This window comes from Mytilus galloprovincialis, chromosome 9, assembly GCF_965363235.1.
Source record: "Mytilus galloprovincialis chromosome 9, xbMytGall1.hap1.1, whole genome shotgun sequence".
NCBI classification, from domain to species: Eukaryota; Metazoa; Mollusca; class Bivalvia; order Mytilida; family Mytilidae; genus Mytilus; species Mytilus galloprovincialis.
In genome coordinates this window covers 4,345,254-4,417,342 of record NC_134846.1, presented here as the reverse complement: position 1 = coordinate 4,417,342, position 72,089 = coordinate 4,345,254, and the positions used below count along the sequence as shown (strand labels likewise).

General features: G+C 30.8%; 1 protein-coding gene across 1 annotated transcript; it reads left to right on the top strand.

Annotated features, from left to right (window-relative positions):
- The first annotated feature begins 30,252 nt into the window (after nt 1-30,252).
- LOC143044285 (uncharacterized) lies at nt 30,253-39,667 on the top strand. The gene is made up of 5 exons (XM_076216223.1): nt 30,253-30,527; nt 36,172-36,219; nt 36,718-36,786; nt 37,070-37,151; nt 38,292-39,667. The coding sequence occupies exons 1-5, from the start codon at nt 30,299-30,301 to the stop codon at nt 38,962-38,964; spliced, it is 1,101 nt and encodes a 366-aa protein (XP_076072338.1). The 5' UTR covers nt 30,253-30,298; the 3' UTR covers nt 38,965-39,667.
- Nucleotides 39,668-72,089: the final 32,422 nt, after the last annotated feature.

Below are 72,089 nucleotides of genomic sequence, written 5' to 3'. Positions count from 1 at the left end.
CAATTTAGGCGACTAAATGAGAGGCGAATGATGTAAAATGAAAATTAATAATCATCAGGCGAAAAAAACTGATAACGCCGATGCAAAATTAGAAAAACCCAATAGACAAACAACACACACAAAAAAAAATTTACTAAGTAATTATATTTTACTTGAATTCAGTATTCTTTTTTATTACTCATTACTAAGTATTACTAACCAATTACTCACTATTACTAGCAATTACTTATATTTTACTAGATATGAAAATAGTTACTTGAAACAAGTAATTGTTTTACTAAAAAAGTGTGTCTATCAAAAAAATTACTTAAATTAAAACAAATACTAATAATAATTTTACTCACTTGAGTAAATGAATTACTTAATCCATATTTAGGTAATGACTTACCCGTACTGTTTTTAGTAGAAAGAAATAACTTAGATTAAGTCATATATTCAAGAACTACACATTTTTTCTAATTTATACTAAAAAGCTGTATGAAAGTTATTGGAATTCCTTCTGAAAACATGGATATAAAACTTGTTTTTACTAAGTAGGTTTAGGCACTATATCATGTTGTTTTCTTGCATAAGGCTTATTATATATAATAACAAATGCTTCCTATGAAAGTTGACTCCATAATTTAACAATTTCAACATGATGTAGGTTTCAGTCTCAAAATTGCATAATTTTGGATAACAATTATCTTTAAACAGGCAATTATTCCAACTTGGAAATATTTTTAATTATATGGAATTTGCATAATTTCCTGTGCTTGAAAATTTTTATAAATTTCATGTATATTCTGCATTTTAATGTCCAGTGTGGCGCCCAACACTTTTTATTTCAAAGTAGATAACACATTTTCAATAGAATGTACTATGCTGCGCAGAAAACTATCTATACAAAATACATTGTATGGAAAATATTATGCAATGCTTAAAAATAATAATTCAGAATAAACATGGAATTTCAAGCACAAGAAATCATGCAAATTACATAATTAAAAATAATTCCAAATTGAAAAATAGCCTGTTTTTAGATAATACTTTGAAATGCTTAAAATTTTTTATCGGAATTACTTAGTACAAGAATTACTAGTCATTACTTAACCTATTTTCATATCAAAATATCTTCAAATTATTATCATCTATTTTTAATATGATTTTTATAATGTAAAATAACATGACTTAGCTTTACTAAAATTAAAAATTAACTATTTATTATAAGTGTATAAAATTGTATAATAGTTTCTGTATTTTATAAGAAGTTTTTGATTTGAGACTGAAAAAATATTCGGCCAATCAGAATTAAGGTTTCATTTGATTTGGTAAGCTATTTTTGAAAATTGGCTGGAGCTCATTCAGTTTTGAATTTTAACAAAAGTTTACAGAGTTTGTTGAAATACTTACACGAATTACACACATGAAAGGAAAGGAGAACCTTACAAAAAGGACACTTTGTAGGTTTTCATCTTTCTGGCTACTCTTTGTGTACTAATTCAATTAAATGAAAATGTAACACAAAGAGTTGCTGGGAGGTAGCCCATGTTAACTTAAAACAAACAAAAGAAATGGATTATAACAAAGGATATAGTATATGATCATTCTTTAAAAAGGTATATTACTATTTCAAATTATATGCATTTATAAAAAAACAGTGTAGAATTTTTATTTTAATCTATAAATATATTATAAATATATATACAATTTATGTGTAAAAGAATTACTCAAGAAATATTAAAAGAATTACTTACTTTTATTTATACAAATAACCAATATGTATTAAAAGAATTACTTACTATCATTAAAAGAAATACTTACTTTTATTAAAAGAAATACTTACTTTTATTAAAATAATTACTTACTTTTATAAAAAGAATTACTTACTATTATAAAAAGAAATACTTAGTATATAGGAAAGAAGTTATTTCAGTATTCATTAAAAGAATTAATTAAGATACATTGAAAAATTACTTAACTTTAATTACTATGTAATTACTTACAATTACTTGGCATGTTATGATATTGTAATTATTGTATTTATTTATGTTGGCCTGATTTATGTTGTGTGGCCTGATAGTTGTTTACAGAATAATCTTAGAACTGTGCAGTTTAGAAATCACTGGAACAATTACAGAATGATTGAAATTTTCCAGAATGATCCTAATAAAAGATGCGTTGTATAAACTTCTACATTTTACTAGAAACTTCTGTTGTAACTTTCTAGGATGTTCCATTATAGACTGTTCTAGAATTTTCCATGACAATTACATATATACATACACTAAAGTTAAACTCTCTCTCTTACACATGGACTTAGACTTAGACATCGATAGACATTAGTATTCACCGCATTTGGATTGACATTTTAATTCTACAAACAACATCATACTTGATTGTGACCGTAGTATTGAATGTAATATTCAATTTGGATTTCGAAAGATATCCGGATACAGACAAAGATAAAAGATTGGACTCATATTTTGACAGTTAAGTTGACAGTAATATTTGTGTAACACTTCTTGTAAATTTTGTATAATAAATATTGTTAACTTTTATTATTAAGGTCTTTCCTTTCTTAAATGGAAAGACCTTACTGTATTTCGTTTGTTTATTATTATTATTATTATTATTATTATTCTTTTTCTTCCGCCGTTTTCAAAGTCCAAAAACAGGAAAAGTACGCAACATATCCAAATGATCTTTGGTATCATGTATCAGGGGTATAATATCTTTCTTGTATTAGAAGAACCAAGATTTACTATTTACCTTATAGGAGTTATCTCCCCAATTACAAAAAACACTGTTATCACTACTCCTCATAAACTATAAGACTTAGCGGCAAATGGTTTTTTTTAAAATGTTCCTTGCCAAAAGTTACAACTTCAAATAACTTTAACCGAAGCGATCCAGTGACCTATTATAGGAGTTATTTCCCCTTGAATATTTTAATTTTCGATATGCATATAAATCTCATGAACCGTAAGTCATAAAGACTGCGGGTCTTCAGAATTGAGTTCATTGGACCAAAACTAGAAAATATAGGTCAAGGTCAAAGGTCAAGGTCATATTTTAGATTTTCAAAAGTTTTTCATTTCCCTATAACTATTGAACGGTTATAGATACAGAAAAATTAAGCAGTGAAAAATGATTGGTACTTTAAGGGGCAACTTTTTTACATTATGACTATACTGATTTTACCATCATGTAAGGGACATAACTCCCATTGATGGTTTTTAAAAAGCCATTTTTAGGCAAAACTCTTTAACAAAAGGTCCTTGACCCATACGGTCTTTTGTAATGACCTTGTGGAGCAATGACCTTGACGAAGGTCACAAGGTCAAAGGTCAAGGTCATCAAATTATGTGTTTTTTGGCACTATTTAAACAGTTTTATGTGTGTTTGAATTCCAATCAATCAATCAATCAACCAATCAATCAATCAATCAATCAATCAATCAATCAATCAATCAATTAATCAATTAATCAATCAATCAATCAATCAATCAATCAATCAATCAATCAATCAAAGCAAGTTTCCGTTTCATGTGTTTAATACGGGATCCTATATCAAGTGTTTAATTAATAAACCAATCAACCAACTAATCAATAAATTAATCAATCAATATATATGATATTTTTATTTATGACAGTATAATTAAAAGAAAATGGAAGGAAAGACCTATCAATTATTCAAGAAGAATTGAACTTTAATTGATTTGTGTCTTTTGTTGGCTACAATTTAAAGGCGATTTCTGGCCGTAACAATACAAATAACCAATATGTATTAAAAGAATTACTTACTATCATTAAAAGAAGTACTTACTTTTATTAAAAGAAGTACTTACTTTTATTAAAAGAAGTACTTACTTTTATTAAAAGAAGTACTTACTTTTATTAAAAGAATTACTTACTATTATAAAAAGAAATACTTAGTATATAGGAAAGAAGTTATTTCAGTATTCATTAAAAGAATTAATTAAAAATTGAAAAATTACTTAAATTTAATTACTAGGTAATTACTTACAATTACTTGGCATTAATACTAGGAATTACTCATTTTTTGACAAACATTTTTACTTGTTTTTTTACTTTATTTGAGTAAATTAAATACATGTTTTAAGTAAATTCAAGTAATTATTTCTTTTAGTGCAGTACATGTAAGAAAACTTAGAAAGTTAAAGACTAACATGGCAACATAAACCCAATAAAAACTAGAGATGATGTCAAAGGCCCTAGAATGGTCAGCAGATCCCCCATATGTTGCGGCCGTCGTGTAGTTCATGTAAATACAAACTCGGGTATAAGTCAAATGCGGTATCCCACATTAGGGAAAAAATCATCCAAATATGTCATATCTTACTCATAATTTAATTCTTACTATTGGAATATCTTTATCTACTAATCATTTGGCGCTGGCTGTTATCAAAGGGAGACAATTCAATTTCAATCTCAATGTGTTTTAATTACAGGAGAGATAAATCTTGTTATATGAGACGGTAACTCATCAACTATAGTCTATTTTTTAAAACATCTTCTAAATTTAAAAGTTTAGTATATCAGCATTTAGATAAGCATAATCATAATCTGAAATATATAAAATTCCAACCGCTCGAAACCGTTCAAAAACAACCAGGAGAATCGCACAAGCAATTTGAAAAATCACGCGAAGTTCGCGAATTGTTTTGGATAAAAAGACTTCAAACAGCTTATCCTCTCGGTCTAAATGATAAAATATTAGGGCAGGGGAACATATCTAAAACTCATATCGATGTCATTAATATTGTTGATAAACGACTTAGAAATAATAGGTTTCATGGTAAACGCAAGAACCGTAATCAACGTATTAAACATCGTATAAATTATACACTTGCTGATTTGTTATCTATAATAAAGAATAATGGCAGACATCAAGTATTATGCAAACTGGGTCAGATACCTATAAGTAAATTATATGCTATTTTTCTGGAGTGTGATAAAATTTCTTTTTTAGCCCATTTTATGAATACACCCGTATTATTACAGCCTTTTGTCATCACAGGCTTTTTCCTATTATTGATAAACCTGAAAATCATAAACGACATTTTCTCAAATTAAAATATATAAATAGAGGTATTGATTTTATTAATTTGTCTAGCATATTCAATGACTCTTCTGTCTATAGCTTAATACCTCCATATTTTGATAATATAGAACAACCCATTATTTCGTATTCTTATAAAAAACCGAGCAGAAATTTGATTTTCAATTATACGTCAATTACAACAGACGTCAATATAGAAAATATAGAAAATAATGTTCCTTCCACTTGAGATTGCGAAACAACTAGTTTTAAATATGTTCCCTATGGTCATGTTATCACAGGAGACCTCAACATCGTCGATGACCGTGAAGTCATAACTTTTCTAAAGAAAGGACCGAAATACCGTCCTCCATCTACAATAGATTGGAAACAGTGTTGTCAGGTCATTAAAGACGCTCTGTCTGCCTATTGTAAAAATTGGTGCAAACGTGAAAAATCCGATAAAAAATCTTTAGACAGTTATTTGAATAAAATTATGAATACGGTTGATATTCGAATATCTCATTTAGAAAACAATTCTGAAATTAATAATAGGAACCATGATATACCCATTTCTAGAATAAAAAAAAAACGCAAGGTACTCGCAGAGCGGTTTGTGTTCGTACCGGCAGACAAGGCAGCAAATAATGTAGTGGTTGTGTGACGCATATACTACACGAAAGTTCTTCAAAACGAAATTATCAATTCCTCTACATTCAGGTCAGTGCGCACCACAGAGAGTCAAATCGTTAACACGCATACCACTGCCACTGCCCAGCTTAAAGCATCTTCCGAACATTTGAAAATCCCTACCATGTACTGGTTACCGAAATTACACAAAAAACCATTTAAATTCCGTTTCATCTCCGCTTCCAGTAAGTGTTCTACTACTAATCTATCAGTGCTTCTAACCACCTCCCTTACTACTATCAAAGAACTGGTTATTAACTTTTGTAATAAAGCTTATGAAAATAATGGTATTAATTATTTTTGTAGTGTTAAAAATTCTTTAGAGGTTTTAGATAAAATACATGCTTTCAATGGTCCTTACAATTCTGTTGACAGTTATGATTTTTCTACTCTGTACACTACACTTCCACACAATCTTATAAAGAAAAAGTTTTTGTATTTGATAAAATGGTCTTTCGAAAAATCTCATTGTAATTTTATTTGCTGTAACTCGTTTAAGGCCTTTTTCTGTAACGAAAAAGGAAAGTATGCTAGATACACTTACTGGAAATGTGAGGATATGATTGAAGCTTTAAATTTTCTGCTTGATAACATTTATGTACGTTTCGGCGATAAAGTGTATCGTCAGGTAGTAGGTATTCCTATGGGCACCAACTGTGCCCCTTTAATAGCAGATTTATTTCTATATTGATATGAATCTCAGTTTATGACCAAACTCAGTAAAGACCCATCATTGTTACATTTGGTTGATACATTCAAAAATACCTACCGTTATCTGGATGATATTTTTTCGTTGAATAATCCAGAGTTCTCTAAATATACTTCAGAAATTTACCCAAACGAACTTACTTTAACTAAATCTAACATAAACAGCAGCAGTTGTCCTTTTCTAGATTTAGACATTTTAATTTCAAACGGTAAACTTCATACTAAAATTTACGACAAAAGAGACGATTTTACATTTCCTAATGTTAATTTTCCTTTTTTAGACGGCGATGTGCCTTTGGCTCCATCATACGGTGTTTATATATCGCAACTCGTTCGGTTTGCCCGTGTGTGTTCTGATGTCATAGATTTTAACGAACGTAATCTATGCATCACTGGTAAATTGTTGTGTCAGGGATTTCGATACCATAAATTACTTAAAACTTTTACTAAATTCTTTCATAGATACAAAGATTTGATTAGTAAATTTGGCTATACCTGTAGAAAGCTTATTAAAAATGGTATTTCACATCCTAAATTTTATGGTAATATTGTACTTAAAGCGAGGAAATCACTATGTGATCCTTGTAAACTCATCGAACCTTTAAACAAACTTATAAGTAAGGGTTATCGTACCAATATTGTAATAAGATCTCTGAATATAGTTCACGTTGGCACTAATATTGATATTGTCATTAGCAAATTAAAACATAACTAAATTTCATTATCTTTTGAGGCGAGATGTATAGAGACACAGACACGTTAACTTTTATTTCTATAGAAGTCGCTCTTCACTATACTGCTACCTGTCGATACATTTATTTTTGGCATTGCACAAGTCATGTCTTCTTTGACTATTAATGACGTTAAAATACTAAATCCCTGTGATGTGTTTTAGTCGATTTTAGTCTCTGATGCATGATTTTTTATTATTAATTGGTTTTGGCTTTTAACTAGCTGTCAGTAACTGCGAGTACTCTCAAATCGTATTTTCTTGTTAATTCGACCTGTTGATACTGTTTATAATGCTTTTTTGTTATTTTTTATTTATATGGATCTTGTCTGTACACCAGCTTTGATTATTTGTAATATCTTCAATTTTTCACTTATTCTTACAACATTTGTATAAACTTCAAGATTATAAAAAAACCGGTTTTTTTTCTAAAGTGAACATTGATTGGTTAAATATTTCTCAGTCATGCCCTGTGTTTGAATTTGTTTGTTAGCTCTTTGGTCATGAATGTTTGTCTCTAATATTTAATTAACTGTGCATTTGTATTCAGATATCGCAGATCAAATTTATTCGTTCATTGTTTAATCATACGTTTTTTGATTGAGTTAAGTCTGCCAATTGATATTTTATCGTATGTTTTTCTTTGTGGTGATGTTATGCTATTGTTTCAGAAAAAGGGAGAAGGTTTGGATCCATTAAAACGTTTAATCCCGCTGCAAATGTTTGCACCTGTCCTAAGTCAGGAATCTGATGTACAGTAGTTGTCGTTTGTTTATGTAATATATACGTGTTTCTCGTTTCTCGTTTTGTTTATATAGATTAGACCGTTGGTTTTCCCGTTTGAATGGTTTTACACTAGTAATTTTGGGGCCCTTTACAGCTTGTTGTTCGGTGTGAGCCAAGGCTCCGTGTTGAAGGCCGTACTTTAACCTATAATGGTTTACTTTTTAAATTGTTATTTGTATGGAGAGTTGTCTCATTGGCACTCACACCACATCTTCCTATATCTATTTATAAAAACCATTAATGTTGATTTGCTATGTAAATTCTGTTGATATATTTTTTAAAAGATGCATTATAGGGCAATAAGTGCGCAATCAAAGAAATAGGTAAGAATAATAATTTAACACATTGAAACATTCAAATTTTATGTAAGCGTATGCAATTCTAAATCTTTTTCAATTCATACTATATAATTTTTGTGACTATGAATACAAATTTATAGCAAGAATATTTATTGAAGGCATTCATTTTTAGTATCTTAACAACAAATTTTTGACGGGATATTTGATATTGTTCTTGTGTGCATTGAGGACATATATCTAGTTGTCATTAAAAACTAAGCATCCGAGTTAAAAACGATTTGTGTTTAAAAAATTGCCATTATTAAAGCAAAAGCCCTGACTCGTAATTTTTGCATATGTAGGAAACAAATCAACTTAAAATGAAATTATGTATTACCCCTACACATGCTACATACACTTTTATTTCTGGTCTGCCTCATATTTGTTTTCACTGGTACCTTGTGTTTTATACTGGTAACATTCCCAAGTTATTTCTCTAGAAGATGAAACATGGAGATCGTATCTGGGAACGATTAGGTATGCAAATCAAAATATCTATGAATATTATATATTTCCCTAAAAAAAGGTGTGGCTTGTGAAACAGCTGTATTTTAAGTGCAACCTTTGAGAAGTTGAATTTTAAATACGCTATAACGATTGTGATTCATTAACTACTGTACGCTTATTATCAGATTATAATAGAACAAATTGAATATGTTTAGCTTAATATACTACTTTTGAATAGATTTATCAATTCAAGCACGAAAATACCTCCCATTGATATGTTTTGATTCAAAAATATAATGGAATGTGAATATGGAGGTATAAGGTTTGTGTTTATAAGACAGCATTTGTAATAAATACGCAATCAACTGTGGTACACATTCAAAGGAAAACAAACTCAAAAGTAGACAAATACATGTATACAAAACAAAGCAAGCTTGTATTCACAAATGCATGTACATAAAATAAGGGACGACATCAAAAGATTGATGTAGGATAAAACACTTAAATCAAATAGTTTGGGGGTGGGGGGGGGGGGGGGGGGGGTAACATTCTGCAAGTTTTGTATATCTAAAATCGATTTTTACATATATCCCTATTGGTAAATCAATTTTTCCCAAATTAAGTTAAGATGGGGGGTGGGGGGGTCAGTGAAAAAACTATGTGAATTAAGTTCTTTATCCTACATTGAACTTTTGATGTCGTCCCTAATGCGTAGCATATATTTTGTAAATCATTCTAACATAATATCACCTTCTATTGATTATGGAATTTTATAATTAAAGTTTACAATCAGTTCATGTTCTTGGAAAGTCAAAAGGGATTAGCTTTTAAATAATTCATTGTTATATAGCTGTATCTTATCTGCAATCACTTCCATATTCAAGCCTAATATATCATTTACTCTGTGACAACTCTAGATTCTACTGATGAGGAAAAGTAACACTAGACCATTGACAGCTGCACTTTTAGTTAATTATAGGTGGCCAAATGGTCGAGAGCTTTTGACTCAGTGCAGGCAGTATTGTCATGAAATCCAAAAGCATATGCATGAGTTTCGGCGAGGGAAGAATAGAACTTTACTTCGTAAATTTGCAGATTCAACATTATTGTGGTGACATTTAGAGTAGTTATGAATATAATAAATATGTGTATCCAACCGTGTATCACGTGCACTTGTGATTTGAGGGAGAGTTGTCATAGATTTATCACTTGTTTTGACGTATATTTCTATATATAAATATAGATAATATATATTTAACAGTCTTAAAAAAAAACCGTTCAAATTGATGATTGAGTTGGAAAAAACTCGAAGGTTTTATACTAGTGCATGGAAACAATTTCATGGTAAATTAGTCTAAATTGTATAACATTAACACCTTTTTCAAAAACACACTGCTGACTGCCATTGCGATTGACTAATATACTTATGACCAGAAATGGGTCTTAATTATAAATTTAATATCAATCCAAAAACTATAAACTTGCAGAAAAGATACATCATATCCGGATTTCGTTAATTATTGTTTCTGTAGCGTTGAGAGAATTGAAACGGCATTTAGAAATCCATGATTATATAAACCCAAAGGCAAATATGATACAAGCTCAAACGAAAATTATAAATAGGTCTTTATTGACAACATCGTTTGAACCTATGATTGCGTTGGTTAAAAAACTGTAATTTTTATACGTGTACATGCAAAAGGATTTTGTTGTCAGAGGCGTTTTTATACAACAAAACAACAACTTCTTAAAGACTAAAAAAAAAGAGACAGTATGTTTTAACTTAACGCATTTGACTAGCAACGGATGCTCTAAAACACGGTTGTATGCCATGGCGATTGCCATAGCGATTGCCAAATAAACGCATAACCATATGTAACCAAATGGATCTTAATTTTTAATCTAATACCAAACATTTAATTAAATAATATTGAAACATAAACCTTATAGGGCGCAGTATCCTATAATTATGATACAGTACAATACACAATAAAATGTATAATAAGCAAGTATAAAAAGGACAACATCAACAAAAGAAGGCGAAATAATGAACAAACGTGCAATGTTTTGAATAACAAATATTCTTCATCAGTAAGATGCCATATGATTTGTATCTTGACAAGTTGTAGTCAATCTGAAACAATAACCTTGTGCGTTATACAAACTGTCTTAAACTTACTTCATAATTAGTGTTTTTGATGAAAAATAAATTTCTAAACCCGGTACGAGTCCTGTACTGTAGCATGAGATACAGGAAATACGGGATGGAGAGACTCAATCTTTGTTTTGCTCTCTGGGGACTTTAATTCATAAACCAATCCACTATTGCTTATTTACTAGATAACACATGTTAACATACTATTAATACGTAACATGATCAGTGTCTGTCACCTGTTGAGCAGTATATAATTCCCTTTCTGGAGCATCTCATATCAGTAACGTCTTTTTAAGAGGTTCAATGCATTCAGTCTGTACTTTTTAAGAGGTTCATGGAATTCAGTCTGTACCTTTTAAGAGGTTCAAGGTATTCAGTCTGTACTTTTTAAGAGGTTCGAGGTATTCAGTCTGTACTTTTTAAGAGGTTCGAGGTCTGTACTTTTTTGTGTTTGTTTGTGTACTGTTGTCTGTCAGTGTATTGTCAGTTTGATTTCAACTGATGAGTTAATGTAAGCTTTTGTTATTTTTTCTGATTTTACTTTTTAACTCTCTTTTTAATGAAAATAAAATATAATATGCCCAATGAAATGTTCTCCTATTTACAAATATGCCATTACTGTTTTATTTAACTACACAACCCTGCATTCGATTTCTCGATGCCTTACATTACATATTTTATAGTTTTATTTGTAGATGAAAGCGAAGGCAGAAACTCTGCAGCTTGTGTATAATAGCCCTTATAGTATCACAAGTCAGTAACATAATCTTACCAAACGAATGTTAAAATTCCGTTTGTACAATTAACAATGATTAAAATCGATTCAGTCAACAACTAAATTGTATTTGTTAGTTCTTCTTTGCAACTTTCAGATGAGACGTCTTGATTTGTCATGATATTAATATTAAGTTGAAAAATCAAAAGTTTAAATGTTGGTGGTGCTATAAAACTTTGTTCGAGTGAATAAAATAAAAATCATAAACCAGCAATTTATGATATGTGATAGCTTACTTGTTTACCCATCTGTTCATGCTGGTAAACACAGTCTAACAAGTTGGTCTAGAACTTTGAATTAAGTATTTTAGAAGTGTTCTCTGTGTGAGATTTATATCTGAATATATTGCATTGATGACAGTAAATGATTATCAAAATCAGAAAAGCCGTACAAATGACACAAACATAATAATTCATTGAAGTACAACTTATATACACTAAAAAAATGAAGCAATTCATCAATCTGATATTAAAAAAATATTGTTGAACATTTCTGACGTATACAAAACATAGTAGACAGCACACCAACAGCCATCAATTGATTTCTGTAGAATGTTGTAGCTTAATTATTTTGAGAATTATTGCTCTGTTAGAATAACATTTTAAAGTTACTTTATTAACATACCTGCATCATTGTAGTTTAAACAAAAAGCAATTGTGGACTGCAGGTTTCCAAATTTCAATGGCTAATATCTCGAAAACAAGCACATTGACCTATATATTTTTTTAGCTCTGATGATTACTTTATTAATCCCCTTTCACTATATACTAGTGTTTTGAAAAGCTTATTATTTTAAAACTGAGTGCGAACTCCCTTAAATGCAAATATGTCAATGGTTTGAATCAGCTTCTCAATTGAAATTCATTTTTATTCATATCGAAGCCTTTAGTTTAAGACTATAAATTATGGGTTTTGTTCATTGTTAAAGGCGGTACGGATCCCCATAATTGCACTTTATTTGAACTTTGGTAGATTGTAGTCTCCAATTTTTACATAATTTGGCTGGCCACGATATTACTGGTGACATCAAAATTGTCAAAAACACTTCCATACGAAATGTGTTATCCAAAGCTCCGAATTATCATGAGCCTAAATCCGTAAGGTATACAACTTCAAAATACTGATAGATTCAATGGAGGATTATACCAGGCAATGGACTAAACACGAAAAAGAAGACTTAGATTATCATTCCGAATGAGTTAAGGCTGTGAGGTCGTTGATACAAAACAAGATGAACAACTGGATCTTGCATCACTGTATTTGATACCTAAACTGCATATTAAGTGTTCTGACAAACAACGAAATATTGCTTGGTCACCCAAGTGCTCCATACAACCTTTTCCTAAACTATAAAAATCTATTTTATCAGCTATCAAAGCCAGGCTTCGAAGTTATTGTGAAGCTACCATTTCAAGAGGTGGCATGAATCAGATGTGAAAACTAAACGATTTCAAAGATCTTTTAGAGTACATATAATCTTATACTCTTTCAGTTTGCAATAGTATTTAATCCCGCCACATTCTGTATGTATATGCCTGTCCCAAGTGAGGATCCTATAAGTCAGTGGTTGTTGTTTGTTTATGTGTTACATATTTGTTTTTCGTTCATTTTTTGTACATAAATAAGGTCGTTAGTTTTCTCGTTTGAATTGTATTACATTGTCACAATACAATCTCTATTCATAAACATTCTTGTTTGAAACATCCGCATTTTTATTTCTGTCCCTAATCATGAGATTTCGGCCTTTGTTAGTCGTGTATGTGTCTTGTTTTTCATTTAGTATATGTTTTGGAGTTTAGTGTGAAGCCCTTTTTATCAATTTTGGATCCTCAATGCTCTTCAACTTTGTACTTGTTTGGCTTCCTAACTTTTCTGATCTGAGCGTCACTGGTGTGTCTCATGAAGACGAAACGCGCGTCTGGTGTATCACATTATAAGCCTGATATATTTGAATATTTTCACTGATCTATAGTACATGTGCACATCCGGGTGCGCAATTTTTTCGATGTGTTGACGAACCATTGATCAACGATCTGGGTCCTATCTTGGATAATATCAGATGTAAGTGTCAAAGGTGTGATAAGATAGAAACCAATCTTGTAAATTTATATATTTTAATGGGGACGATCATAATTTATTAACTGGAACAGTTCAACTCATCAACAATGTTAATTACTTTAAGTATTTAATATATGATTAAGTATCACTATTAAATATCAGATTGTTTCGTGGCTTTTACCTCGCGATTTGTTTAAAGTAAATGTGGAAAGAAACAACAAAACATAATATGGATCTTTTATATAAAGTATGCATTGTGTTTCTGCATTTGTGGACACGTTGTAAATATGAATCAGTCTTTTTATTATTCAATTATTACAATATATCATTGATAAAAACATACTAATATTTGCTATACTGAAAACGAACATGTGCAGTTATTGAGATGAGCGACTCAATTCACATAGTAGTAGTAATCTTTTAGACGGGACGTATAATGGTAAACCGTTGTCCGTCCGTCTGTCCGTCCGTCCGTCCGTCCGCCTGTCCGTCCGTCCGTCCGTCCGTCGTCCACATCTCGGACAATAACTCAAAAATACTTTCACCAATTTCCATGAAACTTAAGTGAATTGTTTATATCTATTGACATAAGCTCCCTTTCGTTTTTTTTATTTCAGATTTTAAGTTTTGGATTTATGGGGCTTTATTCATAAAGAAGGGGGGATATGCATCACTTCGGACAATAACTCAAAAAGGCTTTCACCAATGTCCATGAAACTTTGGTGAATTGTTTATATCTATTGATGTAAGCTCCCTTTCAATTTTTATAAATTTCAGATTTTAAGTTTTGGATTTATGGGGCTTTATTCATAAAAAAGGAGGATTTTCAACACTTCGGACAATAACTCAAAAAGGCTTTCACCAATGACCATGAAACTTTGGTGAATTGCTTATATCTACTGATGTAAGCTCCCTTTCAATTTTTATAAATTTCATATTTTAAGTTTTGGATTTATGGGGCTTTATTCATAAAAAAGGGGTGATTTTTAACACTTCGGACAATAACTCAAAAAGGCTTTCACCAATGTCCATGAAACTTTGGTGAATTGTTTATATTTATTGATGTAACAAATAATACTTAATAAAATCTGATGAAAACATAAAATTTGTAAAATCTTTAGTTCAATTTAAAACATTAAATTTCTTGTAAAAAATAGGTTCCATGAATGTCATTATTATCAATTATCATTATTAAATGGTTGCAAGGATGAAAGCACATTAGCAGTCCCTGAGATACTAACTGTTCCCTGAGGCATATATTATTTTATGATAACATTTTTACTATCTAAGCTATGGATAAAAATCAAATACTGTTTTTGCATATAGGATGTTTTACTCTTGTTAAAATTGGTTGCAATTGAAATCACAAATGATACCTTAGCATTGCAGCTTTTTTATAGAGTTCGGTTTCGGTGGAAGGGTTGAGCGCAAAAAAAAATGTTATAAAACATAACTAGTCTACAATAGCACATAATAAGTGAACAGGTGACAACATGAAAATCCTAACATGTGACTAAATATTCCTTAAATGTTAAAAGGTGTCATTTTATGAAAAAAAAGGAAATCAAGTCTCCTAAACATTTATCAATATGATCATCTTGTGAATATTCTAAACAATAAAAAGGTAATAATCATTATCCACCATATTAAGCACCATTTGAACAACTTTTGCATACATCTTTGTATAATTTAGTATGGATTCCTTACTGTGTTCAACAGAATCTAACTATGAGTAATATACCCCAAGAAAATTACCTACTTTCAAACTATAAAATTTGGAAATCAGCCATAGAATTACTAAAACACATAATCATATATCACTTTCCTTATATTGCATTGAAGACTTCTATGTTATATGCCAATGTTAATGATATTTGTTTGTTATACTAAATATTGAAAAGCTGAACTAGGTTTAATCATCAGTGTCTTCTTCACTGTAATCACTGTCCTCATCATCAGAAAAATCCTCATTTTCATTCTCAGAAGAGGCCTCCTCATCATCAATGAAATCCTCATCCTCATCATCAATGAAATCCTCATCTCCATCATCAATGAAATCTTTATCTTCATCATCAATGAAATCCTTACTTTCATCACCTACTTCCTCATTTAGATCATAACTTTCAGTAGAGTCACTTTCACCATCTTCACTTTCCCTGTTGTCGTCTTGCTGCTCCTCATTGTCATTGTAGTCTTTTTTGCCATTTTTATACGCCCGTTGTCTTTCAAACAACGGGCGTATCATGCGCTAAAGCGCAACCCTTTATTACTGAATATCATATAAAGAAAGAAAATGTGGTCTGATTGGCAATGAGACAACTCTCCAAATAACACAGAAATTAACAAGTATGTATATGAAATAACAATGTATATTATATGTGTTTCTGTTCATCGTTTTATACATAAATTAGGCCGTTGGTTTTCGCGTTTTAATTGTTCTACATGTGTCATTCAAATGCCTTTTGTTGTTAGAGGCCGTACGGTGAATTATAGTTGCTAACTTCTACAATTTCTGCAATTACTAATATTGTTATAAGTCCCACTTTTATTCTTGTGATATTCAAAAATATAATTATATGCGATAAACAAACTGTTATCGATTTTAAAGAATCATCTGCAGTTTATATACATGTATGTTCGTAAAAAGAAAGTAGCTGGTTTCTTGGCAATTTTCAAGTAACAATAGGCAAACCGGACGAAGTTCTTATTTGGATTTCCCTTCACGACACATTTTATTTTACACAAGTACAAAATGTTTTACAATGTAACAAACTCACTTTAATCTTCTTCTTCATGAAAAGTGTCTGTCTTTACCAGACACAGGAAAATATTTTTTTTTTTAAATTGCAGTACTAGTATTAAGCATACTGTTCTTTGTGACTTGAGCACACACACAGAAATGCATGCATTTATTGTATACGTATTCAAATAGATTACCGATTGTTGCATACGATATTTAAAATCATGCTGTATTTTTTCAAAATAGCTTTGTTATACTTTTTTCATACTTAATGAAAATTGACGCATACAAAAAATGTATCCTAACTGTGAACTTTGGTATGGTAAAACAAGCAATAGATTTGTTCAGATTGTGAATCGGATGTTCGACTTTAAACCAAGCATGGTATATTTTAGCAACATTTTTTACCCCACGGCTTTTATCAAAGGAGAAACTCATACATATAATAAGACCATTTACTCCTTTAAACAAATTAGTGATCTTTTTCTATTCTCTGAAGAAATATATGTATGAAATATAACAACTCGAATGTAATATGTCTATAAAGATATCAATCTACATGAGAGGCGAAATATACAACATGGATATGCATACTCATCAGTCAAAAATAAAGTGAGAACGCCAAAACTAACAACAACAGTACATTCCCTGCAATATAGAAAGCTAAAAACTGAGCAACACAAATGTATAGTGTTCTATCATGACAGTTTAATTTTCTATTGATTATCGAAATTAATAATAAAAGCTCAAAATTAGTGTATGTCCTTGGAAAGTTGTTAGCCATTAGCTTTTAACTAGTTGATTAGTATGTGTTTATATCAATACATTTATATACAATACTTAATCGTTTCCATTTGATTCATCTTTATTATGCCAATACTTAGAGATAAACTATGTTCTCACGCTTCGAACAAATAATAATGATAAGACTCATGAATAATAAAATAATAATGATAAGACTCATGAATAATATAGGTTTACCATACTTATTGATCAATACATTTGAGAATGGGATGAAGAATGTTTCGAAGAGATAAAATCCGACTAAAGAGCGGAACACAGCCTAAAGCCAACATTTGGTCTTCAATACAGCAAAAAAAAAAAATCACACCCGGAGGCGTTTTTCAGCTGGTCCCTTATCACATATTTGTACTAGTTCAGTGATAATGAACGTCATACTCAACTCCGAAATATATAATAGAAGCTAAAATAAAAAATCATACAAGACTAACAAAGGACGCTTCTGTCACTTGGGATAGACGCAAATTGGGGCTAAATATTTGATTAATACATCGAATTATAAAACTCCGACTCCTATTATTGCCTTGGTGGTGCGTCTATCCCCCTTTTTAAAGTCCTGGATCCTCACATGGATATGATATTGCACGGGACACAACATTCCAATAACATAAGTTAACAAAACATATTTACAATAAAGTATCATTTTTTTAGGAAAATTGATGGTAGTTGGCCAACAACTTGCTGCCCTAATGTATTCAATAAGGAGGAAGTGTCCATTTACGCCAGCATGTTTATCTCTGTTTGAGTGTGTGCATTCGAGTATCGTTTTACATGGACAATCTTTAGTGCGAAACTCATTATAAGGAAAGATTAAGGTTCACAGAGCATGAACATAGAATAGTAGTAATATGATGGGGTGTCCAGTTTGCATATTTTCTTGCTCTTCCTGATTGGTTGAGAAAGGAATTATCGTAAATATTTACTTAAATGATAGTACGTGGACGTTTCAACTTAAAATAATCACGAAAAAGAAAATACATTAGTTTCCAAAATAATTGATCCACTTATTTTAGTTGAATATAAGAAACCTTTTTGAGTTCTTTGTTGAGAACCCCGAAACATTTTTTTAAATTGATATGTATTGATAGTAATATATGCAACATCATACAAACTATCATTAATCTATCACATTGAAATAAACGGTACAAATTTTTCTGCACCAGATACGCATTTCGGCAGTCAATGTCTCTCTAGTGATGTATGAGAAAATAGTAAAATCACAAAAATACTGAGCTGAGAGGAAAATCAAATAGGAAAGTCCATAATCACATGGCAAAATGAAATGACAACAACACATAAAAAACGAATGGACTGTCACTCCTGACCTGGTACAGGCATTTTCGAATGTAAAAAAGGTGGAGTAACCCGGGTTTTATAGCGCTTAACCTCTCACTTGGTTGACAGTCTCATCAAATTCCGTTATATTTACAATGATGTGTGAACTAAAAAGACATAATAAATAAAATAGTCAAAATATTGGGTGCAGCAGTCATCATCGTGTAACAATTTAAAAAGAACAAACTATTTTAAAATCCAAAGCCTATCAAAAGGACGAAAAGCTATAACCTAAATATTACATAAAACATATATATCCAAAGCCGGCAAGGAATCAGAGTTTTGCATGTGTGCGATACATTACTTAATTTTATATAATTTCACAAATTTTGCAACACAACATTTCACAACACAAAATCCGTTTTATCATGCCAGTACCGAAATTGTTGTTACTATCTCAACGGCTGGAGCAGAACTTGACAATTATTAAAGCATTAATCTGCAATCTCGCAACCGACTGAAAAGCAGCACACGTTTGTTGCAGAGGAAACATGGTGGAAAATCAATGACAATAACTCAAACACAAGTTTTTAGTTGGGTTTTTGTTTTTATTTTTAGGATGAATTAACCTTGTCATGTTTATTATTTTTGCCATTTACACACCAAACCTACCTCCTTCAGTATTTCAAACTTTTACAAGGAAATGCAAAAAATTGAAAGAGTGCACACGCTGGTTGTTTTACTTACCATGATTGATTTTATGTTAATAGTCTTTGAAATAAAGTTTTCAGACAAGTACGTATACATGTATTATATAAAATTCAACTAAGGGTCAAGATCAATCCATATATGAGACAATATCTGAAAAAGTCTAATTTCCATGTCCCGCACTTCACCAGCAATTATTTTTTTATTCAACCATCTTTTTTGAAAATTTTAAGTTTCAGTATAAACTAAATTATATAATGCACCATGGCCTGCCAATTAAACACTTATTCTGATATTTCTTCCAATAAAATATTGTAATTTAAATGTTCAACCCCCCCTAAAATCATGTTGTCCCCTGTGTTTTTTTGAAAACTAAATCATTCAAATAATATCCAAATTAATTAAACAGGCGTCCGATTCTCACATATATGATATATTATATAATAAACTTGCCCCTAATTTGTCTTTTTATATTATAACTATAGCATGTAATAAAATTTTGCAAATTTTAAGAGAAAAAAAATTTGTCCCCAGGGGTGATTTCCCTCCTGTTACCACTGTTTTTTTTTACCTGTGGAAACGTTTACAAGACCAAGAGTTATTTTCACATTATGTATTGTGAAGAGCATCATTTCCTGAATGCATTAGTACAAAGAAATGGTTGGAAAGGCGGCCAGGTTTGAAAATTCAAGCCCATCAAAGGTAAGAATTTATAGAAAAATACTTATTGGTGTTCTATCCTGTTACAGCCTTTTCTTACACTTTCTGAGAATATTTTTAAGTGTGCACCACAGCATTAAGTGTATTTTTATATCATCTTTTTAAAAGTTATATGTTACAGGAAATACACTTACATTTAATGTGATAAAAATGACAAAAACTATCGCGTAATTCCTTTCTGTTACGTTCTGTCATGTTACCTGATAAAAAGTAACAGCATAACCATCATCAGTAACAGGAAGGATGTTCAAGACAATTTCACTGAAGAATCGAAAAGTTAATCTACTATATGCCAACCATTTTATTTAATATAAGTTATCACCACCATATTAAATAAATTTCTAAATAATATACAGTATATTTAATAAAAAAAATAGGTTTTTTGCTTTTGATAACAGCAGAGAACATTGTGCAATTCTAGTTTAGTAGATAGTAACAGAAAGGAATTTATTTTAGAATTTTTCCTTACCTAGACAGATTTTTCATCTTGCAAATACAGTTTCAAAGGATAAATGACATTGTTTGCTGTTATCTTCCAATTGTGACCAATTTAAAATGATTTATTTTTCTTAAACTTTAAAATAAAGCAGAAAAATCCTTTCTGTTACTAACTCTGTCCTGTTACCGTTGTGCTGTTACTCAAGATTCTTTCATGTTACCGACATATCTGACTATATTTAAGTATATTTCTAAACCTTTTGTATTGCAAATGCTAAAATCAATAATTGACATTTGATAAACTATTGCAGGATATACTAGTAAACCACAAATAGTGTCTTGAACTTATTCCTTATTCCCACTAGAAACTTTTTAAAATTGATTCACTTTGGTAACAGGAAAGAACTGGATTTGTTTTGTACCATTTTTAAAATAGCCATTGTTTCCTTATTAAAGAATTGTTTGAATTACAGACAACAGTTCCTAGATCCCCAAATGTGTGTTCTTCGATTTGTGCTATTAAAATACTGGGTCTAAAAAACAAAAATTTTGTTTTTTCTTATTTCCAAAAATTAGACTTTTTCAGATATTGTCTCATATACATTCCCATCTTTTTCAATCATTCAACACACCAGATACAGTTGATCTATTGCTTACAGTCTTAACAACGAGGCTTATTTGCGAGACAATTGAATTACAATCCAGCAGCGGCAACTTAAACTATATAACGATATTTAACCTTGATCACTGATCCTTGAAATAAAGTCATTGTCAGGTAAATCCATTATGACGAACATGGTGACCTGAAAAGGAACCCATATATACCCTAATATTAATACCCTATTACTTATAATGATTGAGAAATTTACATAAAAAAACAATTAAAAGTAGATTCATGAAAATGAGTGAACAATAGACACAGGCAGACAAGAATTTCGTAACCAAATTATCAGTATGCTAGGTATGAACAATGAATATGTTCTTAAAAAGGGCCAACAGATACCAGAGGGACATTAAACTCATCGTTTGAAAATACACTGGCAACTGACCAAAATAGAAAAAGACAAACAAAAACAATTAAAAACCAATTGTTCAGAGAACAATTAAAAGTCTTTCCACATCAAAGAAATTTTGATAAGATAGTTTCTGCATACTGATGCGATAAATAATTGTTTAATTATATTTTTTTGAGTGAAATAAGGGAGATAATATGCTACTTCCGGTGAAATGAATGTCACTTCCGGTCTCAAATGATAGCTTATTTTACACTGATTCCAAAAATATATAGTTTCTATCTACTTTTGTATGTAGAATGGGAGATAATTGGCCACTTCCGGTTTGTTGGAAGTCATTTTTAGTCTTCAGTAATAAGTTTATGTATCTATATAGCAAAATATGTGGATTCTGAGTACTTTTATATGAAAAAATTGCGAAAAGGCGACTTCCGGTTTTCTCAAGGTCACTTCCGGTAGTCATTTTTTTAAGGTCATATGTCACCTAATCTTTTGTACAAGGTCAAATGCCTTCATAATGAACTTACTTAAAGTTATAATCAAATAACCTCATATCAAGACATTTCAGGGGCAGCAACTCCTATAAGATGCCATTAAATTGTATCAGACTAAATGTAGCATATCTTCATTACAATAAAGCAGACATTTTGCACTTGTTCTTTTATATGTATCTTTCAAAATGTCTGAGAAAATGCAAAAACAAGCAAAAGTCACAATTGAAAACTTGACCTTGACCTTTGACCTTGAACTCATTTTCTAAGTTAGGACATAGGGGTCTCAAATAAAAATATCCCAGGCTTATACGGTTAACGGTTAATGAGTTGAAAACACATACCGACACATTAATTGTGTAGGGGTAGATAACTCCTATAAAATATCATCGGATCTCTTCGATTCAAAGGAGTAGGTCCAGTAAGACCCCTTTTTGGCCCCAAAATATAGCAGTTTTAAAATTGTTAAAATGTAAACTTTTAGTTATTTATAGGCTAGTTAAATGCTTCTGCTACATAAATATGGGCTGTTTTTGACAATACAATGCACAAATATCGGGTACTAGCACCATTAAGTCATGCTACATTACTAAAATCTTCACAATTCTAGCATTTTAGATAAATTTTAGGCGATTTCCGTGTAAAACGAAAGTGGCCGCATTCGTGTTCATCCTTAATATTGAAATGTAAGTTGTATTTTATGATAATACATAGCATATATAAAGGTTGAGGATGAACACGGATGCGGCCACTTTCATTTTTGTCAAAAACCATCTGAAAAACGACATTTTTCGGCATATTTGGTAGATTTTTCATTTTGAGCTTAAATCGAATCGTTTTTAATGACTAAATTAGTTAAAATCTTTCACCTGAACTAATTGAATCTAATGAAATAGACACTTAAGTATTTAAAAAATGGTCAAAATCTTTCGTCAGATGAACCTGAAATTTGAGGCCAAAATCGGTCCTTACCGGACCTACTCCTTTGCCAAAAATTTCTGATGATGTAACGAACAATTTATAAAAGGAATTTTGTCGCTATCTTTTTTTTTTTGTTATGAAGGAGATGCACACACATAATAAACAGTGAATAGGGAGATAACTCTTACAAAAATGGTTTGCCTTAGCAGGGTAAAATTTAAAAGCGCATAAACTATATTCAACCATATGAGAAATATCTAAGCGACATATTGCGAAACAAACATTTATCGCAAGAACAAAATTTGGCGAAAGAAAAAAAAAATTAATCAGAAAAAAACAATAAGTCTTTCCACAGCAAAGTGGAAAGACTTAATTAATAGTACACAAGACACAGCGTATACAACGAAGGACTAAGCAGCACGAATAACAACCAAAACAGGGTGTGAAATGCCATCTGATATATGAATCTTGCCAAACAAAGTTTCAATTGCTGCTGCTGGATTGTCATCCATATGTCTTGCAAACTGAGACTTTTGTCAAACTAGAGGCTCTCAACAATGGGCACAGATAAATTCATGACATAATTGTGTTTTGGTGATGGTGATGTGTTTGTAGATCTTACTTTACTGAACATTCTTGTTGCTACAATTATCTCTATCTATAATGAACTTGGCCCAGTAATTACAGTGGAAAATATTTTCTAACAATTTACAAAAATTTATGAAAAATGTTAAAAATTAACTATAAAGGGCAATAACTCCTTAAAGGGTAAATTGACTATTTTGGTCATGTAAAACTTATTTGTAGATCTTATTTTGCTGAACGTTATTGCTGTTTACAGTTTATCTCTATCTATAATAATATTCAAGATAATAACAAAAAACGGCAAAATTTCCTTAAAATTACCAATTCAGAGAATAAACTAACACAGATTGTCTGATCCCTGTGAAAATATCAGGGCAGATAGATCTTGACCTGATAAACAATTTAACCCTGTCAGATTTTTTCTTAATGCTTTGGTTTTTGAGTTATAAGCAAAAAACTGCATTTTACCCCTATGTTCTTTTTTTAGCCATGGCGGCCATCTTGGTTGATTGGCAGGGTCATTTTTAAAACTAGATACCCCAATGATGATTGTGGCCAAGTTTGAATTAATTTGGCCCAGTCGTTTCAGAGGAGAAGATTTTTGTAAATGATTACTAAGATTTACGAAAAAATGGTTAAAAATTGACTATAAAGGGCAATAACTTCTAAAGGGGTCAACTGACCATTTCGGTCATGTTGACTTACTTGTAAATCTTACTTTGCTGAATATTATTGCTGTTCACAGTTTATCTTTATCTATAATAATATTCAAGATAATAACCAAAAACAGCAAAATTTCCTTAAAATTACCAATTCAGGGGCAGCAACCAAACAACAGGTTGTCCGATTCATCTGAAAATTCCAGGACAGATAGATCTTGACCTGATTAACACTTTAACTCATGTCAGATTTGCTCTAAATGCTTTGGTTTTTGAGTTATAAGTCAAAAACTGCATTTTACCCCTATGTTCTATTTTTAGCCATGGCGGCCATCTTGGTTGGTTGGCCGAGTCACGCCACACATTTTTAAAACTAGATACCCCAATGATGATTGTGGCCAAGTTTGATTTAATTTGGCCTAGTAGTTTCAGAGGAGAAGATTTTGGTAAAAGATTACTAAGATTTACGAAAAATGGTTAAAAACTGACTATAAAGGTCAATAACTCCTAAAGGGGTCAACTGACCATTTTGGTCATGTTGACTTATTTGTAAATCTTACTTTGCTGAACATTATTGCTGTTTACAGTTTATCTCTATCTATAATAATATTCAAGATAATAACCAAAAACAGCAAAAATTCCCTAAAATTACCAATTCAGGGGCAGCAACCCAACAACGGGTTGTCGGATTCATTTGAAAATTTGAGGGCAGATAGATCTTGATCTGATAAACAATTTTATCTCTGTCAGATACCCCAATGATGATTGTGGCCAAGTTTGGTTTAATTTGGCCAAGTAGTTTCAGAGGAGAAGATTTTTGTAAAAGTTAACGACGACGGACGACGACGACGGACGCCGGACGCCAAGTCATGGGAAAAGCTCACTTGGCCCTTTCTGGCCAGGTGAGCTAAAAAGAGTCAACATGAACGTCTCAAGGGGAATAACTCCAAAATGGGTAGAACATTTTTTCAAAGTTTTCAGGAACAATAAAACTCTGTTGTGCTAGCGTATCAAATCCACTCGCAAGGATGCGAAGACAAGGATAATCAATTAGATGACAGAAACACGAGAAAGTCGTATGCTTCATGTATTTAGCTAAATCACGATTAAAGTATTTTTTGTCAACTTTAAATATTTAGAAGTAACATTTTATTTGCCCCAGTCTCTACTAGTATTTTCGTATCTCGGTGATGAAATCCATTGGTACGCGAGAACTGATTATAAATTTACTTCACCCAAAAAATATATTAAGTTTAAATGAAGTGACATCCAATACAGGTAAAAAATATATTTTAGTTTTGATTTTCTAAAATATAAATATACCACAACAACTGTCCACTATGCTTATATGAAAGTTTTCCAAAAGTAACCTTTATATTCATGTGGCTCATTATATACATGTGGCAAATGACAAAATATTAATTAAACTGCTCTTATCTGAATGTACGAAAAATTGAGTTGCAGAATAAAGCATGCAGGATGTTTTGTCAACGTTCCATTTTTAGTCCATGAAAAGTACGATGATTTTAAACGACTTAAGAAAGTGTAAACTTTTTGTACAATTAGATAAAATAAGTGTTTACTTCCGCGTTCTTCTCATTTCGATATCTAATTTCTATCAATTATACTTTAAACTTTACGTGTCGAATTAAATGTGTGGGCATTCGTGCGTGATTAATTGAAAAAAAGTGTCTCATTTTGTCTTAATAACAAGCATATCAACAGTGTTATTTTCAATTAAACGAAATACGCTTCCTCCATAGAGTACTTTACAAGTGAACTTAGGTTTGCAATGACTTTTGTCAGATTGTTTTGGCTGTCTGTTTTTGTTGGATATAATACTATAATGGGTATTGAAGGCAAGTTTAATGTATTTATATAATTTGCATATTAAATTACGATTATTTACTAAGTTAGGTATTAACAATTTACCATGAATTTATGTCAGATCAGATGTTTTTTGAAAAGTTTTTAATATGAGTGAGTTAATGTTTGGCTCTCATAATAATGATAATAAAATGTGATTTTAATGTAGCTAACCGAGAGTAAATGACGTGAACTTTAAAAACTATAGGTGTACGTATAAACCTCCCTATTGCCCATTTATTTAACAAAAACTTAACAAAAGGGACGTATAATGGCCATTAATGTCAAACATCTGGAAAGAACATCTAGACAAACGTGAAAAAATTTTTTGATTTTATAGAAAGATAGAATATTTGAAGGTAAAAACTTACTACATTGTAATAGCAACCTTCATATGTCGGTTATGAAGATAAAACAAAAACAAAAAATAGGCTAAGTAAACAATACATTTGTTTACCTCTCTCAACAATAAAACATAATTAACAGTAGGACATGTCGTTCTTGCGAACAGATGCATGCCAAATAATAATTATGTTTTCAGCTGTTCTCTGTAGCTGTTCTCTACAAAAATGCGGATGGGTTAAACATGTTTATTGAGATCTCAACCATCCCCTTATACCTCTATCCAATGTAGATTAAACAAACACACAACACACAGTTTGAAAGAAATCAGAGTCCGAAGTCAGAATAGGTAACGAAGGAAACTAAGCAAAATGACAATGATACAAAAAAAGAAACCAAGCAAAGGACTACAAGCAGTTATTGATATTCCAGCCCCTGATCCCAATTAATTAAAAGGATTGAAAGATTATGTATTCATCATTTGAAAAATCAAACACATTCGCCCATGTTAAGGGTATAGTATTATATTATGATAAATTATATGAGAGGGACACCCGAATCATGTCAAAAACTGGTTTTAAAATAAATGTTTTTATTTTTGATGCAAAGACCCTGTGTGTGAATCAATATTAATACCAACGTTTACTATCTGTAATTACCTGACAACAGTATCATTACTTTTTCCCTTTCTGAATAAGTCTGTTTGAAGGTTTTGTTAGATTTTGAGGTAAATTCCGACATGTTTGAGCTTTGTTATAATCTAACCATAAAAAATATATCTGAAATACCTGAACGTATAAGAAGTAAAAGATGCTGCATGTTGTACTTTTGATAACATTTAGTAAATGTGTTGACAAGTTTGTGACATCGAAAATCCTGGTGTAATAATTTTTCAATAGGAAATGAAAAATCATCTCTTGTATCATAGATTTTGGTATTAAGTTTTCTGTTAAGGTTTATTACCCCTTCTGTGGCCATTTTTGTACGCACTTTTCAAACTTCAATTGTATCAAAACTACAGATATAATGTATAATATTGATAGGCCGTGTTGTACATATACCAAGGGGAAACTTGATGCAAAGCATTATTATTTACTATGTCATTGCATTTAATAGAAAAAGAGTACTTTGTGGAGAATAAACCAAGATTTTTATAGAAAATCCAGAGCCTTTAATACAGAAATTTTTGTTATAAAATTTGAAACATAGATTACCCACTTGCTTTTCTATGATGTGCTAGTGTTTGGTTCTTACAAAAAGTTCTTACTAACCTGTTAATTTCAAAATACCTCGTGCTGAGTCACTAAAGTCAAGTGCACTCTAAAAGGTGTACTCGATTTGGTCCATTTTTTAATTTGTTTTAACCAATAACTACATTAATAAACTTGTTTTAAGGAAATCAATGCTAGCACTGCATGCAATAATCATATATCTATCAGTCATCAAATTGCCAAATATGAGAGTACAAGGATAAAGGCTGTGGATTTTCTATAAAATTTTCATATGTTTAGCATTGAATCAACACAAGGGTACATACTCCTTAAATATATAGATGTCAGGATTTAGGAAAGGGCAGTGTTCGTTGTTAGTATAAGTTTTATTTAAGGTTTATGACCCTTTCTGTGGTCTGTGAATTATGAACTTTTTCAAACTGCAAAAGTATCAAAACAGCAAAAAATACAGACTTTAATACAGAGATTTTTGTTATCAAAAATTGAAACATAGTTTACATACTTATTTTTCTATGATGTGCTAGCGTTCAGTAATTACAAAAAGTCCTAAACAACCTTTAAATTCCAAAACACTTCGTGTTGAGTCATTAAAGTATAGCGCACCGTAGAAGGTGTACTTGAATTGGTCCATATTTATATTTATAAACTTGTTTTTAGGAAATCATTGCTAGAACTGTATGCAATAGTCCTCTATTTATCAAGTGCTGAATTGCCAAATATGAGAGTACAAGGGGAAAGGCTGTGGAGTTTCTATAAAATTTACATATGTTTAGCATCGAAGCAACACAAGGGTTAATAAATATCTTTATTGTACATATTGAAGTCGTCATTATGGAAAGTCAATATATCATCCAAATATCTAAAAATGTTATTTAATTGGTTATATATAGGTATCAAAGGTAACAGGCTTATAATTTAATACACATGATATATTCGTGTTAGATGTTATTTTGATAGGTCTTTGCTGATTTAATTCATCAATTGTAACTCATAACACTACAGAAAAAGAGTCTGCAGTATGTGGTAAGACCCCATTGAAATTTTGATAACTTGACGAGATACGGAATCTAAATAGCGAATAAAAATGTTAATAGAACGTCATTGATAAATTTTTCTTTTATTACCATTTAAACTTTGTCCAAGACTCTGTTGAAAAACATCATTTTTTAGTATTGGACTGCTTGGTTATAGAAAACATAAAAAAACAATGTCATTTTGATTTAATACGTAAATTAGTCAAAAGATGCATATATTTCAGCTTATGATATTTAAAATGAATGTGGTAATTTTTTTTTTAAATATATTGTCATTTTAGACATCGAAAGCTACCATGTAGACACTGGATTTGTGCCTATCCACAGTACGATCATATCTAAACCGTGTAACGCAACTTATTCAGAAAGAAACTTTACTATCCAAATTGCTGATAAAAACGAGACAACTGGACAATTTGCGCCAATCTTCTGTAATATCTCAGGAGTTCAAGAAAAGATCACAAATGAGCTACTACAGACGTGTTTCAGTAATATGTTCATCGACATCGAACTTTACTTTTCGTGTAACAATGGAAATCAGCTGCATTTAGGTACGTTATTGCTAGAAAAGTGTCGATAACATACGAAAAGTCTTAAGTCTGGTAAATTTCATAAAAATGAAATCTAATAATCGATCGTTACAACTTTGTCTACACACTTACTTTTTGTTTAATACTTGCACGCTCAAACATATATATTTATATACCTTTTGTGTGGAGCTAGGGTTGGTGTGTGGGGAATGAAACATCTAGCAAATAATATTATCTTCCTTCTTTTATTTTTTAAATGCACATACATGTACATACATCAAATACATGCAAATTTCTTATTATCAATGGAACAAACTATTTTTTTTAATCTTACATCTTTTTTGTAATGTTCAACATGTGGGTGATCAAGTTTGCTTAGGTATTTAAAATGACAAAATTGTTAGAGTACTTGGAATATGTATGTCTTTGCGCTTGGCTGTTTTTATTTTTATTGTTAACTTTAATTAATGGTCGAGAAACATAACTATTTAGTTATTACGAAAAAATATCATTTATCATGTTTATTCAAAAGAACAGTTTACAAAAAACTTTTCTCCAATCACAATAATTATTTACCAGAATTGCAAGTTTTCTGACATGGAATGCCTATCACCTGTATAAACTCTTCTGATATCAAATTGTAAGCATTTCAAATCACTATAAATGTAAAGCTTAATGATTAACCATTCAAATATTCAAAATTATATAAATCATCCAATGCATATGATTATTTTATGAACAAGAAATGTTTAAAACAAGCCATAATTCTAAAGTTGTTGAATGATTGATTGATTGATTGGTTGTTGGTGTTTCAACGCAACGTTTAGAGCCACCTTCGGGCTATTCTGTGGCGGTCAGTTTTTATAGGTAGAGGAAGCATGTGTGCTCGGAAAGAAGCACCAAACCTGAGATAGGAAAACTGACAATCCTAATCAATTTAGATTATAGTCTAATGCAACTGCATGTGCGGAGTTCGAACTCACAACCTCAGTATTGACTAGCTAGTGATTACATTAGTAGACCCATTGGCCACTGATACCAAAGTTGTATAATGAAGTTACTAGTTTTATACTTAAATTCATGAACAGGTTTTCTCAACACCTGTGCGACTAATTATGTTTTGTTTGAAGATTTGTTCTAAAACACCATATTGTTTATCTTTTAAGAAACATTCTTTGCTTCATATCCCTATGATAATATTACAAACAATGTAATGGATAACTGCACTGAACCAGTTCTTCAGGAATTAAAACTTCTTAACCAGTCAAGTGATGTATATTGGTCAGTTTGTGAAAACATTTCCAAAAAGGTTATGTTAAATTGCTCTGTGAGTTGCAATGGAAATACCTGCTCCATTAATACTATATGCGTGCAGGACATTGATCCTAGATGTCTTATACCGATATTTGTCAGGCTGAGTTATGAATGCATACGAGATTCAAGTAAGTAATTAAGTAAGACTTTTTAATAACTTCCGAAGTATGTGCAGATACATTCTTTTGTTAATTTTAATCTAACTTAGGAAGTTTTGCTATTTAGGTGTGTTTTTTTTTTTTTTTTTTTTGGGGGGGGGGATATTTTCAAAAGTATAAGTTATGCATGTGTACATGTATTTTCAATTATCACTGAAGTAATCAAGATCCAGTTGCATGCGAAAAATCATAATACATATCTCTTCTATTCTTTTTTTTTTTATCCGTTATAAATAACGATGTTCCAATAAAATTTGAAGTTTTAGCGAACGAGTTGAACAGTTTAAAAAACAGAAATCATCGTCCATAAAAACAGTGAAAATTAACAAAAGGGAACGAAACATCCCCTTTTTCGTCGTTAGTCTTTGTGAAAAGTTATTAGTGTAAATCTGAAATCTGAAAAAAAACCTTTGTTCCTGTTTATAGTTTATATATGAAACATGTAAAAGATATGTTCCTTCGTATAAATTACAGCAGTCTATTAAGGTAATTCTTGATTATTCATCGAATATAATGATAACGGTAAGTGTTGATAAATTTATCAATTAAAATGAATTTAGACGGATCTTTACTGAGTTTGGCTATACACGGTGACCAACGCAGCAGTTGAACTGAACAGTTATATTATTCAAGAAGCCATTCGATAAAATGTAATGTCGAAATATACATACATGTTGTCCCTGTAGGAACATCATTGCATCTCAAATCCAGTTAATTTATGTAGCGTTATTACATTTCTCATTCGAGGAAAGGCTTTATTTGAGATTTATCAAACGACAGTATAATTAAGTAGGGACACTTTTGGTTAATAATTAGTTATCAAAGGTACCAGGATTATAATTTAGTACGCCATACGCGCCTATCGTCTGCATAAGACTCATCAGTGACGCTCATATCAAAATATTTATACAGCCAAACAAGTACAAAGTTGAAGAGCATTGAGGATCCAAAATTCCAAAAAGTTGTACCAAATACGGCTAAGGATAAGAAAAGCCTTATTGTTTTCGAAACATTCAAAGTTTTGTTTACAGGAAGTTTATTAAAATGACCACATTATTGATATTCATGTCAACATCGAATTGTTGACTTCTAAGCTGGTGATACCCTCGGGGACGAAACGTTCATCAGCAGTGACATAGACCCAGTGATGTAAATAGTTATAAAAGGTACCAGGATTATAATTAAGTACACCAAACGTGCGTTTCATCTGCATAAGACTCATCAGTGACGCTCACATCAAAATATTTATAAAGCCAAACAAGTACAAAATTGAAGACCATTGAGGATCCAAAATTCCCCCAAAAGTATGTTCGAGTGAAGTGTAGTATAAAAACGAAAAACTGTCAAGCAAAAACTAATGCACTATCGAAAACACTCGTTAACAGGACACACAAAAATAGAGGCATATACATATTGCGGGTTGTTTTAGTTGTTTAGGAAATCAATACATTGTGGGGACCTTCAAATATTAAAAGAGGCTTTAGTCTGACATGTGGTAGTACAATGATATTTAGGTATGACACTCTGACATTTTACACATGGTACAATTTCAGTCTGAATGACTAACGAGTAGAATTTACCTCACCCCACTACCACATTGTTGTCTAAACAAATAAGACACGAGGATATACTTTATTTAAATTAAAATCATTGTCCTAAGACAAATACATGATATAACAACTTATTGCAATGAAGTGTAACATTTTTTTTTTTCATTTTGGCAAATGAATCTTGCTTCAAATATCACAGGGGACAAACAGTTTATTAGCAGATGTATGTTTGACATGGACATGTTTCTCATACCATAAACCACAATTGATAAGATTGTTGCAAATCACTTACTTGTCCATTGTACAATAAGGGAACTCTCTATCCTTATCGAACTTTACTCCCTTGACTTGTTAAATGTAACTTCTTGCACCCTTGATCAATGCACGCATTTTTTTGGGAATATAGAAAACGTAGGATTTCCAAGTTATATTGACTGTGGAGACAAACATCTTATCAATATCGCTGATGTTTTTATACAACAAGAAATGCAATCGTGTCCTGAAACTCAAAAGCTAGTGTTTTATTTCCAGCGAAACAAAACACAGATAATAAATGCATGCAACAACAAGATGAAATACATAAATCCGATTAAACTTAATTCAAAGTGTCTTTACACAACAGAGTATGCATATTATAATATTTCTTACAAGTGCTCAAATAGTAATCGTAAGTATATACATAACGTTTATTATCTGTGTTAAAATTAATGAACCATCGTAGAAAAAAAGTACATGCATATCATAAATTTTGTTGTTAAATAACAATGATGTTTAAATTTAAAATAACACACAATTGTACCTTCTAAACCCTACGTTTTTGAATGTTAACATATAATATAAATGAAGGTTGATTCTGAACCTTTACACAAACTACTTGAAGTAAGAGTGTTTACTTTCTGATATTTACCAGAATTCGGCATTAGCACTATTATTATCTACTGAACACATGTTGTCTATAACGTAAATAGATCTTTTGTATATTTTCCCGTATTTTTACGAATTGGTACTGTATAGGATATGCTAGAAATGTTTTAAAAGATTTGATTAGATTAGAATGACTGAACATTGGGTAATTAATCTATATATTTTGATCCTACGACATCCGTAGAACTTAAATCATATAATTGCCAATCTAATATAGTCTTCTACTGAACATTACTGCATGGATTGCAGTCAATCTGTCTACAAAGTATTATTATTTCTGATATGTGCTTATGGGTGTACGTCCGTTCATTGAAGCTAGCAAGTGTTTGGTTACGAATGTGTACAATGAAAATGTTTTCAAATGAGTTAAAACATAGCACGCAGTGCGATGTTCTTTGGAATGCTAACGTGTTAAAGTATTTATAAAAAAGGAAATGCGGTGTGATTGCCGATACGCCAATGACGGTTTTACATGGCTCAATAAACACACAAATTGTTTTCGCAGTCGTCTGATGATGTATGTCACATTTTGGCATTAGTAGAAAAACATCGAAAAAGTAAAATGACAAAAATACTGAACTCCGATGAATATTCTAAAAGGAAAGTCCCTAATCAAATGGCAAAATCTAAATACTCAAACACATCAAACAAATGGACGATTACTGTTAAATTAAAGTTTACAAACGCAATTTCATGAATACTTCGTATAAATATAGTAATCGAAACCACGTTAATGAATAGTAATATTAATTTACTGTATATACTGTTTGTTCGATTGTTTTTTCTGGAGAAAGACACTGTTGATTTAGAGATTTATACTTACATTTTTTTAAGTGATTTACCATCGAGTTTCTAAATCCTGAATTCTGAATTGATAGAGGTAACTAAAGTTGCCCATATATTGAGTTCAAATTATGTCAACAATTAAAGTATGGTACTACATCGATAAATGTATGACTATTGAACAGCGGTTTTACTACTGTTGTCTTTATTGATAATACTCATTTTGCAGCATAAATGTCCAAAAATAGAAAAAAAAACACTAAACTACGTATATTATATTTTTCGGAGTTAAGCGTGACGTCCATTTTCACTGAACTAGTACACAATTTTGTTTATGGGCCAGCTGATAACTGCCATCGGAGGCGTGATTTTCCCGCTTTGTTGAAGACCCATTGGTGACCTTGGGCTATTGTCTGCTCTTTGGTCGGGTAGTTGTCTCTTTGAAACATCCCCTTTTTCCATTCTGAATCAAATAAAAGTATTTTTTCTCTGAAATAATCTATTTTAATACAATGTTAGTATGCACATAAAACAGTGTAGTTCTGAAAAACAGTCGTAGTGTAGAAATATCTGTTTTCAGTTTTGTATATATCAAAACAACGCACCTGAATAACAAATGCTATCTTTGTTTTTTAGCAGAAGGGGACATACGACGATATAGCATATATAATAGATCCTTAATTAGTGTTTAGTGTATTTTGTTCACATTAGTTGAAACTATTTACAAAATAGATTGTAAAATGTTTTTGTTTTTTTAAATAAAATGACAAAAGTTTACGATTATTACGATGTTGATCCTAATTGCAAGATTAAATAGAGTGCACCATAGATACAGTACGAAAAAGGCATGGTATCCTTGGATACCCATTCAAATGTTTTGCTTGAGGAATATCTATAACTGCATACACATGTATCATGTATTTGCAAACCTTTCGAAATATGTGGTTCAAATTCCCTTTAAGGTATAATTTTGATTTAGCCTTTTGACTTTTTTCATGCAACCTAATGGGCGAGAGTTTTGTAGGAAAAACACATGAAACATGTATGAAACACTTGGATGGATGAAATAATAATCGCCAATTTACTTAGACTTTAAACTTCCTATTTTCTTCAACACGTTTAACGATACATATATAAGAACAAGTGCAAAATATTTGCTTTATTGTAATGAAGAGATGTTACATTTGGTCTGTTACAAATTAATGAAATCTTATAGGAGTTAGTACCCATGTGATGTCTTAATATAAGGTTATTTGATTATAACTTCAATCGAGTTCATACAAAGCCATATGACCTTATACAAAAGGTTAGGTGACATATGACCTTGACAAATGACCGGAAGAGACCTTGAGAAAACCGGAAGTAGCTATTTATGCACTTTTTTCATATAAAAGCATTCAGAATCCATATAGTTTGTAATTTAGATACATTTACTTATCACTTATAACTTGAAGTGACTTTTTGTAAACCGGAAGTGGTCAATTATATCCGAGTTTACAGGCAAAAGTATATAGAAACTATATATTTTGGGAATAAGTGTGAAAGAAACTATCATATGAGACCGGAAGTAACATTTGCTTCAATGGAAGTAGCACATTATCTCCTTTAGTTCAATCTATAGCATATCAAAACCATTTATTTATTGCTATTTATGTGTAAAGAAAATAGCTTCTTTTCAAAATTTCTTTGATGTGGAAAGACCTTCAATTGTTCTCTGAACAGTTGTTTTTTTTAATTTGTATTAAAACGCATTATCAATTTAGTATATAACAGCAACATAAGAAGATGTTGTATGATTGACAATGATACAACTATTCACCGAAGGATGAATGAAGTGGTTGAAGCAATTATTGGCAACCTTAAAACCTTCAACAACGAACCAAAAAATACCATACCGTCTTGAAGTGAAAAATGAGAGCAATTTAATTGAAAAAAATATTGATTGTCTAATGGTCTCTTGTATGTTGTGCAATGAGCATACATTTTTGTTATGTGTAGTTTAGAATCAAACTGTTTCTTTTATTATTGATTGTTATAATTGTGTGCAATTCATCGCGTCTGTTGTTTGTCTATTACATCATGAGTTTACAATACTATTATGATTGGTGTTTAATGCCAATGTTAAACACAATTGTTCTATTTCATGGCGTTTAGTTTTTTATTGGAGGAGAAAGCGAGAAAACAATTGACCTCCGTTAGGAAAACTAACAATCCTGGTCAATTGATATACGAGTAGAGTGCATCCGCATCTGCGAGACTTGCATGACAACTATTAAACTATATAGGTAGATGAAATGTAATATTGGTAATTTGTACATCAGTCTTTACTGCAAAAATTATTAACATTTTTTTATAAGGAACAGCATATAGCTTTTCATCGGAAAGAACACCTACCAGAAATTCAGGTACGGCAAATACAAAATTCTTCGATACATTTATATATTTGTATTATTCTATTATATTACACATATCCAATTTCTAGTCCCGAACGTCGAGTGGGACAAGGCTGTATAGTGTAAAACCTCTAAAATGACAATCACTTCCTTACTTTATCCGGTATACTATTTTAACTGCCTTTATTTATTCATCCCAAAGTAATTAACTACATTTCCATGACAAATTGATTATTTCAATAAAAATATATTATCAGTTAAGTAATAAAAATGAAAATAGAAATGAGGAATGTGTCAACGAGACAACAACCCGATCAAAAAGTAGATAACAGCTGGAGGCTAAGTTTACAAGAAGTTAGAAAAAGTGGCAATTGTATTTTTGGTTATCGTAGTTCTAGTTATTTCAATTTTACAAATTAAACAAGTTAACTAAAGTGACCTTGAATTAAGCAGATACAAATTCAGAATACTACTATCTTGTTTTTATTTTTTATTTTTTATTTAACACAGAGTTGACAAATAGTGTTGAGTCTGTTGAAAGTTCAACTTCATCAGTAGTGCAAACGAAAATTGAACCAGGTACGTGTTTAAAGATACCACCAAATATATTCTGAAGAATCAACAATTTTGAACTAGATTGCATATTGCATCTAGTAGATCGGTAGAGATCAAAAACATTTCGAAATGCACACAGTACTTTTCAGTAACTTTTTGTTTCTGTTTCTAATTTATATATATTTTTTTAATTACTTTCAATTTCGTATTTCATTTTTAATCTTGAATTCATGTCATTTTTGACCGATATATTGAACTTTTGTTCGGCATGATATGTTTAAAATGATTTCTTAATTTATATATTAAGTTTCTGTTGGAATTATAATTGGTGCCACCGTAGGTTCTATAGTGATTGCTGTTGTCTTCGGTGTAATAGTTTATTGGAGAAGGTAGGTAGTATATGTTATTATCGGTGTACTAAAGTGGTGTTTGTAAAAGAAATCAATTGGTAGAAAGACGCGTACAAAAATGTTTGAAAAAAGAGACAATTTATTAAACTAACAGTCATCATCATGATAAAGTATTACTCTGGATTCATTTATTGGTACCAATTGTCTGGATTGCGAAAAACTTGCCTATTCGTTGATATGTGATATATTTCGTGGTTTTGCCAAAGTCTGCATGCAACCTAATATAAATTTTATAATTCGTTGAACATTTAAATTCGTGGTTCACATGTTTCATTGAAAACCATGCAAATGCATATCCAACGTATAATAATGAATCCATAGTACCAGAAAATTCAAATCCAATTTTTTAAAAACTTATTTCATCATGTTCAGAATGATTTTTGGTAATAATCTATTCGTTGCATATAATTGTGCCCGTCTTGTGCTGCACTTTAAATGTTTTCTTTTGTGTAGATAAATAAGAAGATGTGATATGATTGTCAAACACATCAAATTTTAAAAAAATCAAATCACGCAACGTAACAAATACAAGTCCCCGTATGACCTTAATTCATGGGCAAAGTCCATATGACATAAAAGTTATACAAGTGACCAAAATACAAAAAAAAAACAATTCAAACAGATGAGCTAACGGCCTCATTTATATGCAAAACAATACACGAAAACAAATATGATATACAGCAACACACGACATCCATTGATGTGTGTTGATGTGCCATCTCTTCCTTAATTAACCTGGAACAGTGGTTAGGTCATACGTGTTGATATAAAAACAGAATTTAAACGTATATACAAGTTGCAATTATGAATGCATATACACGTTCTTAATTGTTCATTATTTATTGACAAAAAAAGGAAGATTTCTATTTTCTACATAGTTGTAGATGCTTCCTACTCTTTTGTGAGCATTTGCTGACACGATCTGTTTGACAATTGAATATATCATATTAAAAGAGGTGAATAATCTTGAACTATTTTTAGCTTTAGTCTAAGAGTAAGTCGAAAATTAGCAGGTTTCCTGACTGCTGAATTGTCATTTTATTATATATCTATGTAAGATACTTAAAATAAATAATTAACTTTAGTAAGATAGAGTTAACTGGTAGTTTTAACTTGAAGGGTTTATATGATGAAACACAATACAGATAGACGATCAGAAAGCGTGGTTGGATCTGCTTTGCAACGGACCTCACTGAAAGATTATACTGGAGTTCAGATGGTAGCTTATCCAGATGAAAGTAACGTACAATTGACGAAAGACAACCCTACCAATAACATGTACACTGTTGTATCAGGCGACCCTCAAAATACATTTGAAAATGACCAAATCGATCATTTCAAGGGAAAACGAATAGATATTGAAATAGAAAAATCTGCAACTGGATATTCTTTAATAAGGCCGAATCCAAATGAATTGCCGTTACCAAATATGCAGCTTCAAATGTCGCAAGCTGATAGCGGTTACAGTTTAGCAAAACAAATATCAAAAGAGCACAATAATAAGGGAAATTATGGTCCCAGCGGTTCAGATAATATCACCAGTAAAGACTATGAAATATCACCGGAGGGAATATATGACCGATCAAATAGTAGAAGAAACAAGAACGACATTGATGTTTATGACAGAGCTGTTGATAATACATATGATACAGCTGATCATAATAATAAACAACGAACGGACGATGATGGTAATGCATATGACCACTTCATCGGACCCAAGACAAACGACAACTACGAACAAGTAATGAGGAATAACAAAGTCGTCAGTGATGACACGTATGGTGTTCATTAAAACATTTTTTTCAAACTTATTCTGTGGTTTTGTGATCTTCTGTGGTTATAAGATTATATAGATAAGTACAACTGTAAAGGAAACACAAAGTAAAAAAATAAATAAAAGTCTTTAAATATTTTTTTTCCATCATGTCAAGGTTGTACATATTTTTATAACTTATTTCAACAGCATTTGTAGGTAGTGTCAACACATCAATAATGACTCTGAATGATATTTTTGTATCTTGGTGTATTTATAGATCGCCTGTTAAATTGATAGCTACTTTTTGATTTGTATTTTTTTTTCTATGTTTCATACTTTGTTTAAGAAACGCAGTTTAACAATATGACTTACAAAACGCAAGAGATTTCTTCACTTTGTAGTTTTCTGTAAATGGTATAATTCATTATAATGCGTGCACACATATTCATTAACAATGCAAACATTTTGTTTCATTTCAGTCTTAAAATTTCATTACGTAATTTGTAATTAAATCTTCAAATTCATTAACTATGGCTTTATTGAGTTTACCGACTGTGCTAACCCAAACTACTGGAATTAATTTGTTTTCGAATTTAGAGAAATCTTTATAGTCGGATAAGACGTATAAATATCGAAACTTTGTTTTTACCGGTCAACAATAACAAAAAACTATTTTTGTCATATCTATTTCATTCTTCACTTGCTTTAATTTAGACTTATTTTCATCGATTACTAACAAACTGGGATTGTCTCTCTTTTCTTACTATATGAATCAAATAAACATATAGACACAATTCACCATTTTCTCATTGATTGTGTATAAAAAAATGACCATACAAATGCGCTACAAGCTAAGATAAGATCAAGATCAGAACAAATATGGTGTTTATTTCCAAAGATGCTAATGCTTAGTGGTCTATTTTTTTGGAGAGTACGTGGGACTGAACTAGTTCAGAGTAAAAATGCAGTTTGTTGAAACTTTTTTTGGTTCTCATTCTCACGTTCGCGCTGCATACGCAATTGGTAAAAGCAACCAACATAACTTTAACTACCTTCATATAGAAACGAACAGATCTTTTCTTAGTTGAATAATGCTCAATTTATGTAATGTCTTGTATTTCCATGATTTAGTAAGTTGTTATCTGATGTTGCTGAACTTAGTAAGTTTTGTAATATCGTTTTTTTTTATTCTGCATGTTCTCTAAAAGGCAAAGAAAAAAATAGTTAAATATCTTTTTGAAATGTTCTATAGTAGTTTTTATGTATAATGGCGTGGTCTGTTTTCCTATCTGAAAGTTGGGTTATTCCTGTTACTCGTTATACGTCTGACTAAAGATAGTTTCTATAGCTAAAGATCGCAGACTTCAAAAGATGAGTACGATATATAAGTGTCATTCTGCTATCCATAATGTAATCCATGTTTTTTGGTAAATTTGCATGATGTATTTGAAATACTAATAATCATGCTATGCAATTTAAATAGCTCAGCACAAAACGTTTATAAAATCTAGCACGTCAGACTTTGACCTTTACAACAAAATTTAGTCCTGGTATATATGATGAGTTTATTTACTAGATATACCCAGATTTATCTACAACTTAACAGTCAAGAATTATTGATACGTTTTTAATCCCATTTGTGCTAATGCAATTTTATTGATCAACGAGCAATTCAAAATGCGTAAAAACCAAGAGACTCTTATGGAATTTCAGAAATATAGACAAATCTCAGCGAAAAATATTTCCGTGAAAGTTTACAAATCCTGATGAAAGCAATCAAGATATTCCCTGTATTTCTACATAACTAAATGTTATAATAAGGTCGAACCAATATTCAGTCCATCGTTCTAAAAATATATTTTACACAAAATTATCCAACAATGAGTGTTAATTCTATGAATAGAACGTGTTACATGTATCTACCTCAAGTAATGTCAAGTCAAACTTAAGACACACTGAATTGGTGGCAGTTTGTTGTGCATTGGACATTCATAATCAGCATCAACATGATTATTCGGCTGCTTGTGAAGAGTCATACGATAATATGTTCTATTCTTAAGACCTGTCAGGTGGTCAAGGATTTATACTAATCGTGCTCTGATGAAATTTGTGATGTTGGTGATAGGTGGTCGTTTGTGACAAGTCAAATGGAGACAAGGACTGCTACTGAGATATCATCCCGGTTCATCTGTGACAACGACTATCTATGTAAACTACCTAAATATTTGACAAATAACACAAATTATTTCAAAGTTCTTGGCACGTTTCAAATTCAATATATACAATTTTCCTTTTTACATCTTTTTTTTCAAATGTTTTAATGTGTCGATAAACATGTATGATAAATGATTTCCGGTTAATGTAACTTTGAGAAAATGGAACATTTTAATTTCACTCGAAATCTTTTATACATTTATAAATGTGTCGTAGTGGGATCTCGCACCGGCTATTCGGTTTCTATGGAAACAAATAAACAATTGTTATATCACATCGAGAAATGCCTCATTTTTTAACGCAGAAGGTCTCAACGAAAGACACAGGATTATAATCTACAAACATCCTGACAACTTTTTATTAATACATCTACGACCAAGACAACTATTTCAATCTTTGTAATTACTACAACTTCTTGAAGAATGTCGTATTACTTTGCACTACACACAGTAGATATATAACGTCATCAAATGTCTTGGGATTGTAAAGTTTCATAATTGCTTTAGCGATCCTGTCATGGGTGATTTCAATCGGTAAGGTAAACTCAGTAATCACACTTATTGGTTATCACTATTTATAGGTACAATGATGTGTCTAATCGTGTTTTAGATTAGAACAAACACAATATAAAAAGATAACAAATGACTTTTTTTATTGAGTGTTTACGCTATCAATAGTTCGAAAGCCTTAGGTACATTTGGTATGTACCGCAGTACATGGTATTATCCCACTCTGGGTACTGACTTTGTAATAAACAAATCTACAATGGCGTGTAATAAGGAGTTTCAAAAGAACTTTTACTTCCTACTTTGGAATCTGAATCATAAGATATAGCGTATGTTACAATCACAAATGAAACATGAGAAAACCAAAAAAACGTCGTTGATACATGTATTATACATTTTTTGAATTATTGCAGCTTTCAAAATTCGATCAATTTAAAAATGCCGATTACATACCACACACAAAAACAAAAGATAAAGAAAAGTACATTGTAATGGGTTTAACAGAACTTATTTCTTAGCGATTCAGGTCACGCTATGATTTGTATTTATATTTATACTTTTATGGACCTAGGAAAGATCAAAGTTATCTGAAAAGGTATGGCGTGTGTGAAACTTATATATCTATATACATCCTTTAATTACATATTTAGCAGTACCAATTTTACAGCACCAGATGCGCATTTTGTCAATTAATGTCTCCTCAGTGATGCTCGAGGTCAACATTTTTGAAAATAGAAATCTTATGAAAATGGTGAAGAGGTATTAATAAGAAAAGGACATAAAAGTATAGGCAAAAGCAGGGCAAGGAATAAGAGCTTTGCATTTTACAGGTATAGATGATATATTTTTATTATTTAAAGAAATGTAAAAACAAAAATGTTATAGCGAACGTTAACACAAAATCCTTCTTTTCATTCAAATACCCTCGAGGACAATCGAAAATAAACTTCGATGTGAGCCAAGGCTCCGTATTGAAGGCCGTACATTGACCTATAATGGTTTTCTTTTTTTTAAATTGTTATTTGGATGGAGAGTTGTCTCGTTGGCACTCACTCCACATCTTCCTATATCTATTTACCACGCCATGGCTAAAAATTAAAAAGACAAACAGACAAACAATTGTACACATGACAACGTAGAAAACTAAAGAATAAGCAACACGAACCCCATCAAAACTATGGGTGATCACAGGTGCTCCGGAAGGGTAAGCATATCCTGATCTACACATTGCACCCGTCGTGTTGCTCATGATATAACAAATCCGGTAAAAAGTTTTATTTGATAGGTCACATTCATGAAAGGGAAGGGGATTGTAAGACGACGTAAGGAGCATGTCCGATATCATTGTGAAACGGTTATTCCATAACGGTCAACCAACTCGTGATGGCGTCGGTACAATTTACTAATATATCATGTACTGTGACACATTTCTAGATTTTACTGATACTAGAAACACCAGACCACTAAAAGCTGCACTTTTTGTTAAGTCCAGAAGGAAAAGTGGTCTATAGCTATTGACTCATTGCAGGCGGTGTATATAATTCCCTTTCCGGAGTATCGTATATCACCAACGTATTTTGTGGGGTGTTCATGTTTGTCAGTCTGTACTTTTTTGTGTTTGTTTGTGTACTGTTGTCTGTCAGTGTATTGCCAGTTTTATTTCAACTGACGAGTTATTGTATGCTTTTGTTATCTTTTACATCTCTCTCATAATAACAATAAAATCTAATATGACCAATGAATGTTTCTCCTATTCACGAATATGCTGGTTGTTTTTTTTAAACACACAACGTCACTTTCGTTTGGACGATGCCTTGCAGTAAATATTTGATAGTTTTATTTGTAGATGAATCCGAAGACGGATACTATGCAGCTTGCGTAGAACAGTCCATATATCATCACGTTAAAAGTCCGTTTTGTACAATTAAATTCGATTTAGTAACTAGACAACTTACTTGTATTGATTTTTGTTTACAACTTTCAGATGCGACGTCTTATTTTTTCATAATATTGTGATTGAAAATTTAAGGTTAAAATCTTGATGGTGCTTTAAACATGTTAACATTTTGTCCGGGTGAATGACAAAGTATCTTATTTATATATCAGTAATTTATGATATGTGATAGCTTACTAGTTTACTCATATTTATCATTATTGTATACACAGTAATCTAGTTGGTCTAGAATTTGAATCAAATATTTTAGAAAAGTTCTCTGTTAGAGATCTATATCTGAACATATTGTACTAACGAAAGTATAATTTATCGAACTTAGAAAAGCCTTTCAAATGACACCACCATAATTATTCATTGAAATACAAATAATATATACTCGACAAAAAATAATATTTCATTGATTGAACCAAGCATACTGTATGACACGATTAATGCAGTTTGCAATCGATTAAATAAAGTTGAAGCAAACTTTTTGTTCAACAAATTCATTATTTAGCAAAATGTTATCATATCAATTTGTCAGATTTCATATATTTCAAAAGATATATTTAAAGAAAGTATGCAATGTCAATAAATCTGATATCAACATAATTATTGTTGAACATTTCTGACGTAAACAAAACATAGTAGACAGCACACAGACAGGCATCAACTGTTTTTTATCTGTATAACTCTGTAACTTTATTATTTTGAGAATTATTGCCCTTTTAAAATAACATTTTAAGGGTACTTTTTTGACATAATTCAAAAAGCAACAGTGGATTGTAGGTATACAATGGAAGAAGTATGCCCGATTCTGTATAAGGGTTTCATTTATCGAGTTTAACAATTATGTTCCTGTTGTTAACTATTTTTATGTTCGTACGTCACATGACTTCGTAGTATGCCTTATACAAATTATTACGCCACATTGCATTCTTAATGCATTCTTAACCATTCTTGCAGTTTAATGCTTTCTTGTTAAACCTCGCCGCACTTTTTCCCCTTACTCAAGTCAATGACCAAAAATTTCAAAAGTTGTGCCAAATAGGGATAAAAAAGTCCTTCGTACTTAGAATAATTCATACTCAATATCCGATGAGAATAATAAAATATAACATCAATACTAAAACATGTAAAACATGAATTTTGGATAGCAAAATACCGTGAACTTGGTTTTGTAAAACAAACAGATTTTGTATTATTACAAACGAGACTTTGCATTAGAGTCCTATCGAGGTAGATTTAAGCAACATGTGATCATCGTGCTGATTTAAAAATTCGGTGAAACTCGTAAAGTATGTACGTGTAGACACCAACATAAGTATTCATTGAAGTGCAAATACTATACAATCGATAAAAAAATGAAATTGCTACTTTCGACGAAGAAGAATCAAAATGAACTTGTCAAGGGAAATAACTCCAAAAACAAGTGGAAAGATTTTTTAATGTTTTCAGAAACAACTATGTTTTGCTAGTGTATTAAATCATCCCGTATGGTAAAGGGAATGCGGATACAAGGATGTTCAGTTATATGACAGAAACATGAGGAAGACGTATGCTTCATGTACATAGTCAAAGCCATGATTAAAGTATGTATTGTCAACTTAAAATATTCAGAAGTAACATATTATTTCCCCCCAGCCCCATTATATATACATGGTAATTGTTTGATACTAAAATATTGATTTCATTAATCCAATTTGACTAGGAAAAATTTGGTTGCAGAAAAAAGCAGGCAAGATGTTTTGACAACATTCAATCTTTATTTTGTCCATGACAAATACGATTATTTTTAACAACTTAAGAACATGTACAGCTTTTGTTCCATAAGACAAAGAAGTGCAGTAACGCTCAAATATAAAAAAGTTAAAAAGGCCAAATAAAATTCGAATGTGGAGGGCACAGGACCAACAAATCCTTAAAGTTTTGCACAGCTACATTTAACGGTTTGTCTAATGCTGAGGGAGAAAGGCCTAAGTATTTTAAAAATCAATTTAAGTAAGGTTTACATACGTCACATATGCTTAAATGAATCTAAAATTAAATCGTTGTGATAAAGAAAAAAAAAGAATGTCTTGTGTGAATGCCATTTAGATAACTTTCTAGCAAAGAGCAAAGGACGAAGAATGGACATTAATGCGAAAATCAATGGAAAATGCAATCAAAATAGAACAACAATTAGTAATGCTGAATAACATTTTGATTTTATGGAAATATATAATATTTGAAGGTAAAATCTTACTAATAATTATAGAGAAAGCAATCTTAAGATATTTGAGATGAAGATTTAACAAAAAAGGGTTAAGTTAACGAAATAGTTTTTTTTTCCTTTTCCCATAATTAAAGGAGGTAATGTCGTTATTTGAAACAGTTGCATTCACGTCAAAAGGGTTTTACATTTATGTCATCTATCTCTAAAAAAGTAAAATAAAAATACACAATGCGTGTATAAATTTTATAAACCCAAAATGTGCAAAAGTAATCGAAAATAAACTGACAACGCCATGGCTAAAACTGAAAAAAACAAACAGACAAACTATAGTACACATGACACAACATAGAAAACTAAAGAATAAGTAACATGAACCCCACCGAAAACTAGGGGTGATCTCAGGTGCTCCGGAAGGGTAAGCATATCCTGCTTCACTTGTGGCATCCGTCGTGTTGCTTATGTGATAGCAAATCCGGTAAATAGTCCAATTGGGTAGGTCACATTCATGAAATAATGATATTCTGTATGATATGTATAATGACAGATGTCTAGCCAAAGTTTGTTTTTCTACAATGATCCAAGACCACCACAACTATTGTTTTAGTTTTGACATTATATATTGATGGGAATAACAGGCGTATCAAAGTGTGATAACGAAGCATAAAGATATCTAAAACCAAAAGCACTAATGGGAATTACAAGATCCAAAAATAAATATTTAACCATAACATATTTAGAACCTGTTAATAATTTGTTGGTTAGTCTAAAAGTACAATATACATTTGTATGTACAACATGTTATTGGATCACAGTAAACATATACTACATTTATTTTTACCTCAATGACATTTTCATTGCCTCTCTGTTTACAATATTATTTTTTTTGTGAAATGATTATGCAGAAACGAAATCGACTATTGCGATACAAGTGTGTTTTATATATAAATGAGTATAGCATGTATAGTAAAATCAAAAGCTAAATAATAAAAAAGTTTAACATAGTACTGATTTGACTGCTACTTTAAAAGACACTTTTTTACCAAAAGGAAAATACCATTTCAAACTCTCATAAAAATTATGCATTTCAGTAATATGTTCAAATCAACAGACATGACTTGGCTGAGGTTAATCATTTGCTAAGGCATCAAATCTCGATATTCACATTAAAGAAAGATAATATACTTGTTATAGAAAAATGAACATCTGTAGGTAAAGAATATTTAACTTAAATATTAAATTTTCTATACATTGTGATTCAATTTAATTTTGTATATACTTTGTACTTTGAGACGTATCACTAAATTACATAAAATAGGTTCTAAAAAGCTTATGGTCCTATATCTTCATGATCTATCAACAAATTATGATTATGATTGACTAACAGCAATCCTGTGTCATTATTAAATCAACTTTTATTTCAAAATTAATGGCAAAATTCACAATGACACGAGCTTCCTTAATCATGTGCACAAACAAATAAAAGAAAAACTTGATAAAAACTTTTAAAAATCGTGTTTTTTTATATCCTTTGACAAAACTGTAATTTTAAATATGGAATGCCTTTTTGGAATTTTATAGGGTTGTTATACTCCAATATCTGTACAAAAAGGAACATTCAAATCTTAATATGCATCGCTTACTTTCGCCCAATATGGAATTTACAGATATTCAAACACTGTCCGACTTGTAATGATATTTGAAGATTTATTAAAATAAAACTTTGTTTTCTCTTTTAAGAAACATTCCTTGCTTCATATCCATATGATAATATTACATACAATGTAACGGATTACTGCGACGAACCAGTTCTTCAGCAATTAAAACTTCTTAACCAGTCAAGTGATGTATATTGGTCAGTTTGTGAAGACATTTCCAAAACGGTTATGACGAATTGTTCTGTGAGATGCAATGGAAAAACGTGCTCCATTAATACAATATGTGTACGGGAAATTAAGCTTAAATGTCTTATACAGAAATATGTGAGACTATCTTACGAATGCGAACAAGATTCAAGTAAGTAATTAAGAACAACTTTTAAATAATTTCCACAGTGTGTGCAGATATTTTATTTTTCATCTTAAATTTGATTTCGCAAGTTCTGTTATCTAGGTTTTTTTTGTGATATTTAAAAATAATAACGGGTGTATATGCATATGTATTTTTAACTATTACTGTAGTTTTAGAGATCTAGGTTAATGCGAAAACTCATAATACAATGCAACAGATCGCTTCTATAGGTTTTGTATCTCTTTTTACAATGTTTCAATAGAATGAGAAGTTTTTGCCACGACATATTTATCTTTATTGATTTCAGGAAGCTGGCTTGTCATTTTTTGGATTTTTTATCAGATTTTTGCCATCCTCTGCTTTTATCCATTTAAATGCCTTGAAAAATTTGCGCGATGACCCCCATTTTCCTTTTTGTAAATCTTTTACATGTATAATGATAAGCCATCTGTAAAAGTCTTATCAAATATAAATTATTTATTAACAGTTTTTGAGAACTTCAACTTGTCAATGATAAAGCTATGAAAAGTCAAGAGAGAATGTTTTCCCGCCAAAATTCCAATGGCTTATATATCGAAAACAAGCACGGTGACCTATATATTTTTTTGAGCTCTTTGGATTCCTTTATTAATCCTCTATCAAAATAAACTAGTGTTTTGAAAAGTCATTTATTTTGAAACTGAGAAGCTAACTCTCTTAAATAAACCCTATTACGAAAAAAACTCAGAATATGAACCATAAAGTACTCGCAGTTACTGTAAGCTAATTCATATATGATAGATGGCAACAACCAACTAAAAAATTATGTTTATTTGACTAAAATATCAATCAAGCATTCATTGAATTTAATGTACAGACGTCATTACCAGATATTGACAGTCAGAGACCTTTTGAAATGCCAAAATAGAAAAATCCATAGATTGGAGATTAACTCACCATAGAAATTAGGATTAAAATTTTATATGTGCACCAAACGCGCGTTTCATCTACATAAAACTCGTCAGTGACGCTCGAATAAAAAAACGTTAAAAAGGCAAAATCAAATACGAAGTATAAGAGCATTGAGGACCAAACATTTCTAAACGTTTTGCCTAATACAGATAATGCCTACGTCAAACATTCACGGATGTGACGCCAGATCAGCTACCGCTTACGATCTGCCATCATTCCTGGCAATCTGTGTTACATGGTTTCTTAACCTTGTATACAGATACACAAAAGGAACATATGATTATTTACTTATATGCAATGAAATATTAGTGAAATGTTATCCATGATAGTACTGGATAGAATAAAAACTTTACTCATGCCAGGTATTTCTACATTCGCAACAAATATAAATTCTGCATAATATTTCGAAAAGTAGAAATTTAAAATAAACCTTTTTTGTCGTAAATCTCCGTGAAGAATTTATAGTGTAAAATTGAAATGTCCATATTTATACTTATAATAAAATGGAGTTTAGACCGACCTTTTCTGAGGTTTCTGAGTTTCTGCCATAAATTGTTATCGAAAGCAGTACATGAACTATTCTGTTATTCAATAGGCACAATTAGTGTTAATAGGAAGGCATACATCCTGTCGGTAAACGTAATTCCCGAAACATACAATATTAGCTTCAAATACCATTGGGGACAAACCGGCTATTAGCAGAGATATGTTCATATGATGTTTGACATACCAAAGATTGTTGCAAAAAAACATTAAAAAATACATAATACATTAATGAAAATCTTCATCATTATCGAACTTAACGCCCTTGACTTGTTAGGATTTGTTAAATATGGCTCCTAGCATCCTTAACTAATGCAGGCGTGTTTTTCTTCAATACCAATTTATTCCAGTGAATCTAGAAAACAAAGAAGTTCTGATTTATATTGACTGTGGAAACAAATACCTGATTGATATGAAGGATATTTCTATACAACAAAAAAGGCAATCCTGTTCTGAAACTCAAAAGCAGTGTTTTATTTCTGACGAAGACAAAACACAGATTATTAATGCATGCCACAACCAAATGAAATGCACAAAGCCGATTAAAATAAATTCAAAATGTCTTTACACAACAGAGTATGCATATTACAATATTTCGTACAAGTGCTCAAATGATAACCGTACGTATATATTATACATAAAGCTTATATTCTTTGTGACGAATAATGAACCGACGACCAATGATAGAAAAAAGTACATGTATATCATATATTGTCTTAAATATCAAGGATGTTGGAAAAACCCTAATTATACCGACTTAACCCTACGCGTTAAAGGATAACATATGAGTTAAATGAATGATTATTATGTGACCCTTTACACACTGGAGGCGAAAGATACAATAGGGTCAGTCACATTCATAGATCGAAAATAAACTGATAACGCCATGGCTAAACACAGAACTTTACAAACAGACAAATATTTGTGCACAAGACAACATATTGCTCATATTATTATAAACCCGGCAAATAGTCTCATTTGGTAGGTCACAAACAACTTGAGTTTAATTTCTAATACTTACTACAAATTTACATAAGCACTATTCCTACCTTCTGAAGACATGTTGCCAATGACGAAACTCTTATATACTTCCCCGTGTTTGTTTAGTACTTTGTATCTGGAGGTAGAATACTGTTGTTTTAAAGATATATCCTTATATTTCTATTAGTGGTTTACCATAGGGTTACTGAATACGTGATGTCATGAATTCTGAATTTATGGAGGTAATTATAATTGCCAAGTTCGAACCATGAAACCAATTTGAGTATGGTACTACTTTGATAAATGTTCGACTAATGAACTGCTGTTTTCTACTGTTTTATTTTATAACACAATATCCGAAAGTAGTTGAGAAACAACACTACACTTCATAATTATATTATATGTTTCGGAGTTTTGCGTGACGTCCATTTTCAATGAATTAGTACACAATTTTGTTTAGTGGCCAGCTGAAACCCACCCCCGGAGGCGTGATTTCTTGCTGTGTTGAAGATCCATTGGTGACTTTGGTTGTTGTTTGCTCTTTGCTCGGGTATTGGTAATTTTGACACATCCCACATTTCCATTCTCAATTGTAAAAGTTTTTTTTTTCAAACTAGTTCTTATAATACAATGGTCTGTAAAACCTCGACCCCCCCCCCCCCCCCCAAGTTTCTCAGATGCATACAAAAGCTTTAATATTTTTCTGACATTGACCTAATATATTACATTTACACCATAGTCACTGTGAAAGTGTCGCATAATACCCATTATTGCTTGAGGCTTAGCTGCATATCATGACGTTCTATTTCCTATTTTGTACTTTTATTTCTTTCATTTGTACTTACCTTATTTTAATTTGAATGTTTTTCATCATTGTTATACTGTATTTTATGTTATAGAGATGTCAGAAAGTAGCTGTCACAAAATCAACGAAACTATTACAATAATTTGTGACATGGGTCTACTAGAAAATCAGCAACTTTCCAGAACATATCAACCATCTGAAGTTGGTGACTGCCTACAAATAAACAATCTTACCTTTAAGTTTACGCCTGATGTCTGTGACGGGGGAATTAATAAAACGGAATGTAAAATCAATTTGCTTAAAGAAAGCCTAACAGACCATCCGTGTCTTCATGTTAATACGCACATGATTAACACAAATCACAGCTGTATGCATGGTAATGTAAGATTTAAATGATAGTCACGGAATACATGTAGATTACTTAAGCTGTGTAGGGCAATTTTTTTCGAAATGTTTGGTTCCAATTACAAGATCTAACTTAATTTCGCCTTTAGATGTTTTGTTTTCAAGCTTAAATGATTACTCTTTTGTAGAATAAAAAGCAGTTGAAATACCTGACACGTTTCTCAATTCAATCTTTGCATTGTAAAATATTCTATCCAGTCTTTGTACCATTTGGTTGCAACGGACAGAATACATAACTAGGAATCAGATCTTTCTCAAAACAAAATTGTTAACTCATTCTCTTTTCATTTTTCATTTACAATCTTGTTGCTTTATCTACTTATCGTCTTCATAGAAATCTTTGGCCTTCGTTTCCTTTTTCTTTGTCCCCCATTTGCTGGATATACTATTTACAAACTAAAGCAATATGGATTATGAAAGTTATCTGTTTACTTTTGTCAAATATTAAAAGAGAAGTTGAACTATCTGACGCGTTCGTTTCTTATGTAACGATGGCGGTGAACCAAGTTGAAAAACACTATTTAAACCATTTGTTAAGGTACATGTAGTTCAGGGGTATACCGCCATCTTGAATTGTACAATCACAATAAATATCAGTCTAGCTCTGTATTAACCTGCAAATTTAGAGACAGATTTGCAATTTATTAGTTACACTGTTTATTTATATTACGAAAACTTACGAAAGTTATTCATTGCATATATTATCGAAAATGTTTTAACAAATACTATATATTTGTGCTTTAAGAATTATTTTTTTTCAAATAAGCCATTTGAGGAGATATAACTCTTTTAGTACCAAATTTATACGTTTACTTTACTGCATTGGCTAGAGGTAAAGGGGTAGGGTTGAGATCTCACAAACATGTTTAACCCATCCGCATTTTTGCGCCTGTCCCTAGTCAGGAACCTCTGGCCTTTAATAGTCTTGAATTATTTTAACTTTTAGTTTCTTGTGTACAAATTGGAGTTAAGTATGGCGTTCATTATCACTAAACTAGTATATATTTGTTTAGGGGCCAGCTAAAGGACGCCTCCGGGTGCAGGAATATCTCGTTGCATTGAAGACCTATTGGTGACCTTATGCTGTTGTCTGCTCTGAGGGTCGGTCTGTTGTCTTTTTGGTACATTCCCCATTTCCATTCTCAATTTTTTATAGGGAAATTTTCATTTTCTACTTGTAGCAAGAAAACAAGTTCGGTGACATCATTTTTTTTTTTATTTTCCAAAGATATAATATAAAACCTATCTCATATTTTATTTCAAAATTCTGTCTGATAGATTTCTTTTTATGCACAAAAATATGTTTTTTTTATGAACAATGTATGCACATTTTCGCAATTTTGAGCGACTCGTACCTTAAAAAATGACACGGTGACCAATACTTTGTACCATTTTTTCTAAAAACCATGGGAAAACCTTCATTTTTGCAAAGTATGAGAAAATTCTGTCATTTTTTGTATGTCCCTGAACTACCTTTAGTAATGATATGGTAAATTTTTCACTAGTGTTGGATGACGATAGGTTAGATATCCGAACCAAGAACAGAATTCGAGATAAAGCCAGATTGTTTTCCTAATCTATAGTTTAAAAATGTTTTTTTCTTGTATTTCCTAATTTGTACATGAATACACGTAACATAATATTTTGGTGAGAAGAAGATTTTTTTGTTTTTTTTTTTTTTAGATTTCAGCACTTGTTAACGAACAATTTGAGTCTGAAACGGTCAAATTGATCTTTGCATTTTACTATTTTCTTTTCTATGACCAAGCACATAAGATCTGTTTATATAAAACATAGTGAAGCTATCGATAGGCATAATTGTATGACATTTTTGCTTAATACATGTAGTTTGCTTAAAATCTAGTGAAATATCAAAAGTTTCTAAAAATCTGAAAATTGACTGAACATGACTTGCTGATGTATAGTTTAGTCACGCTAGATCTGGTCAGATAACAAATTTAATTTTAGATACAAAAATGGTTTACTAGTACATGTAATTCGACTTTTACTATAATTGCATATTAGGTGGACGATGCCCACCTAAATATGCCATAAAGACGATACAAGTTGTTCAATTTTAATTGTTCATCTTATTATAATAAATTAATTTATTTGTCATTCTTTTTGTTTATATTCAACAGACCCGTTTTATAGCAACATGAGCAAAGGAGAAGCAATTCTTTCACATATGTTTACCATCAAACCTCACGTATTATAGAAAATCAGAAGTTCATAGTTTTTGTGAACCTTGATCATTCGTATCAAACCGTTTAATGATTGTAGTATAAATAGCAACATAATAAGATGTTGTATCATTGTCAATGATACAACTATTCACCGAAGGTCAAATGAAGTGGGTGAAGCAATTATTTGCAACCACTAGACCTTCAACATGAACCAAAAAATATACCATACGGTCCTGAAGTGAAAAATGAAAGCAATTTAATTGAGAATATTGATGGTCTAATTGTCTGTTGTATGTTGTACAATGAACATACATTTCTGTTATGTATAGTTTATAATGAAACTATTTCTTTTATTATTTACTATCATGGTATAATTGTGTGCAATCCATCGTGTCTGTTGTTTGTCTATAACATCATTAGTTTACACAACATTATTTTAATTGCTATTTTGATTGGTGTTTAGTATCAATTTTTAACACAGTTGTTCTTTTTCATGGTGATCAGTTTGTATTGGAGAAGAAAGCAAAAATGCTCAGAGAAAACAAGTGACGTTCGTAAGAAAAACTGACAATCCTAGTCAATTAATACAAAAGTAGAGTGCATCCGCACTTGCGAGACTTGCATTCACAACCTCATTGTTGACTGGCTAGTTATTATAATAGTTGAACTACAAAGACCATTCGACCACCCAATTTAAAAAGTGTAGTTTTTAACAAGTGAAAACTATCAAACTTGGCTGTATACAATAACGTCTATAAGTAGATTACATAGACATGATATACTATTAATGATTTGTACATTAGTATTTATTGTAGAAGTATTAACATTTTTTTATTAGGAACAACAGATACCTTTTCATCGGAAAGAACCTCTACCACAAATTCAGGTACTGCACATACAAGATTTTTCAATATATTAATATATTTGTATTTTTCTATAAGCTTTATATTAAACATATCCAACTTGAATAGTCCTGGACATCGACCTGGACAAGGTTGTACAATTTAAAACCTCTAACATGACAATCACGTCCTTATTGTATCTGGTATACTATTTAACTGCCCATATTCACTCATAACAAAGTAACTACATTTCCATTACAAACTGATGATTTTAATAAAAATATATTCTCAATTAAGTAATAAAATTGAGAATAGAAATGAGAAATGTGTCAAAGAGACATATGTGTCTTCAATCAATGCAGCGAGAACCTCCCGCAACCGGAGGCGTGCTTCAGCTGGCTCCTTAACAAAAAGGTATACTAGCTCAGTCATAATGGACGTCATACTAAACTCCACAATATACACAATAATCTATAAATAAAAAAACATACAAGACTAACAACGGTCAAAGGCTCCTGACTAGGGATAGGCGCAAAAATGCGGCCGTGCGAACCATGTTTTTATTTTAAATATCTCAACCCTCCCCCTATACCTCTAACCGATGTACAAAAAACCTAAAACAAACAGCAATACTCACAGAAAAATTCAGTCAAAAGAAAAAGAGTCTTATGTCAGATAAATTTGATTTCAATGACATTGAAATTTAATCAGTTACATGTCAGTAAGTTTTGTTGGGGAAACTATATAATTCGGGGTATACAAAGTGAGAACTAGCTAATATTACATATTTCATAAATACTATTTCAAGTTGAAACGTATTTGTACAGGCACTGTTGTAAGTTCGGGAATTTGATTTTTTATTGATACATTGTAGCATGACATCATTAGTTTTATTTTTACTCAAATGTGCTTTGTCTAAATGCCTTTTCGTCTTTGTTACACATTTCTTTGATTAGGATTAGGATTATTACACAATGTTAACTGCTGTACTTAAATGTTTTTACGTTTTTACGTATTATTTCAGTTTGTTGTGTTTACATATCGTTGTCAATATAATGAACAAGGTTCAAGTCACCGTTTCCTGCATAAGTAAATTCCTGACCATGTCAGGAATGTGACAGTTGTTTTCCAATCGTGTATGTGTGTGAGCTTTTGATTATTTTACCATTTGATTAGGGACTTTTCATTTTGAATTCTCCTCTGCGTTCGGTATTTAGGTGATTTTACTGTTTTCATAAATATTCAATAGGCATATTTGACATGTTTGATTTGATGTTGTTACACATCAAATAACTTTACTCCATATGATGTGTCTTTGACCAAACTAGCTAAGGACATTTTTACCACATGGTAGATTGTGGTTTGTCATTACGTCGTCTAATCTTTTAATTACCGAACGTAACTTATTCCCGATTGTGACTGTTTTGCTGAGTGTGAATTCGATTTACTATAAGACGTGTTACGGTACTTATCTATCCCAAATTCATGTATTTAGTTTGATGTTATATTTGTAATTTTCATCGGATTTTGTCAAATTGGTTGACGTCTTTTCTATTAAATTCATGTGTTATGGTAAAGAAAATTATTCACCGCCTTCATTTATTAGTTTTGATTTTGTTCAACGTAATCTGTACGGTTTTTATGTTTGAAGTTTAGATGCAAAACAAACCAGACATATATAAAATATATATATTGCTATTGATTAGTGTTGCAATGTGCATTGTGTTTCAATGTAATATCAGTATTTAGTTCTATTATAATCTGAAATCAATCCTATTTTTATCTTATTTTTTAGACATAATTTTTCAAATATGACGTAATATTTGTGCTGTTTCAGAAATTCACATGTCTGCATGACGTAATATTATGTGACGTCATGGTTATGACTTTTTGCGTTCAGGCCTGGTTTGTCACTGAGTCGGGTGTGTCTATTTTCTGTGTTGGTCTTCAATGTATTATGTATTCCGGTTTTTGTTTTTCTGTAATTAGTTTAGACGTTAGTTTGATCATGTAAATCTTTTATATTCATTTGATAAAATTTACTGTTTGCAATAGCATAAATTGTTCTATATAATAAGGATGTTCTTATCACAAGCAAAAAACCCTAGCCGTATTTAACACAAACTTTTTCAACTTTTGATCCTCAGAGCTGTACTACTTTGTACCTTTTTTGACTTTCGAACTTTTATATCTGGGCGTCACTGCTAAGTCTTGTTTGGACGGTGCGCGTTTTTGACGTAATGAATTTTAAGCCTGATGCCTTTTGTTATCTATTATTCATGTGTTTCTTTGCCAAATACTGATATTTATTTGTGTTGTAGTCCTGTATTATTATTTTGTCATGTTCATGTTATATTTAACAATGTCATCAAAGTGCGAGGTTTTGCATGCCATAAAACCAGGTTCAACCCACCATTTTTATCTTTAAAAATGTCCTGTACCAAGTCAGGAAAATGGCCATTGTTATATCATAGTTCGTTTCTGTGTGTGTAACATTTTTACGTTGTGTTTTCGTTGTGTCGTTTGTTTTCTCCTATTTTTTAGTGTGAATTCAAATTACTATAAGACGTGTCACGGTACTTTTCTATCCCAAATTCATGTATTTGGTTTTGATGTTATATTGGTTATTCTCATCGGATTTTGTGTAATGCTTAGTCCATTGCTGTGTGTGTTACATTTTAATGTTGTGTCGTTGTTCTCCTCTAATATTTAATGCGTTTCCCTAGTTTTAGTTTTTTAACCCGATTTTGTTTTTTGTCCATAGATTTATGAGTTTTGAACAGCGGTATACTACTGTTGCCTTTATTTACTTTGTCATGTTCGTGTTTTTCTTACTTTTATAATCATATTTCTTAGTTTTGTTTGAAAATTTGTTGTATATCAAAGTTTAAAAAATAAAAAAAAGAAAAACAGTATTTTAAAATGGGAAAATGCTTTTTTTATTTTGTACTTTAATAAAGAAAAAAAAGAAAGAAATAACGTATCACGCGTCTGTCTGGCTATTCTATGTGACGTTTAAAATTTTCTGACGTCAAACACACAAATCAATGAATGTGTTTGTAGATAGATGTGTTTTGTTCTGTTTAATTGTTCCGTTTAAAATTGTTATACGATGATGACTGATGTACCCATATTTTGACTATTTTATCTATTGTGTCTGTTTAGTAAACGCATCAATGTAAACGGAATTTGATGAGACTATCATCAAAGTGAGAGGGTTAGCGCAAATAAAACCAGGTTCAATCCACCATCTTCTACATTTGAAAATGCCTGTACCAAGTTAGGAATATGACAGTTCTTATCCATTCGTTTTTGATGCGCTTTTTTATTTGATTTTGCCAAGTGATTATGGACTTTCCAAATTGATTTTCCTTCAAGTTCAGTATTTTTTGTGATTTTACTTTTTTGCTAAATGTTAACTGGTAACATTACCAGTCAGCAAATGTACATGAAAAATGTATTCTGAATAATATAATTATATGAACTTCAAATTACTTTTAAGTTTACAAGAAGTTAGAAAAAGTGGCAATTGTATGTTATTTATCCTAGTTCTAGTTATTTCAATTTTACAAATTAAACAAGTTAACTAAAGTGACCTTGAATTAAGCAGATACAAATTCAGAATAATACTATCTCGTTTTTAATTTATTTTTTTATTTAACACAGATTTAACGAATAGTGTTGAGTTTCTTGAAAGTTCAACTACATCAGTAGTGCAAACGAAAAATGAACCAGGTACGTATTTAAAGATACCACCAAATATATTGTAAAGAATGAACAATTTAAAATTAGATTACATATTGCATCTAGTAGATCAGTAGATATTAAACACATTTCAAAATGCACAGAGTACTTGTCAGTAACTTTTTGTTTCTGTTTCTAATCTATATTTTTTGATGAATTTACTTTCAATTTCGTATTTCATTTTTAAATTTGAATTCATGTCATTTTTGACCGATATATTAAACTTTTGTTCGGCATGGTACATGTATGTTTAAAATGAATTCTTAATTGATATATTTAGTTTCTGTTGGAACTATAATTGGTGTCACCGTAGGTTCTATAGTGCTTACAGTAGTCTTTGGTGTAATAGTTTATTGGAGAAGGTATGTAATATGTGTTGTTATCGCTGTACAAAAGTGGTGTTTGTAAAGTGTATCAATTTTATCATGACAAAGTATTACTTTGGATTCATTTATTTTCATGGGTACCGAAAAACTTGCCTATTCGTGGATATGTAATTTCGTGGTTTTGCCAAAGTCTGCATGCACCGTAATATAAATTTTACAATCCGTTGAACATTTAAATTCGTGGTTCACATGTTTTGTTGAAAACCATGCAAATCATATCCAACGAATAATAATGAATCCATATTACCATTGAAAATTCAAATCCATTTTGTAATAACTTATTTCATCATGTTCAGGATGATTTTTGGTAATAACCTATTCTTTGCATATACTTTTGCCCGTCTTGTGCTGCACGTTGAATTTTTTTTTTGTGTAGATAAATTAGAAGATGTGATATGATTTGATTGTCAAACACATAAAGCTTAAAAAAGATCAAATCACGAAACGTAACAAATATAAGTCCCCGTATGACCTTAATTAATGGGCAAAGTTCATATGACATAATATACAATTATAAAAATGCCGAAATACAAAAACAATTAAAACAGATTAGCTAGCGACCTGATTTATATGCAAAACAATACACAAAAACAAATATGACATACATCAACACACGACTTCCATTGATGTGATTTGATGTGCCATCTCTTCCTTAACCGTGTACAGTGGTGTAATAGCTTTACAAAATGATACATTACACAAATCTTTTGCGAAAGGTTCTAACTTATTACATCAACAAAAAGTGAAATAACAACTTACAAAAACTCAAAAGACCAATAAGAGAGTACATATCGGTAATGAAAGATAGCTCAATTTCAACACCAATACCAAGAAAGTAATGTATCTCACACTACCACACTAATCTGTACACATTCACATTACAATGGATTTTGTTTGTAAAGTTATTTGAATACATGCTCTTGTTTATGTAAGGATTACATGTACATCTTAAAAGACTTGAAATATTACAGTTTAAATTCAAGAAGTTTCTTCGTTGTGTCTTTGCACACAAAACAAACCAAACATGCACTTATACTAAAACGACTTTATGTGTTAACAGTCAGAATTTGAATATTATGAAGGTTAGGTCATTAGTTTGGAGATAAAAAATGAATTTAAACTTTTATACAAGTTGCAATTATGAATGCATATACACGTGCTTAATTGTTCATTATTGACAAAAAGGGGAACATTTCTATTTTCTACATAATTGTAGATGCTTCATATTCTTTTGTGTGCATTTGTTGACAAGATCTGTTTGATAATTGAATATATAATATTCAGAAAGGGTGAATAATCTTTAACTATTTTTAGTTTTAGTCTAAGAGTTAGTCGAAAATTAGTAGGTTTCCTGACTGCTGAATTGGCATTTTATTATATATTTAAGGTACTTAAAATAAATAAATAACTTTAGATAGATAGAGTTAACTGGTATGTTTAACTTGAAGGGTTCATATGATGAAACACAATACAGATAGAGGATCAGAAAGCGGGATTGGATCTGCTTTGCCACGGAATTCACTGAAAGATTATACTGGAGTTGAGATGGTATCTTATCCAGGTGAAAGGAACGTACAATTGACGACAGACAAACCTACCATTAATACGTATACTGTTGTATCAGGCGAGAAACAAAATAAATTTAAAAACGACCAAATCGATCATTTCAAGGGAAAAAGAATAGATATCGAAATAGAACATTCAGCAACTGGATATTCCTTGGTAATGCCGAAATCAAATGAATTGCAGCTACAAGCTGATGGCGGTTATGGTTTAGCAAAACGAATATCAAAAGAGCACAATAATAAGGGAAATTATAGTCACAGCAGTTCAGATAATATCAGCAGTAAAGACTATGAAATATCACAGGAGGGAGTATATGACCGTTCAAATGGTAGAAGAAACAAGAACGACATTGATGTTTATGACAGAGCTGTTGATAATACATATGATACAGCTGATCATAATAATAAAAACGATAAATGCCTCATTTTTTAACACAGAAAGTCTCATTTTGTATGCTAAAGGAATTACACAGGATCGTAATTTACAGACATCCTGACAACTTTTTTATTAGTACGTCTACGACCAACACAACCATGTCAATCTTTGTAATTGCTACAACTTCTTGAAGAATGTCGTATTACTTTGCACTACACACAGTAGATATATAACGTCATCAACTGTCTTGGGATTGTAAAGTTTCATAATTGCTTTAGCGATTCTGTCATGGGTGATTTCCATCGGGAAGGTAAACTCAGTAATCACACTTATTGGTTAGCACTATTTATAGTTACAATGATATGTATATTCGTGTCGGAGATTAGAACGAACGCAACATTAAAAGATAACAAATGACTTTTTTTATTAATTGCTTACGAAAGAGTACTAAAGCCGTAGGTACTATAGTACACGATATTATCCCAGTCTGGGTATTGACTTTACAATTAAAAAAATTTTATAATAGCTTGTAATAAGGAGCTCAGGATGAACCTTGCTACTTTAAAATGCTACTCATAAGACTTAGCACATGTTACAAACAAAAATGAAAACACGCGAAAACCAAAAAACGTCGTTTTTAGACGATCCATTGCTTGTTCTGGAAATAATTTTACTATTTATAGGGCTGGGTATCTCATGTATTTTACTGGTAGAATAACAATATTGATATTATATATTTTTTTAATTATTGCAGCTTTCGAAACTCGATATATTTAAAAATGTCGTTTAAATACCACAAACAAACAACAAAAGATAAAGAAAAGTACATTGTCATGGGTTCAACATAACTTATTTCTTAGCAATTCAAGTCACGCTATGATTGCAATAATATTCTGATTTCTATGGACCGAGGAAAGATCAACGTTGTCTAAAAAGGTATGGCGTGTGCGCTAATTACTAGTATATATATGTATATATATATATATCCTCTAAGAACATTTAAGCGGTACCAATTTCGCAGCACCAGATGTGCATCTCGTCAATTAATGTCTCTTCAGTAATGCTCGAGGTTAACATTTTTGAAAATATAAATCTTATTAAAATGATGAAGAGGTATTAATAAAAAAAAAGGACACAAAAGTATATCCAAAATCAGGGCAATGAATAAGAGCTTTGCATGTTGAAGATATGCATGATATATTCCTTATTATTTAATGAAATGTCAAAACAAATGACATTCCAAGCTTTGAACACAAAATCCTTATTTGCATTCATATACCCTCGAGGACAATCACTTTACCAGAACTTTGTCGGATGGTTTTTGACTGTAGCATTGCATGTTTTTAAAGCATCGCACAGTATCATTATCAACTTTAAAGCATCGTACAGTATCATTATCAACTTTAAAGCATCGTACATATCATTATCAACTTTAAAGCATCGTACAGTATCATTATTAACTTTAAAGCATCGTACAGTATCATTATCAACTTTAAAGCATCGTACAGTATCATTATCAACTTTAAAGCATCGTACAGTATCATTATCAACTTTATATTTGATACCGCACTCCGAAGAAAAATCGAAATTGGAAAGTGTCAAAACAAATGGCAAATTCAACAGCTGAAACATATCAAACGAATGGAGAATAATTGCCATGTTCCTGACTTTTTACAGACATTTTCTGGTGTATTGGTGTATTGAACCTTGTAAAGTAGCTAGTTAAATATCTTACTTGTATGATAGTTGCATTAAATACTATTACATTGATAAAGTATAACAACATACAATGTATAATTTCTTAAATGTTTCGTCTTTTTTATCACTTTGCATAATTCAGTTGGGATTGAGCTTGAGCGATACTATGACATTATAATTTTGGGTATAAACACAATAAACGTAACTCTAACGCTAAACAACTTTTAACCTGCAAAGTATTTATCTATAGAATTTTCATGACATTAGCCTCGGCATGGTATAGCACATTAGGTAAGTACGGAAAACCAATCCCATTGAAATCAAGAAATATGACATTTTTGTCTATGTTCCGTTTGATCTCGTTATCTGTTAAAGATAATATTTTGTTCTCAAGTCATCTGGAAAAATAGATAAGTCTTGCTTCAGATTCTGAGGGATTATCTTGACATCTTGACAGAAAAGTCTTTGATATCAGATTAAAAAAAAAATACTCATTATCTAAATCAGAAAAAGAAAGCTTGTTTGTTAATGAAACGTTTTTTTTTTTCAAAAGTACATTACAAGATATATTGACTATGTGAAAAAATATATTCGATTCTTGCTGCGATGACTTAATTACAGTAATTCATTATAGAAAGTGCAGTATGACCCGTTAATATTAACAGAAGAAAGAAACTATTGAAATTTATACCATTGATTGACTGTCTGTGTTGGTTGAATTTGTGAATATTATGTTACATATTAAGAGGATTTATTATACTGTTTGAGAACTACTCAAATGAAATTGAAAATAAATATCATGTTTGATTTTGCTTGATGTTTTGATAATTTGTAAGAGGACTTATGTGCATTTTGTTTTTCTTCAGTTTCTTGTTTTATACACATTATATAGGTTAAATCTAATTGATTAAATGATTATTCACGATACATATATTTGACGTTAATCATAAAAACACATGGACATTGCGTGATAAAGGTCCGTATAAACAAATACAAATCATTCGTTTAGAGAGGCTATCTTTACGATACAAGAACAATATTCAAGTATTATCAAATAGAAAACTTGGTTTTTGCTATTTATCCATGTTTATAACTCGTAGCTTTACTCTGTAATACTATATAATTAGTTCTCAATTAAAAAAAAGACTATTTGCAGTAAATAATGCTAAATTATACTTCTTAAACAATTATATTCAATAATCATTTAATGAACTCCTAATGGAATGCTCTCTTTAGAAAGATAACTATACAGGTCGAGAAACGCTTTCATGTAGTAATTCTAGATAAAATATTTATATTACACAGTAGCAATGTCATAGTTCTGATATTAATTGTAGGTCCGAGTTTCCAGTATTTATACTAACAATATAGCTCGAAACAAACAAAATGGGTTGCGTTCAAATAATAACGTCCAGAAAGAAACTTCGATATTACAGAAACTAATATAATTGTCGAATTCCTCTAATAATGTTATAATGGACATACCTAGCAAAGCATTAATCTAACAATACTTTATGGGGCTTTAATATATTGGTGTTCGGGATGAGACAAGGCTCCGTATTGACGACAGCACTGTAGCCTATAATTATCATGTTTATACATAGTGACATTGATGGTGAGTTGTCTCATTGGTTCTCAATTCACACCGTCTATCATATATATATATGAACATGAAAAGAACAGACAAACGTTGCCTTTTGGTAGTCAAACATAAAAAGAGAAAGACACAATATTATTAACGGAAGGGAATACAGTTAAGTTATGTAAATGGCTTGTCCTGCGATTTGTAAAAGAAATTATATATAGGTAGAACTTTTAAAAAGATAATGAAAAATAAAAAAAAAAATAAGTTGGTCACCGATCTTATTTCCAAGTTCCATACATTTGAAAATGGTAACAAAACAACATAAAGTACATAGACATAACGTCAAATTTAGACCAAATGTAAGACATGTAAAGCTTTTATTATTTTGCAGTTTAAACCAATCTACGATTTTTCTATAAAAATCAAATAAGTTTAAAGTATTATTTTCCTTTCTTTTGATATATAATTTTCATGGGGTTACCAAACCCCCTTTTTATATATCAGCAATTGAAAGGGTGTTGCTGAGTAGAAAAGAGAAAAAAAATCATGACGTCGCCGAAAAGATTACGCAACGCCAAGGCTATACCAGCGGAATTGTAAAGACAACGACCGCATCATTATATTTGTTGGGCTACACAAATGCGCTATAGAGCATATTATCCTGTCTGAAAAAAGGATTGATTACGTGTATCTATTATTGTTTTTTTTCAATTGTTATATCCTATGTATTATAACGTATTTCTGGATTGATTAAACACAATGTTAAAGGACATCTTCAAATAAAATTAAATATGTGTAAAAACATATTTAACAGAATCAATAAAATATATGTCATTAAAACAGATTCTCCGACTGACGATATACATTCAATGTTCACATTTTTTACCACAATTTTGCTGCTTCACAATAAAGGAAGCGAAATATACCGCGCAACGGGAAATTCAAACTTATATGTCGAACACATACTGACAGTGCCATGGGAAAAAACGAAAAACAGCAAAAAGAAAAAACATTACATTTGGTTGAGGCAAACTAAAAAACTTAGAACGGAAAAAAAAATATAGCAATTTGTTATTGGGTATAACTCTTGAATGATAATAGTGACGCCACCAAAATTGAAAACTGGAGCTGTGTTTTGTGGCAATCAGCATTGTGTATAAGTTTCCTAACATTTGGTTGAGGCTATTTTGGGATGGACGGACAGACAGACAAGTGTAAAACTTAATGTCCTCTCCGCTACGACGAATGCCTATCAGATAGTTGTAGAAGGTCATGCATATAAAATATATAAAATTATGTTTCAATGGCACAAGAATGCAACACAAACATGAACAATAGTACTGGTTATTTGCAAACTTAAATGGTGTGTTTAATATGACACGAAAGGAGATGTGGAATAAATATAAATGATAGGCAGAAGCCAAACAAAAATTAAAGTTTGATGCATATTATTCCTACTTGTTTTCCTGTCTTTGGTTTTGTTCAATTATTATAGTGCGGACAGTGCATAAATGTGAATATTTAAAAATTAAATGTATATAAATTTCATCTTATTTATCTTTTGTTGTTTTGTTACTCGGCTTCGACGCGAATGACAATGTTTTCTCGGGGTACCAATCTGTTCTCTCCGTCACTCAGCTATGTGTTATTTATATATTGTTCAAAACGAACTTTGAACACACATAATATGATGTTCTGATAAATGTATCCAGTCTAGATTTTGCGAGCTGTAATGATCGAGCTAACAATGTACTGAATAAGAAAAGCTGCATGTGATTTTGAAGAACCGTCTTGAGGGAGTTTTAACGTATTAATAAGGTGTTGCAATGATTGTAAATCGCCAACAGCATTATGTACTTCGTAATTTATGCCAACAATAGTCCTGTTCGTACTTCAGAATTGTTTGCATACTTTTATTTATTGTGAAAATTGAGAAGAAATACGTATAGCAAAACAAACAAACTTATTTCTAAATTTTTATAGCAGCATTTGCACAGTGTACATACAAAAAGTATCAACTAAAATCGAAATAAATGTAGTTCCAAAATTTGGCACATTTTAAAATGATTTGATTGAAGCACGCAGAAATTTCTAATTCTTCAGTATAATATATGTACTTTGCTTATTATTTTAATTTTGAAGTGGCGATAAAGAGTAGTTTTCATGCAGCGGATCTCCACTTTTCCCTTGCCGCACATTCGTGCTTAAAGCCTGTAATACACAATGTTCCATTCAATTCAAATTGACAGATAAGCAACGTGTAAGATTTTTTTTGGACTTTTTCGTTCATTTTGAAAGACAGTTTTATTTCCCGTTGTCCGTGCATAGGGTCCCAACCCCTTTTCGATTCTCGTTCAAGTTTATTGTCCCTTTCTCTTGCTTACCCGTCTAAAGTAGTTTCCGACATTATATTTAACAAATTTCATGTCATACAGGCAGCAATAAACTCTTTTACTTCAATATATTTTATTATAAAATATTTGTTTTAAAATAATACTAGGGTACTTTCATTTTCAAATTCTTCTTATAGAGCATCTTATAGATCATATCGCGGACGTGAAATAAAGCACTTTAGATCACTGTAGAGACAGGTTTTTGTGTGTATGAACATCCATATGTTTATATCTAAATGATAAAATGATTTATATTATAACAGGAATATCAAAATTAACCTCTTGTTTTGTTGCCGAATGAGTACGTCCTAGCCGTTTTCACAGTTGTTTTTAAAAATAAATGTATTTCTTTGAATGAAAATCAACGCTAAAAGACTGGATGTAACTCTGTTACTATAATATAATTGCCTATGGAATTTCAATATATAAAATGACAATATGTAGTGCAACTAAAGCTTTAATTTGTTATTGTGTAAGTGTACAAAAAAAATGTATGTGTGTAATGCATGTACGTGTTTTTTTCTGATCAGTGCCGAATACCGGCGTATAGTCAGTTAATGTATTGACAGTTACCCCAAGGTATAAACAAAATACTTCCGAGACCCATTCTTGTACTCTAAACCGTTTTGTAGAAACATTATGGTGAATATAAATTCTTGCAAACTTTAAGTTGGCCAGCTAGTAAACCCAACTCAATGATTCCTTTCACGGGTTTGGCTATACCTTTTGGAACTTTTGGATTATAGCTCTTCATCTTTTATATAAGCTTTGGATTTTACATATTTTGGCCACGAGCATCACTGAAGAGACATGTATTGTCGAAATGCACATCTGGGGAAGAAAAATTGGTACCGTTAATGTTAATAAATTTGACTGTCCCTCTTTCGTGTAATTTAAAAAGGTTTTGTTTTAAAGAAATTATTAAACTCCTAACATCTTTACCTCACTTATTAAATCAACTAATTGTTTCTATTTCCTCTGTTTTTTAACAATCGTCATTATTTTTTCTAAAGGATAAAAAGTCAGCCATTGTTTCAAAAGATAGGCAAAAGATACCAGAGGGACTTTCAAAATTTATAAATTCATTTTTGTAACTATTTACCTCCAAATGATCAGGACAAGGTAACTGATAAATGACCTGCTTCTAAAACTCATATATCTTGTGAAATGTTATCTCACAATTTCTTTGCACACTTGTTTTTTACCACTGTAATATACTTGCTTGCAATAGAAAATAATAAGTATTGAAAAACCGGTCTGAAAGTGACATGTTGATATTTAAAAGGTGTCTGAATAATAATATCAGTGTGATTAGAATTGACAAACGAGTGTAGATGGTTCACATATTGATCGTTTCAATAAGTTGGTCAGATTTTATACCAAACCAGAAAGTACATTATTTTCTACGTTTTATATTTATTTTTTTAGATTTTGAGTAAAAAGAACTGCAAATACAAATTTAGGTGCTTAAAATGATTTCAATATTCATATTTTTTCTGATGGATTAAATATTGATGAAGACAGGTAATCAGAATAAAAAAAACACTATAAAGATAGAATAACAAGATTTAAAGTATTGTCATGAAATAACAAAGTAAAATATGTTGAATTTGAGATCTCAATAAACTCTGAATCTTCTTGAATGGTTTTACCAGTCACGTAATGTAACTATAAATTGTAGTGTTGCACATGTTTGACGAATATTAGTAAATTCCATCATAATTCAAATGTTTTGGTAGTAACCATTTAGGATTATTCTTTGAGCTGCATAAAACTTTATATGAATACATGCAATAAGACATTTTGATAATATCTTTATCATATGATTGAACTAAAATTTACTTGAAATATTTAATTAGTCAAAAATTAAGTTTAGATATAGAACGTATTCATATGACTTTTTAAAGTAGTCCACTTTCTATTGATCTATTGATTTTCAAATCTAGGTATAACATGTTTAGCATATTACAAGATGGTGACATGAAAGTGTAAAAGAAATTTTGTGAAATTTTCTAAAATTTAAATATGCAATGTTATAAATTGTGTATTAGGATACTTTTATTGTGTGTTTGTCTATTCTGAGTTTTCTCTGACTTGATTTGTTTAATGTTAAATATGACATTTTGTATCACGTCACATATCATTAGGTAAACGTACAGTTCTTCCGGTGACAATAACTCTAGACTCACTGTTGACATTTTAGACAGTAGATATGACGTGTTCGTTGCGTTAGGTTGTTTACATTTAAATATCGGTGAATTTTCACTTCTCGAAGTCTTTCAATAAGAAAATCAAGATTCACCCTCAATTATATATTTGCTATCTTGATCACCGATTCATAATCTTTGAATAACGTTCTGATATACTAAGCATTTCCCAGGCAATGCTATAACACGTTATAAATCTATCACTATAAAACTATATCAAGTGCTGAACTACATTTTTGAATTAATTATGTTTCAGTAAACCCAAAATTCTGCTGTGATTTGTGTTTTCTGTTACCAACGTTAATTGACCAGAATATCTGGCGTAACAGGTTAATTGGTTACGATGGCTCTCTGACTATTTATGACTATTCTTAGATATATTTGACGCTTATACAATGATTCTTTCATTTATCTTCAATAGTGTGACACAATCACCACTCGCTGTAATATAGAATTTATTTTATGCAATCCCTCGTTTAAAATGTTTGATAATATCTCATACATATCATCAATCAAAGATAAATGGGGAATATAAATGATTATTTGTACGGTCAATATTTATAAATATAGTTTCATTTGTTACACAGCAACTACATATAAAGAACACTCATACGTCATGTTTTAACGTGTTTCTAGCAATTTACTTACAGCTTTTAATGTTTTCTATCTCAAGGCAGATACCATGTGTGTAAGGTAGGTATCATCGGTGCAGAATTGGCGATATAAATCAATATAAAAAGTGTGGTTTGAGTGCCAAAGAGACAAGTCTTTAGCTAAGTCAATTTAAGGTCAAACTACAGTATTTAACACGTAACATTCACTCAAACCGAACGACAAGTTATAACGAAGCCCAAAAGTAACTAGTGCAAACCCATTCAAACTGCAACATCAACGGTATAATCTATATAAAGAAAGAGAAAAGAAAAGCATATATAAACCACTCCAACAAACAACAGCCACTGGACAACAGGTTACTGACTACGACAAGTGCAAACAAATGTAGCGGATTTTAGACGTTATATTAAGCGTCAACCTTTACCCTTACCTGAGATTGTGGTGTAACATTACAGTGTAGAAAGATACACTATAAAATATCAATTGAAATGGCTTGACTCAATCAAAAACACATATTAAAGAAAACAAGTTAACATACACTAAACAAATAATTCTGATTTATTACGCAACATAAATACAATGATACTAAAAAAGGAAGATGTAATACAATATGTGAAAGAAAATTATAACAATATGGCGTTTAATAAGATAACGTACTCAGGCAAATATAACGCAGATTTTTTGTCAACAAAATAAAATATATTTTTGTTCATAGTACAAGAATAGTTTGACAATTTATCGTGATCATTTTTAGAAACATATCAAAGGTGGATGATATTAAAAATTGTGAGTTTTAACATATCTAAAATGTATTTAAATTGCCTCATATGTATGTAATTGTGCAGATACATTTATTTAAAACTGTACATTGATCTGTGCATTTATATAATTTGATTGCACATACATTGAAATGTTGTTACTTAATGAACCAATATTTTATATGTTGTAAGTTGCACGCAGGGAAAATTTAACCAAATTTAACCTTAATTGCAAATAATCTTGACAGCCAACATTATAACATGAGAGTGCCTGGTTACACTTTACACGATTCTCTTTAGTTAGTTAAAAAATACACAGAAACAATTACAATCACTGAAAATGAATCGTTTTACTTGGCAATTAAACAAGGTGATTTTTCATTCAATACCAAAACCGAAAATCCATCAGTAAACAACTGATTCTAATTTATGTTTTAAGATGTTTTTAACACATACTTAAGAGCTTATTATTATAATCTGATTTACAAGCGAGTAAGATGTGTTTAAGATTTTTAATGTAGCCATTGATAAAGAACTTTGCGTTTTGAATTTGCCTCAAAAGAAATTGTTGTTATTTTGAAGACATTGATATAACTCAGTATAACAGCTGGTTGAAAGATAAACTAGCTTAATGAATATAGATCAGAAGTCCTAACATTAATCTAAATAGGAAAATAGATATTGTGTATTAACATATATATTATAATAGACAACATATATAGATATTCCATATCAAATTTCCAGGATAAACCCCGATCTGTGGCCTCTTATTTATGTTTCAAAATTGTTAAATGATAATATGAAACATATTTTATCACCGTATTACTAGTACTTGATCCAGAAGCAAGCAGTGAATCAGAGGCACCTATCAAAACACATTCTAATTTTAGAACAGTGGATCAGGTGTCCAAATGTAAATATTTTTTTTAATGTAAATCCTTTTTTTCGTTCATTTGAATTAGGAAAATTGATTGAATGTCTCAATACTCATATCATGAAAGACAATATTTAAAAATTCCTTTTTCAAATGTCTTGTCTTTTTTTTTAATCTCGTGTCCCAACAGTATTCTAATTAATGAATATACACATAAAAGATGTCACAACAATAATATGATTAAAGTCAATAGATCAGGTGGTTTATAATTAAAGTAATACAAAAACAAAATTAGTTTCATCAACGTTCATCGTATTCAAAGTACTGAAAATAGATCAGGTTCCGAACTTTAATCAAATTAAGCTTGCAACAACAAAATAATTCAGACAATTGAACCAGGTTTCCTAAATATATCAGGTTTCCTAAATATATCAGGTTTCCAAAGGTATACACGATATATTTTATGTTTCAAAACAACGATCTATTTTAGAAAAAAAAATCAGATTCTTCATTTAAGAATTGTATTCAACTCAAACTTAATATTGAGCAAGATTACTATACGTTTCTCTGAAAAAAAGAATGTGAAAGAGTATCGTATTTATTATGCAATTATTGTTACTGAGTTTGAACTTTTTAATTGCATTATGACCTCCTGATGTGAATGTACTTGTGCGTTTAAATCTAAATTGCGCATTGATCCATGCATTTTAACATGGTTTGATTGGTTTATGTTAATTCTGTAACAATGAAAAAAAAAAAAAAGAAATCAGAATTGAAGTTGCACACAGAAGGAATGATTATCAAATCTTAAACACTTTAATACAATCAATTGTGAGAGCCAAAATTATAACATGAGAGCGTCTGGTGATTAAGTACTTTTCACAACTCTCTTTAGCTAGATAAAAAAGAAAACAATCACTGTGTGAATGAATGTTGTATTAGGCTATTAACAATGATTAAACAAGATCATTATCGATTCAATATTAAAACTTAAATTAAATTAAAGAATAAAACATAAAATTGAATATTCTTTGTTAAATAATTTTGTTAAATCTGCAAGGTAGGGACGTAGTTAAATGATTATTCAACATACAGAAAGGAAAATTCATTTAAATCTATATATTAAATTTAGACCTGGCATCTATGATGAGTTTTTTTTAAAATGGTAGATTGGGACTAAAGATCGTCTCTGATCATTTGCAACATCTTTTATCTTTTCCTAAACCATAATAAAACCTCATCATATATGATAGGATTCATAGTTCTGAACGCTAGATGCGCGTTTTGTCAAAAATTGACCCATTCCACCTCTTCTAGTGTTTATGTCATCAGCGACGCTCAAATTGAAAAAGAAAAAAAAAGAATAAATACA

Bases quoted from the DNA above. Each gene is read 5' to 3' on its own strand.
- LOC143044285 (XM_076216223.1), top strand. From the start codon at position 30,299: ATGGATAACTGCACTGAACCAGTTCTTCAGGAATTAAAACTTCTTAAC. The intron at 30,528-36,171 runs GTAAGTAATTAA...TTTTTTTATAAG, and splicing joins TGAATGCATACGAGATTCAA to GAACAGCATATAGCTTTTCA. The intron at 36,787-37,069 runs GTACGTGTTTAA...TTATATATTAAG, and splicing joins GCAAACGAAAATTGAACCAG to TTTCTGTTGGAATTATAATT.